Source organism: Trachinotus anak, unplaced genomic scaffold (assembly GCF_046630095.1).
Source record: "Trachinotus anak isolate AG129_WGS33_773 ecotype Australia unplaced genomic scaffold, CSIRO_AGI_Tana_v1 ptg000032l, whole genome shotgun sequence".
NCBI classification, from domain to species: Eukaryota; Metazoa; Chordata; class Actinopteri; order Carangiformes; family Carangidae; genus Trachinotus; species Trachinotus anak.
The window spans coordinates 4546994-4615000 of record NW_027273883.1 but is presented as its reverse complement, the minus strand read 5'-3'; the positions used below and the strand labels follow the sequence as shown (position 1 = coordinate 4615000).

The 68007-nt window shown below is 41.1% G+C and overlaps 3 protein-coding genes across 5 annotated transcripts in view; all 3 read right to left on the bottom strand.

The window, feature by feature from the left end:
• nr1d2a (nuclear receptor subfamily 1, group D, member 2a) overlaps window positions 1-4699 on the bottom strand; it is a 6236-nt gene extending 1537 nt beyond the window's left edge. Inside the window, exons 1-6 of the mRNA XM_071469488.1 lie at window positions 4379-4699; window positions 1687-1923; window positions 1488-1576; window positions 1226-1370; window positions 325-1043; window positions 25-210 (exon numbers count right to left, since the gene is read on the bottom strand). Of these exons, the coding sequence (XP_071325589.1) occupies window positions 25-210; window positions 325-1043; window positions 1226-1370; window positions 1488-1576; window positions 1687-1923; window positions 4379-4409 (1407 nt within the window). The 5' untranslated portion in view covers window positions 4410-4699. The remainder of the gene's footprint in view (window positions 1-24; window positions 211-324; window positions 1044-1225; window positions 1371-1487; window positions 1577-1686; window positions 1924-4378) is intronic.
• A 7900-nt stretch (window positions 4700-12599) lies between these two features.
• On the bottom strand, window positions 12600-23553 carry LOC139613056 (ubiquitin-conjugating enzyme E2 E1-like). 2 transcript variants are annotated; one of them, XM_071469367.1, is made up of 6 exons: window positions 23413-23553; window positions 20446-20629; window positions 19773-19823; window positions 15919-16051; window positions 13714-13861; window positions 12600-12863 (listed from the first exon to the last, which is right to left on the bottom strand). In XM_071469367.1, exons 2-6 carry the CDS (start codon window positions 20598-20600, stop codon window positions 12766-12768), a joined length of 585 nt encoding a protein of 194 aa, XP_071325468.1. In that variant the 5' UTR covers window positions 20601-20629; window positions 23413-23553; the 3' UTR covers window positions 12600-12765. The 2 variants fall into 2 exon arrangements, with proteins under 2 accessions (XP_071325468.1, XP_071325467.1); XM_071469366.1 differs by lacking the exon at window positions 23413-23553 and adding an exon at window positions 23246-23406.
• A 3609-nt stretch (window positions 23554-27162) lies between these two features.
• Window positions 27163-54917, bottom strand: LOC139613057 (ubiquitin-conjugating enzyme E2 E2). 2 transcript variants are annotated; one of them, XM_071469368.1, is made up of 6 exons: window positions 54749-54917; window positions 53046-53229; window positions 51970-52020; window positions 36325-36457; window positions 30534-30681; window positions 27163-28044 (listed from the first exon to the last, which is right to left on the bottom strand). In XM_071469368.1, the coding sequence occupies exons 2-6, from the start codon at window positions 53219-53221 to the stop codon at window positions 27947-27949; spliced, it is 606 nt and encodes a 201-aa protein (XP_071325469.1). In that variant the 5' UTR covers window positions 53222-53229; window positions 54749-54917; the 3' UTR covers window positions 27163-27946. The 2 variants fall into 2 exon arrangements, with proteins under 2 accessions (XP_071325469.1, XP_071325470.1); XM_071469369.1 differs by lacking the exon at window positions 54749-54917 and adding an exon at window positions 54702-54721.
• Between the last annotated feature and the right edge of the window lie 13090 nt (window positions 54918-68007).

Sequence of the window (68007 nt, the reverse complement as noted above, 5' to 3'; positions counted from 1 at the left end):
AGGTTTGCCTGTTTGCCCGCTCACCTCAAAAGTTCCAGCTTTTAGGAGGCTGACTTGGTCGTGCTCGGGGAGGTCGCGGAAGCCCGGGATCCTCTTTGCGAACTCGACCACCTCCCGCACGGCAGGGGTGAAGCTCATGGAGAACTCCTCCCAGATCTCCTGGCTTGGCTTGTGGGGGTCCACATAGGGCGAGGTGTTCATCGGACAGACCTGGAAAAACACGAAGACAGACGGTTAATCAGGGAGGGGGATCGAATGCCTTTCTAGCTTTTAGCTTCCACTGGCTCTCTGGAATTTCACAAATGGAAAAGATAAATGACTCACCAGGTGTGCTCTTTTATTCACACAGCTGGATGGTCCACTGTAACCACTTGAGGCAGTTTGTGTGCTCAGTCCATGCTGTCTTTGGCTGTCTTCTGATGGTTCACAGCTGGGGGCGCTGCTGAGCTGCTGCTGAGGCTGCTGCTGGTAAACTCCCCTCTCCTCTCTATAAGCAACGTTGGTGACGTGTTGGCTGTTGCTGTAAGGACTGTGCTGGAAACCTCCCACAACTGCACTGTTGTTCCAGCAGTTCCAGCTCTCCTGCTGCTCCTCCATCCGGGTGTCACACCCCGTCTCCAGGGCGACTGCGACCGGCGAGGGCGAGACCTGGCCTTGTCTCGGTGACCTCTGCTGGCTGAACGCTAAGGCATCTTGGTGCTGCCTGCTCGTCATGACGACGGCCTCATCCTCGCCGCTGTCTGATGCGCAGGAGGAGGCAGAGCTGGAGTTGGTGTCCATGGAAACCACAGACTCTGAGTCCTGCGGGCACTGCGGCGAAGAAGGGTTGGAGCATGATGGGGAATCGGAAGCAGAGGAGGAAGAGGAGGAGGGCGAGGAGCTGGCATCGCTGCTCAGGGCCTCCATGGGCAGCGGGGGGCTCTGGTGGCCGTGCAGCATGCTGTGCAGCTGGCTGTTGTTGCTCATCATGTTGTTCATGGCGTTCTGCATCTCCAGCAACATCCTCTGCTTTTCCCTCTTGGGGATGCGGCCAAATCGGACAGCTAAGAGTGAAATGACAGCCATTAGATCAGATAGTAAGATTAGCAATACTTAAAAATTAGCACCAAAAAAGGAAAATGCTTCAGAGGAAGTGCTCCAGTCAGCTGGTGTTCTGTACTTTCTGATTTAACTGTATGTTAATAAACTAAACAAACCACTAGCTGAAAGTAATCTAAATGCTCACCATCTCTGGACATGCCAACAGCCAGACACTTCTTGAACCGACACTGCTGGCAGCGGTTCCTGTTGATCCTCATGATGGTGCAGTTCTCCATCTTAAGACACTTCTTGTACTGGATATTCTGCTGGATGCTTCTCCTGAAGAAGCCCTGAGGAACCACAAGACCCACATGAGGAACATTAGCCATTTGTGCGTGAGTACTCAGTGCGAGGATATGAATCAAACTTGCAGGAAAGCAACACTTCATTCCAGGAACTTGTCCCACCTTGCAGCCCTCACAAGCGTGCACGCCATAGTGGAAGCCCGAGGCCACATCTCCGCACACCTTGCACAACAGCACCATACCGTTGATCTCTGCAGAAACAAAAGACACGCGGTGATTCATGTGCACCGGATCATCTATGCAACATATTTCTCAATGTCGACGTGATTCAGTAACGACAAGACCCTGATGCTGTGCTTACTGGTGATGCTGCTCTTGGCAGACGTGGAGGAGCGCCCGGCCTTCTCCATGCCGTGACTGCGCGGGTGCCCGTTCTTGGCCGGTGGAGCGATGTCCACCACCATGCCCACGGCCCTGCTGGGCAGTGAGGGCCGGGACAGAGTAGGTGATGTCGACAGGAAGCCACTGCTGGGGCTGCCGCTCATGCAGGACTCTGGGCTGGAGGCAGAGCCAGAGGAAATATAGGCAATCACGCCTCCTGCGGAGAGGGAGAGACGGTGACATGTTATAGAGGGTAAATTAACTCCAAGGCGGAAAAGAGTTTTTTTCCTTTTCTTCAAAGCATCTTTTAATGAAAAAACATACCTAGTAGTTGCTACATCTAATGACACTGTACTTAGGCTTTGTCATTAATTGCATATAATGGGACATTACAGACATTTACACTCATCCTGTTGCTTTAAGCGAACACACAATCTCGGGACATGTGTTCTTATTTTCATGTGACTCTGCTTCTAAGAAATGAAAAGCACGCAGGCATAGCAACAACCACATCAAGATATGAAGTGTGTGTTTTTTTTTTTAACCCTACTACGTGTCAAGCTTGTCAGAGTCGATGTGAGCCAGAGACAATAACAGGAATTGTTAAAGTGTAAACCGCGGTAATAAAAAAAAAAAAAAAACTTGTTTTGTGTGCCAAACAAACACACTCATGGCAGTACAGTGAGTACAGGTACCTCTGACACGCCCAGACTGCATACGAGTCGAGCATGTGCGAGTGTTTCCTGGTTGGTTTATTCACTGCTGTGATTGACCTGCTTTATCACCCCCGATGCTTATTGGTTGGATAACACCGTTACATAACATGCCTGGGTCTCTATGCTATGGGAGTGTGCCCCGCTGACTTGACGACCAGACAGGGTCACCGAAACACTGGAGTAACATAACAGTCGTAGAAACAAAGGAAAGGGAAAACATCCAGCACCGGGTTACATAATGACACGTTTGGTCAGAAAACAGATCTGGTGACCGCTCTGTCACAAGAATTTGGAATTGAAAGTTTTAGTGGATGCACAGACAGAAGGTCGAGAGCCTGCGGCCACGTTACGAAACTGAGGAAGTGTGAAAGATCTTTTTGAAAAACTTTGGGATAACCCAAGTGATAAAAGCAAAGAACACCTTCGATTAGCTTTCGGAGTAGAAATCGTTACTGAATAACATTTCAGGCTTTAATAAACAGATAAACACTCAGCTGAACAACAGAAAAATCATCTGAAACTATTTTGATCCTTCAAGTCAAAAGCACAGATGTTATCTGGTTGCAGCTTCTCCAGTGTGAGGCTTTTCTGTCCGTCTCTGTTTCTCACAGTAAAGTGAACGAGGGTCAAACAAAACGAGATGTTTAAAAATGTCACCTTGGACTCTGGGAAACTGGGACAGAGCATTTCTCACTATTTTCTGACCTTTTGTTGATCGATTCACTGAGAATGAAGCTGAAAATAACCTCGACTGTCGCTGCCCTCTTAATGAATGTTGCTTAAGTGACATTACACGTTTGATGAACTGCTCCAGTGACTCCCCCGAGTGAAACAGAGTTAAAGCCAGTGAGCTGAGGCTGAATTCCAGGCCAAAAATAAATAAACAAAAATAAATAAATAAATAACGTTGACGCAGAAAACGCATCTTTGTTTTGTGTAAAAGCTTTAGTGTGTGTTTTCTTCCTTCATTAACTCTTAAAGGGCCAGAGCAGATGATGATGATGATGATGATGATTATCTAACCTCGACCAATCACGACGCTTCCCTTCCAGGGCCCACCCACACGTGGACCTGTCATGTATTTCTGTGAAAGCGAAGCGCGAGGAGGAGACGCGCAGAAACTAGGTCACCCACTAGCTCGCGCCCCTCTCTCGCCTCACGTGTACCCTGCGGTCCGGCCTCGCGCCGCGGGGGGAGCGGATTATGCAACGTGCCGCGTCACGGGGTGCGCTCCGGCCAATGGGAGACGAGTCCCCGCCAAGCGTGCGTTCGAAATGGAACGCCCCTCGGCCAATCAGAGGCGTGTTCCGCGGAGCGTGTACACACACGGGCACATGGCGAGGCCACGCTGTCCATGTGAGCGGGGAAGTGGAACACTGTTGTTGTGTCAAGTGTAAATGTAGCGGAGCCGCAGCGCCGCTCCGGCCCCCCCTAACCCCCTCCTGACCCCCCCGCTGCACGGTGACACGGCTACATCCGCGGGGTTTGTTTTAAATACACTGTAGCCACACGGCGAGTCCACACAAATATTATTATTATTATTATTATTATTATCTTTTTTAAATGTATACATTGTTTTCCTGGTGACTCGTGTGTGAGTGTGATGCTACAGCGCAGTCAGATAATAATCCAAACACATTCATCTGCGTTCATTCATTTCTAAAATAATAATACAACTCTTTTTTGTGTAATCGAGTCACAAATACATTTTTATGGCATTTTCTTAACTCTGTGCCCCGATGACTTCAGCAGCCTCTTCATTACCACTAAGACAAAAAGGTATCATCTAACAGTAAATGTCTGAATCAGTACTAAGGGGGGGGCATCCACACAGGACAGACCGTTTCCCTCAACCTTACAAACAAACAGTCTGCACAGTGCATGGCACACACACACGAGCAGCCTGGCACCCCTCTGTTTCATGCAGACATCACAACAGAAACACTGTCCTCTTACCAGGCTTGGCTGTCCCGACGTCCTCAGGCATCTCCGACCAGCAGATATTTCACTAAACTCGACTGTCGACCACGACTTCTGCCGCTTGAAACCACGGAGAGGGGGGGGGGGGGGGGAGACTAAACTCGACCGTGTGCAAGCGAAACGAGTTGAAAAATGGTTCTGAAGCGCATATCAGGAAGCGACTTCTAGAAATAAGCCTCGGGTCCAAGTCGGTGACTCACGAGAGATCGACTCAACCAGCGTTTACTGTCCGAGAGAGACGAGCTTGAGTCCGTGCACAGCCGAAGCGGAGGAACTCCCCCCTCTTGTTGTGTGTGACTGCGGTTCGTCAGGAGAACTGAATGTTCTCAGTAGTGGGCTCGCCCATGTGACCCGCAGCGGCCACGCCTCTCCGCCCGGCCTGCGAGAGCTACTTTAACCCAGTGACACACTTTCAGGACGGCGGGGAGGCGGAGCCGAGCGGCCCGTCGACGTAACAGCGGAACGGTAGCACGGCGGTCACGTTGCACGGCACAACGTGAAGGGAGAAGCCCGGACGGCTCCGTGCAGCCGGGCCCCGTGCAGAGGCGTGCTGCCGGTGGACGGTCGGGTCCTGCAGGTTCCAGTCTGCAGCGCCCCCCCCCCCCCCGGCAGTCCGATGCAAGCTGCAACAGGCCCCCCTGCGTACCTGTGCTCCAAAGTATTTTCCATGTAATGCTACTGCATAGTACTCCACTGCTCCTGAGGGAAATGTGCATTTATTCCACAGCCGTACTTCAATAACAACAATAATAACCTTCTCTTGTGGAGGACTTCTCAAACTGCTTCAAACATTTCAGCAAATTCAAATCAAAACCCTAAGATAAAAAACATTATATCAATTCCACCTCTTACAGTGAAGTGACTTGTATCATCAGCTTATAAAATTATACATTGTTATGAATTAAAATATCTATAAAATAGATTAGTTAACCTGCACTGGTCATCCAGCTGCAACATTAAAAGGCTCCTTAATTCATCAGGAATAGTAAATCCAGTAGACCATCATAATATACACTGACAGGGGTCATCCAGCATAACCAGTGCTTAATGGTATTCCATCATCAGTAATAACATTCAGTGGCCACTTTATAAGGTACACCTGTACAGTCTAATCCAATCCAATCCAGTCTGTTTTGCTAATGTTCACTTTTTTTGACATTGACAAATTCATTCATTCATTTGTTTTAAAATAATTAAATAACCAAATGTAAAAATGACAGTTCATGATTTGAAAGGTGTGTAATACAATTCCAAAATGTGCATTAAGAAATAAGGCAACAATCAAATATAAAATAACAATTTGATATCCCATCACACTTTGTGTTATTCTGTCATAATCTATTCGTACAAATAATAAGTACAGGACTGTCTCAGAAAATTAGAATATTGTGATAAAGTTCTTTATTTTCTGTAATGCAATTAAAAAAACAAAAATGTCATACATTCTGGATTCATTACAAATCAACTGAAATATTGCAAGCCTTTTATTATTTTAATATTGCTGATTATGGCATACAGCTTAAGAAAACTCAAATATCCTATCTCAAAAAATTAGAATATTTCCTCAGACCAAGTAAAAAAAAAAAGATTTATAACAGCAAAACAAAATCAAACATTTGAAAATGTCCATTAATGCACTCAGTACTTGGTTGGGAATCCTTTTGCACGGATTACTGCATCAATGCGGCGTGGCATGGAGGCAATCAGCCTGTGGCATTGCTGAGGTGTTAGGGATGCCCAGGATGCTTCAATAGCGGCCTTTAGCTCATTTGCATTGTTGGGTCTGGTGTCTTTCTGCTCCTTCTTCACAATACCCCACAAATTCTCTATGGGGTTCAGGTCAGGGGAATTGGCAGGCCAATCGAGGACAGTAATGCCATGGTCAGTACACCATCTACTGGTGGTTTTGGCACTGTGGGCAGGTGCCAGATCATGCTGGAAAATGAAATCATCATCTCCATAGAGCTTTTCAGCAGACGGAAGCATGTAGTGCTCTAAAATCTCTTGGTACACAGCTGCATTTACTCTGGACTTGATGAAACACAGTGGACCAACACCAGCAGCTGACATGGCTCCCCAAACCATCGCTGACTGTGGGAACTTCACACTGGATTTCAAGCAACTTGGATTTTGCTCCTCTCCAGCCTTTCTCCAGACTCTAGCGCCTTGACTTCCAAATGACATACAAAACTTGCTTTCGTCTGAAAAGAGGACTTTGGACCACTCTGCAACTGTCCAGTGCTTCTTTTCCCTAGCCCAAGTCAGACGCTTCTTCCGTTGTCTTGAGTTCAGAAGTGGCTTGACCATGGGAATACGGCTATTGTAGCCCATTTCCCGGACACGTCTGTGAACAGTGGCTTTTGATACCTGGACTCCAGCTTCAGTCCACTGTCTTTGAAGCTCCCCCAAATTCTGGAAGCGACTCTTCTTCACAATGCTGTTAAGGCTGCGGTCATCTCTCTTGGTTGTGCAGCGTTTCCTGCCACATTTCCCCCTTCCAACAGACTTTTTGTGGATGTGCTTTGAAACTGCACTCTGTGAACAGCTTGCTCTTTGAGAAATTTCTTTTTGTGTCTTACCCTCCTGATGGAGGGTGTCAATGATGGTCCTCTGGACAGCAGTCAGATCAGCAGTCTTCCCCATACTTGTGATTTAGTTTACTGAACCAAGCTGAGTGTTTTTCAAGGCTCAGGAAACCCTTGCAGGTGTTCCGAGTTAATTAGACGATTCAAGTGATTAGTTGAATACCCTACTAGTATACTTTTTCATGATATTCTAATATTTTGAGATAGGATATTTGAGTTTTCTTAAGCTGTATGCCATAATCAGCAATATTAAAATAATAAAAGGCTTGCAATATTTCAGTTGATTTGTAATGAATCCAGAATGTATGACATTTTTGTTTTTTTAATTGCATTACAGAAAATAAAGAACTTTATCACAATATTCTAATTTTCTGAGACAGTCCTGTATGTATATGTGTATTTGTACATGCATACAGTAGGAGTATGTTTTGTAAATGTCTGTATACATATACACATGCATATATATGCAGTACTATAAGAATTGATACATGTGTAAATGATATGATTACTATAAATACGTTAGTTATGCAAATATATGAATTGCTAAAAAAGGGTAGGCCTGATAAAAAGTCCCTTTTGTTTATTTCCTTTATGATATTATAGCACTATTTTGTCGCCATATAAGTACTTTCTGTTTTCAGTTTTTATTTATTTTAACCCACAGACCAAAATAAAGATCAATTCATATAATTTTTACTGGTTAGTATTATTTACTCAAAGGTTTGTCTTCCTACAGGGAAACCAGACATTAACACATTACAATACTATGCAGTCTAGTGTAATACCACAAAGGCCAATACCTCCCTTGACACAAAAAGTCTGAACAAAGCAGCATGTCTGGATTCACAGAGATTTGTGTCAGCTTAAGGATGCAGCCATACTCACTTCAGCTTATATCAGCTTTTTGTGAAATGTTTTCTGTGCCAATAATATGTAATAATATATAAATAATATGTTAAACAACCAACAAAATTCAAATAATAAAAGACAGATGAGTCGGAAAAGCACAACCAGTTTGTCATCTGCGTTTGTACAAAAAATGCATTTCAGTTTCAGGTTAATATACAATGCTGGTGATGGCTTATATCTTATTTATATTGGATACTTGGAATTGTACAGTTTGCATTTCCTGATAACTTCAACAGGAAGGAGTATTTAGCAATCATTGCGTAGGCCTCTTTTACATTTAAGCGCTGAGGAACATCCCAGCCCACAGTTCCTTTGAATGTCTCTCACTGACAATAGATGACACCTACACGGAATCATAGGACTTACATTGAAGATTCTGACAATCATCTGCACAAAAACAGCCTTCTTCGTAAACTCATCTTCTACGGAGTGAAGTGAAATTTTACAGTCATTTCCTCAAGCCTCATGGAAGTCCCCGAAAATCCCCTACTGATCAAATATTTCATGATTTGCTGATCAAAAGACCTACAGGTGTTGAGGCTAAAAACTAGGCCAAATTGCAATGAAAGTGTTTAAAGACATCAAGATTACATATAACCAGTTTAAACACATAAAGCCATTTTGCAGCTAGTGCATCTTTATGGACTATGTGGGTGGTTCGATCATTCCTTCAGATTTGACTGAATCACCCAAATCTGGATGTAGCTTTGCAAACACAGACCAGTATGAGCTGCAGGGAGCTATATGAGAGCTGAATCATGAGGTCACAAGTTAAATTTTTTCAATACTTGAGTTGAAGGCCCACAGAGGTGCCACCATGTTGATAGACTCTGACAGACTACTGTTATGTGATGGATTGGCTAAGCATTTGATTGGTATTTGAAAAATGCATTATTTTTTCACTGTGATTTTAATTATGTTCTGAAAAAAACATCAGTTGTACTTTGGCTAGGCGTCTGTTTACTTTTTGATCAAAGCTATCGCTGTCATCTGACAGACAACTCTTGACCCTCCAAATATCGGATCACTTACGAAACCACAGTGTTACAATCAAGAGTACTATCAAAACAACTGATTACTACTCTTAGTGCCCTATTTTTAGTATAATTAGTAGCTCACATCGTAGGTGGTTGGAACACTATGTGCCTGACATATAGTGTCTACAGAAAGTGGGTGTACACATTATAATAAGTGAAAAATAATTTGTGTGCAATGTATTAAAAATGAATTAGTGAAATTCCTGGTTTAAGTGATCAGGTCCTTATTATAAACTTGCTCAGGTTGAAACAATCAACGTCTAGATCAATCACCAGGCTAACTGCCCAATCTGTCATCAACTGGTTTTGATTACTTCAGAATAAAACCAGCTGTTTATTGAAGATCTATATCTCTAGCAGTGATTCAGCATAGTGGGATAATGTTGTAGAAAGGCACAATGCAGGAGAAGGCTAGAAAGGGCTTTACTATCCCTCTGGGCACCGTTGAGAGCATCATTAAGGAGTGTAAAGCACATGGCACCACCAACACCCCACCTAGATCGGACTGTCTGTCCAAACTGGACGTCAGAGCCGGGATGATATTGATCACAGCAGCTACTAAGAGGCCAAGGGCAACTTTGAAGGAGTTACAAGTCTTTAAGGCTGGGACTAGTTGGTCTGTGCATGTGACAGCAATCCCACAAGCTTTACACTAAGCTGGCCTTGTATTGCAGGGTGGCAAGGAAGAAGCCTGCGCCACACACAGCTTTGTTTACGCTATGCAGAAACACCCCTGGCACATGCTGTTCCCATGTGCAACCTCATTTTAATTACTTGTAATAAAGTGACAGTTATCATTTATTGTATCATAAATCTCTCTAACCTCCCGGGCATTGTAAATCTCACAGGCTGAACCAAAATGTGAATGAGTGATTTAAATGTAAATGATTAACACTTATACTTACTGATCCAAGGAATTTGCTTTGTCAAGTTTGGGATTTGTTCTTGCATGTGCACAACACCGGCTGTGGAATAGTGAACTATTAAGTTTGGCTGCTTTCTTTTTCTGTGAAAAAAATATACTGGGTTCTTTTTTTAAGAAGCCCGCTTATAAAAAAAGATGGAGAACAGAGAGAGCCAATCCTTTCGTCAGTGTTAAAAAACTTTGTGTACTACTAGCAGTTGTACAAAGTGAGAGTGTATTTATTTCCCAGTTTCAGCTGTGTGGCCAGAGTTCAAGCCTCAGTGGAATGGTTCACTCTTGGCAGGACATAAGATCATCAAGACCACGTCAGCCATAGAAGTATTTTCAGAGCTGAAGACTGAAACACAGTTCCAGAGAGTTTATACTTCAAGTCAGTGCATAACACCAGCCTGATGGTAAATATTACACGCTTCCTTATTTGTGTTGGTGAATGTTTAACAGATGTTACTTGACTTAAATGAACTTCCTGTGTGCAATTAAACAGGGATTGGCTTACATATATATTTAGCTGTGTGTGACAGCTGTTTATGTTTTTATTGCTGCAAAATGTTTTGATGATGCACCCTTGGCCTTGATAAAGGATTTTGAAGGATAAGGCTGTCTGTCTCTTTTCAGTACCCTGACTACAGCACCTAGTCCAAAGCCAATTCATTCCTGCTGAAGATATAAATCTTTAAAAACACATCACAAATATGTAATTTAAATTTTCAAAATTCTTTGGTCGTGTCCTTAAACAGCTGGGCACTGTAGTTTCTGGCAAATGTTACTCGAAGAGGGGTAAGGCGTGTGTTTGTTGGGGACTATTTTCAGCCACAGATTCTGTGTCCCAGTGGGTATTTAAAGCAGCAGGATGGCGTGTGTGGAGTGAACCAAAATAAACTACAGACATCGTAATGAAGTGGTACTGTGTGACTCATTGATGTGTTATTAGTTTTTGTAATGGAGCTCTACGGTGCAGAAAGATAAGCTGCATCAGGCTTCGGTATGTTTTTTCCTTGGGTTCGTTGACAGTAAGAAAAATACAGAATATCACCAGGCTTATTCTCAAGCCTCCATTTACGGAGATTTATCACCGTAGTTTGAGAGATAAACTATAAAGCAGAGGATCCAGTCAGACTGCATGAATACTGCTCATTTAGTGAAGACTGACTGAGCAACATTTGGCCTAACACTTCATTTTCACACCACAGAGCTTTCTATATAGCACCTCTCATACTGTATATAACCAGGTGGTCTGGGACTTCAGCTGCATCTCAGTTGGTTCCTCTTAAACCGTCTATACTTATGTTACATGTTACAGTTGTTTTAAATATCAAAATCTACCTTCTTTAAAAAATAAGAGAAATGAGTTATACGAGTTGGTGTATCTGCTCTGCGATAGTCATAAATGTTATTGCAACTTCTCCGGCTGAATGAGGTTAGGAGTAGATATGTATCTGTTCTCAAGGCTTTGATGGTTTATCTTTATTTTGCAGTGCTGCATTATCGACAACTTTGCCTTTGTAGCAATTTCCTGACGGTTCAGCTTCTGGTTAGTCTGAGACGTACAAAATCAACTGCATCAAATCTTCAGAAAAAAAAAAGACGAATAATTACCAATATCTTACAGACAACACACGGTTATAAATGTACGTGGGTCTTACCCTACAGAACAAAGGCCAGAGTCCAGTGCAGTCAGAAAGAAAGAGCAGTAATTTACCAACACACTCAGAAAATAGTTGGGTTTTCTTTTGCTGTAGCTGCCCTACATGATGCGGGAAAGGTTGGATGAAATGTCACTCTAACATTAAATGCCTTCAGGCGTTATATTTCTGCAGCAAATCCAACCCCTTCACTGATACTGTGTGAAAGGGGTCACAAAGAAGGATTATGATGTTATATGGTCCATGGTAGAAACTGGAACATGGAGGGAAGTATAGAGCTGTTGCTGGTTGTTACCTGGTTACCAGGTATTCAGCTAAATTAGTAATCCTGCTTTGTGAGACAGCTGTGCCCCCACAGGTGACGGCTTATAGTGACTAAAAACCGATGTGGAAAAAATAGTAACACTGTGTGAAGAGTTTTGTCTGATGTTTTCCATTAGTTTGAACTCTCTCTCCCAACCTAACTCTCACTGTTTACATGAGGCTTAAGAAAGTGTTTGAACCACTTACACATCGCAGACATGTGGTACTGTAGATGTAGCCAGAATATGAAATAAGGAAAATGTTACAAAACAAAATGTTGAGACAAACTTAACAAAACAAAAACTTAAACACTGAATAAATGGTTTATAACAAAATTTGGTTATAAGCAGATGTGAGGATGTGAGTGTTCAAAACATGTACAGTATAATGTATAGTATTTTATAACTTCTATGAGGATATTTTATTACAACTGCTGTTTCATTATCTGTTAATAAAGGAGTAATAGTTGGCAAACATTTAAAAACACATGCGAGTACTTACAATTACATTACAGTGTGTTTCAAACTATATATTAAATCTTTATATACTGTGTGGAAATGCTAAATACATGATAACTATCACCAAACAGGGTCCCAAATGTACTCGCAATTATTTAGTGGTCAACATCATATTACAGTCCTCATTAAGTTCTACTTATCATTTGGAAATGTGGTTTTCAAGTGTTCTCAGTATTATCATTAGTGATTACTGGCAATTCTTCCAGCAGGCCTGAATCCACCCTTCAATTAACAATGTACAAAAAAAACAACAAAGAAAAAAGGAGGCAGGCAAGACTTCCTTTCCATTGTTCCTTTATTACCATTTTTGAGGAGATAACTTAATCAGGAAGCAAAAAATATACCAGACAATAAAGTACTAAAAATCTGAGATAGAAATAACCCCCCCAACACAAACCACCCCTCCTCCCCCACCCCTCCTCCCTCTGCCGTCCTCTGTGGGTTTATGTGGCGTATCGCTTTGTCCACTGTTTGGCTGTTCGGTCATGTTCCGCTCTGTTAGTCGTGTACTGGGTGGCAATGCTTCCCACCAGGGGATCAGCTGAACGGAAAAAACAAAAATAAAACGGTTTCAGGTTAAGTTTGCATGTAGAAAAAGAGAGAACACAGACCCTTAAGGGCTTATAAATGTGCCTCGTGAATTTGCATTTTCACCTTCACCTTGTATGAAATTCTCATTGACAGCGCTAAGAAATGATTTTAGGTGCATAGGTAAAGATTTTGTCTTGTTTTAAAATATTTTAAGATTTTACTACTGATTCCACTACCACAATTTACCCGCTTCAAAATCAGTGTTTGAAGAATGCCTTTAATTGATGTTTTAAACACTGCAGAGTAATATAAACATTCTTGAGCGGAATCAGACAGTTGAGTCCTGACACAATCTTTTATCACAGCAGTGCTCTGATGTCAGAGCAAATGAAGTGAGTGAAGTGAGGAACTAACTTCTGCCTGTGGCCCCAAGTGGCTGGTAAAATGGAAAAACTCCCTGGCGGTTTTCACTCTTACGAATACACTAATAAACTAGAATAAGATGTCCAGATGACGCTGGGTTTCCTGCCAAGGTGTCAGAGCCGACAGGACTTACCAGCATTTAAGAGGCAGGAGTTTCAGATCCCTGTTCTTTAGTAATACCCTGCAAATGCTGTTCAGGTGTCATATAATGAGAAAGGGGATTGAAGTCACATCTGAGACTGCACCTCAGCCTGAACACTTCTCCTGTCCCCCTAAAATCTGACTGGTAACAGAAATATCACACCTGGAACAGTTAACTACTGAGCTGTCACTCAACACAACGTTGATGCAGCACTTCAGTGACTGTGAAAGTAAGTTTAGTTTAACTTCTTTATCCAGGCTTCACTAACACACCGGTCTATGTGTTCTTGACTTACCTGGGTTACAGTCTGTGAGCAGGGAGCAGATAGACAGCAGCACCTTGGAGATGGTGAGGGCGGGGCTCCAGTTGTCCTTCAGGATGTCCAGGCAGATCACCCCCTGACTGTTGATGTTGCAGTGATAGATCCTCGTACGAAATGTTACCTGCAGACACAAAAACAATGCAGTTCAGGGTCAGGACGGAGTAGTGTTTCTTAATACTGTTAATGTTAATCTCAGATTAAACCCAAACAAAAAGTGGAGCTGCAACTTTCCATTATTTACATCTATTAATCTGCTGATTATTTTCATGATTATTCAATTAATGATTTGGTCTCTGAAACATAATTATAATAATAATAATAATAATAATATTAAGTTTAAATACAGTACAAACTAAAGAGGGGATAATAATATAAACATTAAATTAATAGTTTGTGTTGAGTCAAGACAGTCTGAGTCAAGACTGGACTGTGGTTCAGTCATGCAGGAACACTGATCTTGCAACCTACAATACAGTACAGTATGTTTACTCTGCAGGACACAAAAGCCCTCTGGTGGCAGAAAAGAGGAACTTCAAACTGCTAGGAAATCCCATCTTGATATCGGTCAAGTGTTGTGATTTGTGGTTTCACAGAAAAAAACAATTACTAAGAACCAGCAACACTTCTCATTAATTCATCAGTACATTGTCCAGAAGTGAAAGCATTGCTGTACTTACAGTAAATGCACTGAAGCAACACTAAAAACTAAGTTATTTGTGAAAAAGTGAGCTGTGGAAAACCTCAGCTGAAGTTAGGTATTTTTTTAATTTGTAAGTCTGCATGAAGCATCAAAGCTGCAGATACTTTTCAGAAGAGTGGCCTGTACACTTATTTTTTAAATTTCCTCTTTTTTTCTCTACCTTCACAAGGCCATTTCCTGCTGAGGTTTTCACTGTAAACCAAACTTTCCATTCACATACACACAAGACCAAATATGTATTCTGGCTGTTAGACAGCTGAGAAATATATAAGGTCTACAGAGTTTGCTTTAGTGCAAAACAACCAGCAGAACAAATTCCCCAATACAAAAATATTGTGTTACGCTTCCTTTCTTTGTGTTATTCTTTCATGTTGTTTTTACATCCTCCTGATTTTTTTGCGTTTATTGTTGTTCAGACTAATATCTCCATTTTCATTAAAACCATTGTTTGATCCCACTGGAAATGAGCCTATATAAAACAAACTACAGTGTCTTTAACATCAGAGTTTTCATTGCCACCAAAATGACCATATTTGTTGCTTGATTGGTCCGAATAATCCTGTGGGTACAAACAAATGAACTTCTATCCATCTAGTCATTTGTGTAGACTGTGGGAAGTACAGTCCACTGAATGTCTAACTACAGTTTACAGACAAAGCAGTAATCGGCTGAAAAACAAACAAGATTAGAGATTTCTTATTATGAAGGCCCAGGACATCAATTACAGGGTTTCTGCAGACCTTTTAATACCACATAGAATTGAATACCATAGAACTAATGTTACTGTGTCCAGCAGGCAAGAAGAAAATACTCAATACCTTTGTCAATAAATTTTTAAGCCTCTCTATACCCTGAAAGGTCTTTCTGTTTTCTTCAGGGAACTGAATTCAGTGCTTTTAAAGAATCTTAAAGACCTGCACATGCCCTGCAATAAACGAGAAGAAAAAGAATTTACTGGGTTAATGGGTTTTCTTATTAGGGCCGAGTGTGATATTGTTGTTGTTTGTTGACAATATAATAATTAAAAAAAATAAAAATAAAAAATAAGACGTGTCTTTAAAGTAACATTTTTCAAAGCCCCATGTAAAAAAACAAAACAAAACAAAAAAGGTTTCATATACAGTGTAATAATAATAATAATAAAGATTTCTGCAGAATAAAGTTACATTTTCTTCTGAATACTTACCTCTTGCATTACTATGTAAATCTACTAAATGCAACTGTAAAGCGTTCTTTAATCCACTCGTCTGGTTGTTGTTTTAGAGCCAAGTGAGGACACATTAGTTTGTATCCTTTGCAGAATGTCTGCATGGTTTTATATCTTATGGTATTATAAACCACTGTGCGGCGTTTTGGTGTCTGATTTAAAATCATGATTCTGTCACTGGACAAACACAGCTCCTTGCATTGTTTTAACACAGGGCTGTTTTCTTTGTGTGGGGTGAACTAAAAAGACATGGTTCTACAAATACCAGTACCTTGGGGGGTTTGAAGGGGTAGTCAGGCGTAAAGGCGATGTCCAGGAAGAAGACGCCTCCCTCATACACAGAGCCCGGTGGTCCCAGGATGGTCGACCTCCACTCATAGATGTTGTCTCCTTTTGGGCCAGCACTGCAGACAGAAACATCACATTCTCTTACAGCTGCACAGTTGCTTGGAAAAAAGACAGCACAACATCACATCCATACAGGGAATCAGTTCTCTGAATCCACCACCTACAAATCATCATTTCCTTGTTATTTTCCTTAAAAATACTACAGACCGACGCACTGTCTCCTCAGTGATTCTGAGGAAGAAAAACAACACAAGGGAAAACTTACACAAAGAAAATCTCATCTACAAACAAAAAAATGCACAAGCAAAAAAAAAAGCAGAAAAGACAGAGGAAAAAAGGACACCCACACACTGAGGAAGTGTGACAATACATCAGTGTAGATTAAGTGTTGCTGCCGTTCCTTCAAATAAACACAACTGGAGTACGTGGGTGTTGTACTTTCTTTCTCTTCTTTCTAAATGAAAACTGACTATAGATGCGACTTTCATTCAAGATCTGATCTTCGTGTCACTTATGGGAAATTCCACCAAAATAAACACTTCATTCAGCAGGAGTAGATGCTGCATGACACATTTCCACAAAAGGGAAAAGCTAAAAGCACCTGTAACAGTCAAATTCCCCATGTCTTTAACTAATAATTCCAATGTGGATGTAAAACACATTAACACTGATACATTTCTGCAGAGTGGCAGTAGCAGTCACAACAATTTCAGTATATTTTCTCTTTAAAAGTGAAGTGGTGAAAGTTCCTTTTCCCTTGTGCATCGTTCAGAAGATGCTTCACTTCAAAGCAAATCCCCAGTGATGTGTCTATGTGTCATGATCTGTAATCTGCATTGATTTTTCCTCAGAGCAGCCCAGCCTTTATCCGTCTCACATGCAGAATGTGGTGTTGAACCCCCTTGGGGGTCCACGAGTACAAGACGTAACAGTATTGATCCAAAACTCCTGGGGGCGGGTGGGGGCAGATGTTGTGCTCTTCTGTGCGGTTTTGATCAACGTTAACACGGACGTTTGGCAGAGTTTCAGAACCAACTTTGACACTGAAAAATCGATCCAGAGATTTTGGGCTGGTTTGGGCTAATTAACTGGGAGTTAAAAGACGAGACTGGGAATGTGACAGAGGAAAACTTTCACTTTATCTGCATTTCTGATGAAGGGTCACAAGACTGATACAGGATCAGCTCATTTGGGTATCAAATAGGATAAATGTTGTCTGATGTACATCCATTACAGCTATGACTAAAGCTCCTTTGATAAATCAAAAACAGTGTGCTGCATGATCTCAGTGCAGGTGGACACCAGTCGTGACTTCACTATGAAACATTCAAGATGGAGACTTTTTGTTTTAAAATCTGACTGTAATGTTTTAACTTAAAGAGTTGGCAGGATGGGAGTTGCAGAGCTAATTACAATACAAAAACTCAACAGTCTCTCAGAGACAGGAAGTATTTTGTTTAATGAGATGGATTAATTTCATATGGAGCTGGGATGAGTAATTATTTAAATCATCAAGAAAACATTAACTGTCTATTCAGATCACTGTAAAATTTATATCTTTGGGTTCTGGACTGTTGGTCCAAAACGAGACATCTGAAGACATCACTTTGGGCTCTGGGAAACAGTGATATTTTTTATAATGATATAATATATAATGATATTGTTTTCTAAATGATTAATTGAGAAAATAATCAGCAGATTGATGAAAAATGAAAAGAATCATTAGATGCAACTCTAGTTTCATCCAATAAATAAAAAAACTGCACCACACCCTATTGTCTGAAACAGATTTTCTTTGGATAAAGTGGAGAAAAGTCTGAAAGAAAACGTAGAATTCATGACTTCACTTCCTTTAGTATAAAAATAAAGACATGCTACATTCCTCTTTATGAATGAAGTTATGTTTGAGCATATTTTCACATTCTGAACAATAAAGTAATTACATTTGATGCATTACAATATAATATGAGGTACACAATTAATCACGGCCTTAAAGCCATCATGTGCTGAGGCAGGGTGTATTTTAAGCTGTCACACTTCAGTGTTGTAATTAGGTTGTCCACCATGAATTTTCAGTTACACTAACTTTCAGCTGCAGTCATCCAACCTTAATCCACCATTTAAGACATTAGTTTAACAAAAAACATAAATGTCAAAAGGAAATTGACTAAGATCTTAACAGGGCTTGCTGTTTCCTGTCTCAAAGCTATCAATAAACAGAAAACTTAAAGATACTCAGAAGATATTATACGAAAGTTAGAAATTTTGTGCTGCTTCTGAGCAATGGAAATGTTGAATGAAAACCAACAGAAAAAATAGTAAAAAAAAAAACACTTAACAATAATAATAGATTGCTGCAATCTTCCAATTTACAACGACTGAAATGATAAACCGAAACACACTTTTCAAAACCTTTGTGCTATGTGTTAAACTAAAACATTTGTTCATGGCAGGTGTTTCCCTGCAGTAAACTAACAGCTTGATTTTTTTTTTTTTTTATTATTAAACAGATCACCTTTCAAATTTAGGCTGGTTGCCTGTGGCGCGGCAGGTAGAGAGAAGGAAACAAAATTTCACAGTTTTTGTCTGGTGCTAGTTTTCCCACCCAGAATCAGCCTGAGAAGTTGCTGTTCTTATACAGGAGAAAAGTCTAAAGAAAAGCAGCAGCAGTGACGACACAAACTTCAAAGTAGAAGCACTGTGGTTTTAAGGCTGTGACTGTGAATAAATGCCACCTTTTCTTTCATTTAGCAGCAAATGTCCAGACAGTGTTCATTTCTGTAGATGGTCTGTGGCCTGAGGTTTCTTGTTTGATCTACTAAGCCATGATGGGAGAGACGCCTCTTTTTTCTTCACTCCTTTCTCTGGGAGGTCAGAGGTCACGCTCAGCTGCAGAACAGCAGCCTGGAGCACCGAGGGCTTCAGTGTTTTGCCTCAGGGCACTGCAGGAGGGAGGAGGCCTGCTGCAATGGGAGCGTGAGCCCAGACCATCCAGTTTTAAGGATAGTCTTTCTAACTATAACAGTATAGTGCAGCTGCAGAAGAGCCAGACATACTTAAGTATTAAGTCTTAATGTGAAACACCATGAGTTTAGGGCTGCAGCTAATGCTTATGTTCACTATCAATTCATCTGCAGATTAGGTTTCTAAAAAAATCGATTTTGTCTATAGAATTTCAGAAAATAGTGAAAATTTCCCATCACAATTTCCCAGAATCCCAAATAACAGATTATTTGTTTTGTCAAAAACCCCAAAATATCTACTTTATTATCACATAAGACAAAGTAAAGAAGAAAATACTCTCATTAGTCAAGCTGGAACCATCAAGTGTTTGCATTTGTACTTGAAAATATGATTATTTGATTATCAGGGAAGTTCCTGGTTCATTTTCTGCCAATCCACTGACTGATTAATCCTCTCAGGTCTCACTTATAAGTCGCTTTGGATAAAAGCGTCTGCCAAATGGGTAAATGTAAATGAAAACCTAACCCCACCCTTTTCTTGAAATGTCTACTTTTAGTTCTATATCAAGCCACCATCTTACACCAACTATGTGTGACATGCACTTCCAGTATGTGGGTAGAAGTGATGCACAGATTGATACCGCCCTCACTAAACAGATCAGGCATGATCACAGTCAGTAGGAAAAGTAGGTATCAGATGAGGCTGAGATCACAACAAATGGTATCCATACAAAAATAGTGGGATCAGTGTATTCCTAATGGCTACACCACTGAACAGAAAACTAATAGACTTTAAGCAAAGGGCGAAACTCACCTGCAGTTTGGCGGAGGGTCCAGTGTGATGTCAGCCAGCTCTTTCTGAATCCTGCACATAAGAAAGAATCAAAATCAGTCTCTGAAGAATCACATCATTCCCCAGGGAAAACACATGATTATCACAATAACGTCAGAAGATGCCCTTCACCCATGAGAGAAAGAAAATAAGGAAACTGTTTCTATCACTTCAAATCCATCTCTGTTCTTCTGGACATTATTATGAAACATGATTTACAATGTGGATTACTTACTCCATCAGTGATTACTGTATTTTCTGCTATTGTGCAAACAGCGAAGAATGATTGTGAAAGTAAGTTATAATGAGTATGAGTGTATGAGAAATGTTCTGTTTTTTTTCCAGTAGAGAAAAAGGGAAGCTTTGTGTCACTTACTATAAACACTGCATATCTTGTGACTGTGTAGATTATGGTCTATTGTAGCTGCTTGAAGAAGAAATTATCATGTGTTTCTCATCTGTACCCAAATTTTTTCTGATATGACTGCTGAACGATGATGCAAAGAGGAAACGCTGGAGAACACAGCTTGCTCTTCTGAAATGCACCACTGACCACTCAGGCCTCTGATTTCCAGCTGAAATGGAAGTATCTCACTGTGGCGTCACATCTGCCTTTACTCCTTTATTACTAATCACTATACATTTTAATTTTTACCTTTTGGCGCTGGTGGAAAGCAGCTTGGAGGTCTTGCTCATGCTGGCTTTGCTCTCCCGTTTCTTCTTGCAAGGTGTGTCCCTTTGTCTTGTTTGGCTGGAGGAAGGCGGCGAAGAGGAAGAGCTGGTGCTGGCACGTGAATCCTCATCCGACATACCGGTTTGGATTGAAGAAGAGCCGGACCCTGCAAAATAAATACAACATAACTAAATAAGTTATCTACTTAAAACCACAGGTGCAAGAGGTGCAGCAGTTTTCACTTTAATTTATAACCAAGGCAGAAGCAAAGTGGCCAAAACAGCTGATATGTTTTTTTAACTGACAAGCAACTTTTGCTATTTAGAAAAAAATCACTTTCATATTTTCATAAGAAACCACTGGTGACCTGCCACAGTAGCTCATACATTATGAACAGATTGGGCACCCCTGGGCTAATTACACTTTTGCTGATTTTTGAAGTGAAAAGGTGTAAATCAAATGTTAACACAATGTTACCTTTTATTTCTTGAATTTAAAAATAGAAAAAGATTATCAATTGTGGCATGCACAGAATTTGGGCACCTTGTCCGCACCAAGTAACCGCCTCTTTGGCAGATACCACAGCTTGCACACACTTTTTGCAGCAGCTAATGTCTTTCTATTTTCAATGTAGGAATTTTGACCTACTCTTTCTACAGATCATTTTAAGTGCTGAGATTTTTTTTTGGCTGTCTTGCTTCACACCAGGATTAGGTAATCATCTATGTCTTCAAACTGTCATTGGCAATGATTTCCGTCCAGTCTCCTCTGGTGGTGGAATGCAGGTTAGGGTGGGGTAACTGTCTCTGTCATCACATATTTTAAATGTCAATATAGCTGATATGATGGCACGGCTGCTGCTATTAACCCATATTTTGGTTCATTTTATAAGACAATGCCGTGATCATAAAAATATATAGTCTGTGTGCAGCAACAGCTGAATTGAGTTTTCTGCCACCACACTACTCCCTTTTCCTCTCCTCCTGTGTGGATGTCTCTCTTTTTTTACATATGAACGTTAGCTCCGCAGTGCATGACTGAAAACTGTAGACAATTACAACCATTTCCTGTATATACTCTCACAAGTGACTTTCAGGCTTCAAACAGAGACATGAGATGGCCCTGCAGCATGAGACTCGGTTTTGTGCCAAGAGGTGATCATCCACCAGAAACTGACTGCCGTCCACAGGAGCACACGCAGCCTTTAAAGGATGCATCACCCAGTTCATACACGCCTGCAGCTGTTTTTAATCAGGATCGAACCGTCATACAGCCACAGCGGCGCTTAGACATAGCAAAGCTGAGAAAAGAACCACGGTCACATGTGGCTCATGGACCCAGTGGACACACACACACACACACACACACACACACACACACACACACACACACACACACACACACACACACACACACACACACACTTTGGCTGTACTCTGGGTCTCGTCAGATTACACAGTGCAGTTGTCATAATTGTCAAATGCAAAAGGGAGCTCAAAGAGCTTGCTCTACATCAAGGAGCTGATTGACTGACTTGTGCTGACTGAAAGCTTCAGTTTACGTTTAAGTATTTATGGTCAATTTTTGATGTTCGCTTTTGATCATTGTCCTGTAGAAACCAGCCTCTTTTCAGCTGAAGTTTGGTGATTGACTGCATGAAAGCATCCAGGATTTACTAATATTTATAACTGCAATATATTCTGTTAAAGATCTGCAATATCATTGTTCCAGGCAGCTGATGTTGTAAAATTCATATGGGCCTTAAATAAATAGGATATCATCAATTCATACTTGTAACCATGCATTTAATGATTAATGAATGACATTATTAGGAATTCATCCGGGGAAGAGTGACAAAAGTGTTATGTAAATGCCAAAAAATGAAGCACTTGTTAAATAACGCTTGGCCTTATCATCCCTGTTTGTTTTCACTTTTGGTCGGCAAACAGGAATTTAATTGTCCTGTGTCATATTAAACACATATTAAACTCAGTCCGGAGTTTAACTTCACCAGGTATTTACAGTCTGCTCGTGAAAACAGACTCTTGTTTACCTTAAACATCTGAATGAAGGGGAAGCGGTTATCATTGCTGTTGTTATTATCACTGTGTCAATAACAGAACTATGTATATAAAGTCACAATTTAGCTGTTTTTTTTTCCCGGTAAACTACATTCACACTCATCTGTTCAACTGTATGTGTGGGAGGGGGCGCTAACAAAGCTGTTTTAACGTTAGCTTACGTTTCCGTGACGGTGGACGAACTGCCGTTAGCCGACGAGCTAGCTAGGTGCACAGTTAACCATTTCACAACTCAAGCTAAGGCTGCTATGTTTTTTATTAAATGCTAATAAATTTACATTTATTTAGTTCATCGTGGCGGTGAGACATCAGTACTCACAGGTTGTGCTGCCTGCTAAGCCTTGCCCCCCCCCCCCCCCCTCAACTCCAACACTCAGGCCCAACGACTTCACGGCTCAGGCTACTGCTTGGTGCAGCATTGGGGGTGGGTGGTGGTGGTGGTGGTGGTGGGGGGGCAAACCTGCTTGATAAGCATCCCTTTCAAGTGAGCAGATAACCGGGTGAAACCGTGATAGAAATTACGACGTGGGTTGTCTCGGTTATTCCACACAACAGCGTGGCTGCGTGGATGAAATCCGAGCACACAGAAGATTTATCTCAAGGCGAAACGCGACAACCCAACATTTAACGCTAAGACACTAGCTAGGAACCTCTCCGCTCCATTACATAGCCGGAGCCCGTTTTCCGTGCGACCGACTCACCGCCGCCGTCTTGTTTGTTTTCTCGTCTTTTCGGCGTGTGTGTACCGACGAACCGACCGTGGACCCCGCCTGAAAACACCCACGGGCAGCGGACCCATTCGTGTACTTTGACTACACGGTGAAATATCGGCTTGAAATCGCACATTTTGCTCGCTGTTAAAACTTACCCAGTCTATTGTGTCTGGACCTCCGCCACAGTCTCGGCTGGCTGGTGCCTGTCGCCCTCTGCGGAACGGAAGTAGCCTACCGCGGCTGCAGTGGGCTGAACAGCACCGGTCCTACTCTGGAAACAGCACAGCCCTACAACATGTGCGTTTAATACACAGCAAATCACCAAAATACCGTTCTTTTTTTTTTTTTTTTATATTAGCTTTTATGTTTTATATATCTGCTCCAGTCACAATTTGACAGCACATGTGATTGCAACAGAAGGTCCAACTTGTGAACTTTGAGTTTATGGAACATTTATTTTATTTAATCCTAGAAGCACAGTAAAAGTATATGTAAAAACTAAAATATAATAAATGAATGACTCTAGGTTTTAGTGCCCAAAAAAAGCAGTACAAGTGAAGTTATAAATAATTTAAGGATAATCTGGAAAGCAGTGGTGGAGAGATTCCAACATTTACTCAATTACAAATCTGAGGTACCTGAATTTTACATGAGTATTTCTATTTTATGTTACTTTAGACTTGTACTCCATGGTATGTCAGAGGCAAATACTGCACATTGTACTCCACTACAATTACCTAGTAGCTTGAGTTAGTTAACAGATTCAGATTTTTGTGTATAAAACATATGAATTGATTATGAGGGGTGATGCTGTTACACATGCTGAAAACATTATGGTGTTCATGGAAAAGTTAATTATTTTTCATCTATTTGTCATTAGCAGTGTTTTTCATGTAAAATGCCAAACTTTTCATGTTTGCAGCTTCACTACTGTGAGGATCACCAGCCTTTTCATCATTTTAATCTCAATAATAATTTTGAGGTTTGGATTCGTGACAGCATTTATTATTTATTCATTTATTATTATTATTATTATTTTTTTTTTTTTTTACAATCAAACTATAAATGGATTGATCAAGAAAATAATGAGAAAATGATTACATAATGAATATAATCACCAGTTGCAGTCCTATATTAAATGATTAAAACTAACTACACCTTAACCAGTACAAAGCTGTTGAAATGAATGAGGAATAATAATTTAAGAACATATAACACTCACAGGGAACATTTGACTGTATTGAATTCTGTTATTTTTAATACTTTCAGTATGTTTTCTGATACTACATCTGTACTTTAACATGTAATGGAGTACTTTTACAGTTTGGTATTAGAGCTTTTACTTGAGTAAAGGTTCTGACAACATCTTCCACCACTGAAAAAAGTGTGATGTGTTGTTTACTATGCTCAAGAGGGTTGATTTAACAGAACTTCAGCTATGACTAAGTTGCTGCGTCAGTGGCCATAGAAACTGAAAAACCACTTAAACTGACCACAAGTCTGTGGATACTTCGAAGAATTACTCATAACTAACAAGGTGTTATTACAGCACCGGTGAGCTGAAAATATTTATTGTATGCAGCAGCTAAGATCAAGTCTTCACACATTCAGGAGGTCAATGTGGGAAGTTCAGTCCTCTGCACTCTCTGCTCCCATCATGCGCAACCTACATTTCAAAACCTGCTTTTTTAAAAATGTATTTATTTATTTATTTTTATAATAAATTACATATGAAGACATTTGTGAGGCGGGAGCAATGTGTTGCAGCAGTTAAATGAGGCATGGCCCACATTAGTTGCTGTTACCTGCAGGTGGATACATGAGGTGAAAAGGGTGATCTTGTTAGACTGAAGCCTGCGTTACATTACATTCACGCATGTGGCAGAAGCTGTTATCAGAAGCCTCTTACAAGTTCCAGTATTATTTTAATATAATGTTGGCTGTGTCAGTATTTTGACAGTAGCATGTGCTCGTATTAAACCTCCTTCTCAAGTCTTGATTTATTCATTTCCTGTTATCTTTCTTTAAACTTAGAGAAAGAAGAAACCTTCTCACACTTCACCTGCATGTCTTCACCTTTCAACACTTCATTGAAGCTGTTTCATGCTTACACTGAGTGAAACATTCAAGGCCACGATGCCATGATTCACAATGGTATTGCATTACTAGATATACTGTATACTGTAGTATTGTCTGGCACAAAGGCCAGAAAACCACAAGGAGTCATAACAGAGCAGCATGATATAGTTTTAAGATCCAGCAAAGGCTAATTCATTTTGACAAACTGCATTACTGCAACACATCAACCTAATCCTTCCAGCTAATCTTTGCCAAGTATATATCCACAATTATTATTTTTTCAACACCCATCATATGTATGCTTACCTCTGGCCAATCAGAACATATATTAAATTCTACAGTAGGTTTTTGTAATGCTGTAAATGGAAAAAAAAAGAGCTGGAATAAGTCAGCTGTCGTTCTGTTGAAAGGGCTTTGAAAGCTTTTGTTGTATGACTAATTTATAAAGCCAAAATGGAACACTGCCAAAACACATTGCGTTCAATGAAATCGGTATGAACAAATCCTACTACAAAAGTCTTTTTGTTTTACACCTTTTCCATTCCTTCTGTTTTGAATAATTACACATCTTGCCAAAAATTACCTGCTTTTTCAATGTAGTACTTAGTTCTCATTCAAGCACTTATTATTATTATTATTGTATAATTTTTTTCACTTGTGAAATAATGTGTAGTGTTTATTCATCAAGCAGGAAGAGAGAAAAGAATAAAACTGAATTTGGCACATCACTGATTTTGACTAATTTAACATGAACCTTTATGAAAGAAAACTTTAAACATATGTTTCTGCTTAACTTTGACTTTAATTTTATGTAAACAATAACTGACTTCATACATATTATCACATGGTTTGGTATGCACCTCGTTTCCCGGCTGTTCTACCTCTAAATGTTGATTCTTACTGCCTGCTTTTCTCTGAAGGAACCCTCATACTATGTTATCTCAAAAATATTTATTACTACTTTCTTGGTTGGATATCATTTATTTAGAACAAGGGGCAGAGGCAGAAAATGTTGAAATTTAGTATGAAGTGTCAGAAAAGGTGAAAGTTTCATCTTACGTTAAATGTCTAGAATATGTGTAGCAAAGCATCCAACTGATGCTGAGATACTTCAGTAGACAGGTGAGAACAGGAAAAGTGAAAGGACGACCAAAGTCAGAAGGATTCATTGTCTGGGGACCATGTTTGTACAAAATTTCATGGTGATCCATCTGATAGTTGAGATATTTTTATTTGGACCAAAGTGGTGGATCAACGACCCACATCAGCACAATCATCCCTACAGACTCACGCCGCAAGCCTGACTGAATTAATGAATTACCTGTTAAAATGTAATCAGACTCTACATTTAAAAGCCATTTAATTACAGTAATAAGAGCACATGCCTTCACAACTGTGGTCAAGCTTTTTAACTACCAGAACTTAACAGCCTGCAGATCTGGATCACTGCCAAAACACATTCACCTCTTTCTTGGCCCAAAGATCTGACTATCCATTAAATTTTATGGAGATCCATTCATGAGTGTCTTAGATATCGTGTTGAGTGACAGACCACCAGATGAAAACATCACACCTCCTGGTGATAAAGCTACAAAATACTGTAGGACAGGAACCATAATGGGCCAAGCCCGAGTGAGGCAGATGCCGCGTCTGATAAGAAGTATATCTGAGCTGATGTTTCTGACTGTAAAGTTTTATAACCTTGTGTATGGGAGACATAAAAGTCGTCTTGTGCTGAGACTTGGTCTGAGAGAATGGGAGATCACTGAAAAAGGTGTAAATATTTGAGGATGTAACCAAACACAAATCCCAGACTGAGACGAGCGTTTTCTCACAAGCCAACCACAGTGTGTTTTATTGGGTGCTTCAGTAATACAAGTGCACAACAAACCACTCTGCAATTGCAGAGGTGGCGGGTAGCCAGTAAATATACAAGTCCTGCCTCTGTCACGGGCAGACCTATACTTTTGTGGTCTGCCTCAAAAGCCTTAGAAAAAATACATACAGTACAAACAAAATCAGAGAAAGTTAAAAAGCATGAAGGATCCATTGATGCAAACCTTCCTGTTCCATGCAGATAACATATTGATGACAAATACAAAAAAACAAAAAAACAAAACAAACAAACAAGGAAAACAAAGTAAAAGCATATATTCTGCATGTTTGTTCCAGGTGCCACTAAGAAAATGAGGGTACATACTGTATAGCTGGAGGACAATGTGTATGATAATTATAATATTCTGTGTTTTTTCTCCAATACAATACTTCCAACATTCAGATATTGGAAAATAAAAATCCCAATCTACTCTTTGTATAAAAAAGAAGCTTTCAAGTCAACAAGGAACAGAGGACATTATTTTTCTTTTTTTGTTGTCGTTCGATTTCTTTTGTCTTTCTCTTTCTTTTTTTTTTTCTTTTTTTTTTTTATACACAGAAAAGGTAGATAAAATGTTGGGGGAGAGGAAGAGGAGGAGGGTGATAGTAGGGCAGGTATACCGTTGCACTTAGTGAGTGTGCTTTGACAGACTAAGGGTGAGAGAGAGGTAGAGAGAGGTACAGTGAAGGGTGAGGGAGGAGGTAAAAGGAGGGGGGTGGTTCATGGCAGGGAGTCTATGTGGCGTATCTCTTCGTCCATTGTTTGGCTATTCTGTCATGCTCTGTTCTGTTGGTCAGGTACTGTGTGGCGATGCTTCCCACCAGAGGGTCGGCTGAAAGGCACAGAGAGAGAGAGAGAATGTGTGAGCTGTTGTTGAGTAGAATCACAAAGCCTGGATCTACTGTAACACACTGGTGAGACAGTTTGCAGCGACACAGCGTCCACAACATTTTATGTAAACGATTGTGCGACGGACGACGTGTCATATCACAAAAATGGATCTTATGGAAGGTGCCAAGAGGCAATGTTTGTCATCATTTTGGCAAGATTATTAGATAAAAGTGCACTTTTTTGGCAGTGCAAAGAAACAAGTATAAATCTGGTTTTGGATCTCCATGTCTCCGAACAGCAGACTGTCTCACAGCAGGTTTTTGTTTTATTTCAGCCACTTTCATTTCATCATTACCTACAATAAACTTACAAATATATTAGATTGTTGTTTGTTTCCCATCTCAATTATTTCTGGAGATTTAAAACAACATTTTAGAAATGGATAATTCTATATGTTCTTGCAGAATAACAGACCACTGAACTTTAATACCTGCAGGGATTTAAAAAAAAAAGTTACTTATACACATTTGTGAAAGCTGCTTGATAAATGTGTCTTATTGCTCAGCCATGACCTTTTTTACTCTTAAGACTGACAGCAAGATGCTCCAATCAGCTCATGTACAAGCCCTCAATCAAACAGTGGGCAGGGCAGCGGCGTTCTGCTGGGACTGATGGTGTTAATGCCAGGTCCTGAATGGCTGTTTTAACAGCTGGCATCTGAGTAGATGTTGAGATTACACTAAGACCCCATTTACTCTGCTAATTAACACGCTACCTGTATCTGGAGACTGGATCCGTATGAGGAAAACACATGTTAATGTAGGTGTAAGTAAACACGCTATGGTCGGAATGCATACAGATTAGCCAGACCACATTCTGGAGGTGGTGTGGCTGCTGTGATCTGATCTGATCTGTACAGCCTGCTTTGTCACATTACATTCCCATTCCAAGAAATGTCCCCACACTCAGCACAAAACAAGGACTTGATGTCCTGTTTCTGGTGTGGGAAATAAATAAACACTGATCAGAGCAATCAGAAGACATGAGTGTGAGGGTGGCGTGGTCTGGCAGTGTGATAATGTACTAAATATAGTTTTAAACATGTTAGAATGATAACTCCTTTCTTTCCAAACAGTGCAGTGTGTTGCCTTTGGTCAAACACATCTGCTCTGTGAATCTGCTGGAGCAAGCTGGACATCACACAGGAACAGGAAATGCACACTTGAATTCATCTGTCATTTAATCTCCACTAGAAAAGAATGGGAGATGGATTAAATATTAATTTACCGGAAATGTAATGTGACCCAGACTTCTGTACAGCAAGTAACTCCTGCTTAACTGATTTGTATCTCGAAATCACAATGCAGACACAATCAGGATTTACACTCTTAGTAAATCTGCAGCTCAGTATTTGGACAAATGTTTTAGGTTTGTGTATTTTCCTCTCACGGTTTTCTTTTGACAGTTGACAGCTGTCACCCACAGAATTATCATTTGCAAATGTAAGCATATTTTAATAGCAGTTTTTATATGTATTACACCAGATTTAAAACTGACAAGTGATTTCTCACATTTTCCATCCACACCAACCATTTCATTTAACATTATTAAGCCATTTACCACATTCACTCTGGCTGATTGACTCTGTGTTCCACACTTTAAAACAGTTTTGCCTGGGGGACAGATGTAGTTTTCATTTTATTATGGTGACCCTCAGAAGACTTGATTACATGGTCTCAGATTCAGCTCTACCACTGACCAGTTTATCATATTAGAAGCGAAGAAATCCCCCGAGGAGCAGCAGAGACTGTATGCATGTGAGGGAGAGGAGTTGAATAAACGTTTAAAATGACTGTAAAACTGTCACAGGTGAATTCTCTGTACTTGGCCGACTTCCATTATGCTCATATATATCATATTGAATATAAAATTGCTAAAATTGAGACAGCACAAAAAGGTGGACCACTGATCCAATAATTCACCTGCCAGGTCTTGAGTTTTCTTGGTTTTTACACCGACTCACTCTCCTCCACTATTCACACTGCTTCATGAAGGAGCGATGCCTGACAATTTGTTCTTAAGCCGACAAAGTAAATGACACATTCGTATTGTTGTTTTAACACCCTCGTACATTTTTTTTTCATTTAACCCTCACTGTGGGTCTCTTGCTCTTCTCTGCTGTGAAATTGTGGTTTTATTATTTATAACTTGAAGCCACCGACTGTGCCAGAGATCTGTCAGCGTTCGGCGGCTGTGGGAAACAATGGCAGTTTGAATTGGTCATGGCTTACTTAATACATTGTTAATAGTCTGGAAAATTTGGACGGCGTGTCAACTTGAGATTTGGCCTTGAGTAAAAATAAACATTTCATTCAAAGCAGAGAAAAGAAAAGGCAGTTTGATCTGTATCACAGAGCCACTGCTCTCACTCACTCACTCACTGTGTAGTCAGCCCAGCACCTATCTACCTTATCAAGGTGTTGTTCTTACCTGGGTTACAGTCTGTGAGCAGGGAGCAGATGGACAGCAGCACCTTGGAGATGGTGAGGGCGGGGCTCCAGTTGTCCTTCAGGATGTCCAGGCAGATCACCCCCTGACTGTTGATGTTGCAGTGATAGATCCTCGTACGAAATGTTACCTGCAGACACAAAAGCGAGGCAGTTTAGGAATAGACACAAAATTCTCTTAAAAGCTGAACGCAAGAAAATTTAAGGTTATTTCTGACACTGACAGCGGTGGTGAGAACAAATCTCAGGTAGGTAGATGTGTGGGTCTTCAACTAACGGTCATCTCCTGGATTAATCAGTTAAGTGTTCGGTTTATGAAATGTCAGAAAAAAATGGAAAACATTCATCAACATATCCTGGAGCCCAAGGAGACATATTCAAATATCAGTCCAAAGATATTTAGTATATTATCACATCAGACAGAAAATGCAGCACAACTGAGAAGCAAGATTTATTGGATTTAATTTTAGATTTATTGGTTATCAAAATAAATTGTCTGTCATTCAGCCTGTTGCTACAGCTCTATAAATGAGCAGTGTTATTTATTCATAATAACAAATGTAATAAAAAAATGTGTTCATTTTATGATAAAGATGTTTTGTATAGGTGTTATGTTAAAGGAATAGTTAGCATAGCGCTGTCCAGAGGCAACTTATTAATTGAGCCTGACCTGTAAAGCCACAACTTGTCTTTTTTATGTTCTGGGTTTTTACACAGATGACAAATAAGACATAATGTGAAAATTAGTGAGCTGCTGTGGAGCTGGTAAACATGTTTTGTTTTTTTTACTTTAGAGAAAGCCAGGTTAGGGTTTCTCCCCAGCTTCCAGTCTTTATTCTAAGCTAAGCTAACTGCTGTTTGGCTCCATCTTAATATTTAATGCACAAATATGACAACAGTTTTCATCTTCTCATCTAACTTTTTGTAATAAAGGGAATAAGTGTTTTCCCAAAATGTTGAACTGTTGAAATGTTGATTACACAAAATAACCGTTAAAAAAAAACAATCCCAGCACAAACCAAACCTCCTTCATCAAAGGCAACTCCAGCTTTGATGCCACAGTTTAGTAAAAAACGACCACGAAATTGTTGCAGTCAAAAGCTCAAACCATTTGATCTTTGGCTGGTTAGACCCTGAAGCTGACGACCTTTTCAGTCAAGAATGTGGCCTGAGATGTTGTCAACCGGCTTTAAATGGACCACATTTGCTTGACTGTCTTTCAATGGGAGAGCAACTTTACAGATAATGTGATTGTGCCATGAGTGTAATTTGAGGAAGTGAAAACATTGTTTCACTCTATTTCTGAAACACTGCCTTAAATTGTATGACACTGTGAAGGGGTGTGGGTCATTGCATTATCAATGTCAGTCAGCTTCCCATTTTCTAAGATTGTTTCTCCAACAAACACACAGGCAGAGACACTGCTGTTGAAATTGGAGCTGCAACAATTAGTTCATCAATCCATTGACAGAAAAACAACTGACAACTATCAAGATAATTGAACGTCATCTCTTAAGCAAAAATTTCATTCATATTCATGCTTAATCCAGCTTCTCATATATCAGGATCTGATGCTTTTCTTAGTCCCCCAAGAAAGTCAATGTTTGTCTCTGGGAAATTATTAACTGCCAATTTATAGACCAAACCATGAATCAAAACCAAAATGAAAAATCAAAATTGATAATTGTTGATTTTAAAATATATTTTATCAGCAGAAATATCTTCCTGTTGTGCAGTCGTTGCTAACTCCTACTGATTACACAAATCAAAAGATACAAGATATAATCACTGAGTTTAATGTCATTAAAAGTGATTGTCTTTATAGCTGAAACAATTAGTCAGTTAATGTATTTGTAAACCAACAGAAAATTAATCTGCGACACAAATGATTGATGACAAGTTGTTCTACTTGCTTTTTTAAGCAAAATGAAATAATCCCACTTTTTTTCTTCTGACATTTTATAGTCCAAACAATCAATGACCTTTGACCTTTTGGATACAAAACATTTGTGTGAAATTTTGTGTATGAATTCCTGACTTCTGGCCAAAAGCATGTTTTGTGGGCACAGTGACCTTTGACCTTTGGACACCCAATTCTGATCAGTTTATCCTTGAGTACATGTGACTGTGTGTGCCAGATGTAATAAAATTCCTCCTGGATGTTCCTGATATATCGCTTTCACAAGAATGTAAGGTCACGATGGCGTTGACCTTTGACCTTCAAAATGTAATCAGGTTGTCCTTGAGTTCAAGTGAGTGTTTGTATCAAATCAGAAGAAATTCCCTGAAGGTGTTCCTGAGATACCGAGTTCACAAGAATGGGGTGGACGTACGTACATACGGGCAAATTAACGACATAAAGCCTCCGTGCCAGCGACAGCTGAGCTGCAGCCCTAAAAAAATCCTAATTACATACTGGAGGCCTAATAGTCACATTTAAATATTGTTGTCGATCTCAACAACCACCAGCCTCCATCACTGGCCACTGTTTTTTTTTTTGGGATGAGAGATGGTTATTAGAGATTTTCCATCAGCATCTCATAAAGTAAGGAAATGATATTTTAAATTCAGTAACTCATCTGCTCTCGACACGAGGGCTACAACTAATCATTATTTTTATTCAACGATTATTCTTCGATTTTCTGAATTAATGAAATAAAAAGGACTTAAACAAATGACTGATACTCAAAATGGTTAATTAATTTCAGTTGTTTGACTAATTATTTCAGCTCTAGCTTATATCATGACTACGTGGCCCATACTAGATTAATGACAGTTTCACAAGGAGGAAGGTGTATTTTAAAGCATTTGAAAGAGCAGCAACAGAGGTTTGGCCTCAGCTGGTACTCTTCCACTTCGTCAGGTAAACTACCACTGGTTTTACCATAATGGCCTCCAATTTGTCTGATGAACGTGACCTTTTAAAAGTGACTTGTGAAGTTAGATTTTTGGCCATTTGCTGATGGTCTTTTTCAGAGTAAACTTAGAATAAACAGAATAATGGAAAAAGCTTTATTTGATTCAGCTAATAGAAATGAGTTAAACGGTCAGAAATTTATGGGTTTAATCCAATACTCCTGTTACATTTTTATGACCACAGAAAAAGGGAGAAAAGACAGAGTTTTGTTAAAACCTCAGATAAGAGCGTGTTGGCAGTAGGTGAGATGAGAAATATGAACAGGAGAAACTGTGATGACTCCAGGAGATGAGATTTAAGCCTTTACAGAAAGACAATTTGCTGTAGAGTCTGCCAGGTCTGTGAGAAGCCTGTGATAACATGTGAGACATGCAGGACAGTTAAAAGCTGCCGTGGGCCTTTCACCTCCTATTTCTCCTTTATTCACATTAACACTGAGGTATCAGCATCAGTGCCTGTACAGTGCGTCCGCTTCATTGCTCCACTGAGAGACATTTAACACCACTTGTCACTGCAGCTACAAAAATACCTCGAAAAGGTTGGTATTTCATTGCAGTCAGTGAATTATGTTATTTGGGGGTTTTTTTCTGGCTTTTTGATGAATTTAAGACAGCATTTACTCCATCCAGTCAAAGGATAACAACTCCTATAACATTTCTTAAGATGCTTTCCTGAGTCAGACTAACCAACAGAGGGCAGCATGATGAGAAGCCAAAGCACAACCACAATAACAGTTTTGTTGTCACTTTGAATATTGGGCTCTAGCACCCAAGTGAAAATTAATTCCTCTACTTGTCACAGTAAACCGCCTCGTTTAACAACACGGCCTCAAAAGGGGACCTGTAACATCTACGCTCTAAAGTTACCTGGGTTTGTGTTCTCGTTAACCACTCTCCACAAGCAATCACCGTCCTGCCAGTGGGCTGTTTATGTAGTCTGTCTCAGCTTGGATTTGAGCCTGACATCGGTTTGGTACTGATACTTGACACCTCTCTTCACCCTGCTGCTGCAATCATCAACATCTGGCCCTCCTGACCCTGACCCTCCAGAGGAAACCTCTAATGAGCCTTGGCATTTCCAAAAAAAAAAAAAAAAAAATCACACAGGGCAGGATGTTATAAATAACCAGCCCCCCTTGCCACCACCACCCTCTGCAGACGCAGAGCTCTTCTTCTGGCCCTGGTTCAGAAACAGAAACACATCCACCTGGCGAACTTGTCAGACCGAGTGAGGGGGCTTTTGTTTCTCTTTTTAGAGATTTTAAAAGCGGGACGGGTTCTGGATCCAAAATTCCCAAGCCTGAGGTCTGAGTGCATTCAGCAACTGAGCTTCACTGGAGCGTTTCTATAGTGAGGGAGTGTATAGCAGCTACAGGCCCAAGTGTTTGGTGTGTGTGTGTGTGTGTGTGTGTGTGTGTGTGCATGCGTGCGTGTGTGTGTGCAGGGGGGGTTGGCTGCAGATCACAGTGTGTCGGAGGGGTAGGAGGTATTGAAGGGGGCGGAAACACTCGAGCCCCTCTAGCTACAGAAAGCTGGGCCGTGGCCTGTGGATTTGTTTGAGTCTGCTGTCAAACACAGAGCTGGTGGTTACACAGCACAAAGAGCGAGAAAGAGGGAGAGAAGAGGGCGAGCGAGCATTGGGAGGGGTGTGCATAACAGAGACAGAGAGAGAGAGAGAGAGAGAGGGGAGAGAAAATGAAGGCTAAGTGAAGGGGTAATCGGGTGCGCTGCAAACTAAAGGGAGATTGGCTCTGACAGTCTGCATGTTCAATAATGACATCCACTCAACATCTCTAAAGTACTCTGCAGACAACACACCACATAAAACAAGAAAAGGGCTCCTTCACAAGCTGAGCATTAAACAGGTCAGGATTCAGCACGACCCAGATATCAAGCTCAAATCACAACAGTTCTTCACAGAACAAAAGTGAAGAAATGTGCAAACCAAGCTGTAGAGCAGCTGCTGCAGCACTGATTCTGTGATCTCATTACTATCACTGATTCTTCATTTGTCTCACATTAAATCAGTCATCTGTCCATGCATTAATTCATTTCCTTTACCTGCTTATCCTGCACAGTGGAGGCTTCCAACCCCTGGGCTGTGTACCAGTGCTGGGCCACTAAACATGTGCTAATGGGCCACAACAAAACAGCATGGCAACAAAAAAAAAAAAAGCTAAATTCTATTAAAATAATTTATTTTATTTAATTATTGTTTTAAATTAAGAAGTAGCCACAATGAAACATGGAATAAATAAAATAAAGGTTTGTTTTTATGCCTGTGTGCCCTTTTCTAACTTATATTACAGCTTTTTTGTGCGTTGGGAGGATAAACAGGGAGAGATCACACCTGGACCAAAACTTGCATGGTTTGTGAACAGGTGTGTGAACCCACAAGCAAACTAAAATAGACTCAGGAAACTGCACTTTAGCAACTTTCAGCTCATTGTTTTGGTTCTCCGGCCTCAATTTCACTGCTTTAGTTAGACTCACATCTGCTTTATTTTTGGCTGAATCTATTTTCAGTGAAATAGCTCCAGAAAGCTGTCGCAGCATCAGAACACCAGACAGACACATTTGCAACTAAAATTCAGTAAATTCAGTGCAGCCTTTAGCAGCTCAAGAGCCAGAGCCATAGCTATGAGAGGGATTACTGTGTGTGTGAAAATGTGTGTCTATACTGTGTGAGTATCACAACAGGCCAATCTTAGTTTTAGTCTTTTCCAGATCGTTAAATGACCCACATATGTTCCCCACAATTTTCCAGGCTTGCCAGATCCTGTGAGGAAAGTCAATACTCGGTCAGCTATACAAGCAAACAAATATTTTAACAGTAGTATCTACTGGCTGCTGCTGACCTTGGGGGGTTTGAAGGGGTAGTCTGGCGTGAAGGCGATGTCCAGGAAGAAGACGCCTCCCTCATACACAGAGCCCGGGGGTCCCAGGATGGTCGACCTCCACTCGTAGATGTTGTCTCCTTTGGGGCCGGCACTAGAAAATTGAAACAAAACCAAAGACTTGTTAATATGTTAATCACCACAGCACACTGAAATCGACAGCCCCGTGTTCAAACTGCCAGTGGGCTGACAGAGATCTGGGGGAAAGAGCAGCTGAGGCGGTAAATGCTGCCTTCTGACAAGTTAATGGTAGAGATTTGGGAAATGCTGAAGCTGTGGAGGTTTGAGGGTTTTTAGTCCGAGGCTATTTTAGAAGGATTTAGATTATCTTTCAAATTATTGATGAGAAGATTAGATTACCTGCTAGTTAGGGTTGAGATGCTGAAGCATTTCTGACATACTGACAAACACCAGTGGATCAGTGTGAGCACGTTACTGCTTTATAAGAGCTTCTGTATCAAGAGAGTGCAAATATGATTTCATATTCCAGCCAGTTGTTTTCATGAGATGGGTATTTACGCTGAGTGGAGACTGAAGGTCACATCTGTTGTATAGGCTCAGTAATTAATGCCATTTCCATATTAAGGGTCCCCTCCCCCCACTGTTGTTTGTGGTAAGACCCTGAGTTGGCACGGAGCCAGGAAGAGACCAGGACAATGTCCAGATCACAAAGCTCGGGACAATGAACAATCCCTTCGATTTCAAGTAATTACCAGGGATTGTGTTTAACGTCGCCAACCCTTAGCTGCTGGCACATGCGCTTACAAATGTGTGCATGTGAAGTGCCATCGCACAGGGTTTGCTTTCACTCAAGGCTGTGATATCACTGGTCACTTTTACTTAGAGATAAACCAATAGTCTGAGACAGAGTTCCTTAAAGCGGCCGTGTGATAGCCTCAAACAACAAGCTGTTCAAAAGTAACATCTGGTTCCAGGCATGCCCTTGACAATAGATCACTCTCCATAAATAGAATTTAGACATTAGATATTTCCTTCCTTCTTCAGAGTCAACACATGCAAATTTCCACTAATCTACTTTGCCACTCTTTCAAACTGCCCTTCTCTTAAGCCTTCTTTAATTAGCTAATTATGATTACTTCTTCTCTGGGGAATTAATTCAGAATACATGTCAATCTGAACTTCTGTTGTTTCAGGCACAAAGACAATCTGGGATATATTTTTTTTGTGAAAGTGAAAATAAAATAACAAAAGCTCACAGAGGGACAATTCTGGACACAGGAAGGAGACACATACAGGCCATGTAAGTGGTGCTGCAGTGGTCACTTCCCACATACACACTGACAGTGTTCGTACAAGGGACACAGAGGCCAGACAAGGTGTTAAAGAGCATGTTCACATAAACATATTATTATGTTTTTTTCATTCATATTATGGCGCATTAACGACATTGTCTTTGTTTGTTTTGGCGTGCACGGATTTGTAAGCACACATAGACAGATGTTGACATCTGATAGCCGGCAGCTTGCACTTGGAAAGCCTGTCATAACAATATAAAGTGAGGGCAAACCACATTATGAACTGCTGCTCATATTCAGCTGTTCCCACATTCGTCTGCTGTGTTATTTGACATAAGTTGAATTAGAGCAGATGATTTCAGTATTTCCATCAGGACTTCACAGAAAGTGGATGGGTTCTGACAAGATGCCAAAGCTCTGTCCATTAAATCACCTACTCCACCTACACTGACTGACAAATAGTAGGTTGGGATTCTTTAACTGACTGCTAAATTTGTCCATTTGTGGCTTCAGTACTTATTGTCCCTCTGCAGATGAAAAACAATCAATCACAGACCAAAGTATAGATGCCCTTATGTCACCACTTTTCATTTATTTATTATACCAATATCTGCATAAACAGAACATAAAACAAAGACTTCCCAACAGTCAGAACGACTTAAGCTGTGCAAGAAAAAAATGCAGTCCTCTCAGTCATTTATACTGAGGCCAGTGGGGTTGGGGGGGGGGGGGGGGGGGGGGGGGGCGCACAGGAGTGCACAGGCAAAAGAAACTGCAGGGTTGCCCGGCAATAGACGTTAAACCTGGCTCAACTTTCAGCACAATGGAACACATCATCCAGCAGGACGGTCCAGGGCCAATCGTATGCATACAAACACACACCGTCTACCTCACGATGGTTGTGGCTGGGGCTGCACAATATGCAGCAAAAATCACATTGTGATTATTTAGGCAGATATAATGATTACAATATGAGTCACGATTTCAGTTGGAATGATTGTTTTTGCATTTCATTAGCACTGAAAAAAAAAGGAAAATGATTTTGATGTGATTTTTTTGGGTCTTGTACCAAACAAGCATGTTCCCTTCCTTCTGGAGAATATGATTTATAGGACAGGGCATCTTTATAGCACCACAATGGCTATGGTGCAAACAATGCACAATAATATTGTGACACATTTTACCTTTATCAAAAAATAAATTGCAGCTCCTGTGATTTTTTTGCAGCTCCTGCAAATTGAATATTGCACTTAATATTGCATACTGTGATTTCGATTGTATTTCGATTGACTCTGCAGCATCAGTTGTGTCTAAAGATGAAATAGTTGCAGCTGTGGCAACTTTCCAGAGTTGTATAATAAACTGCTGTGCAGCATTTCGGTGTCTAGTAAGACTTCAAATTTACTGCTTGTATTTCATGTCTCACCAGTGTCTGAAGCAACTGGGCCCCAACCGATGCAGCCCTCTGCGTTGTTTCAATGCCTGGCTGTTCTTTGTCTGAATGCCTGCCTTAAGGCCTCAGTTTGCTTGAATCTGACAATCACGCGGGCACTGCAGGCAGCAGCTGGCTAAGAGTATGTGGAGATGAGAAAATAGGTAGTGGCTAAATTTCTCTCCCTTTTCAATTCTTTTTTTTCACAGAAATACTTCTGTCATTTTTCGCACCTACAATCGAGCAGAACATGCCTTCGAGGAAGTGTGCATCGTTATCCCCATATTTGAATAATTATCTCTCTCTTTGACAGCAGGCTTTTCACTCCGTCTTTGAACGAGGCTGTTCAGAGGAGCCATAAACACTTTTGCCGTCAGATGTGGTCAGATGACACGTCGGACAAACTCATTCATTTTGCGCACAACCCGCCTTTACTTGTGAGTCTATGTGGCTTTTGATTACAAGTCCTTTTTTGGCTTGTAATTAGGCAGTGTGAGCCTCACTGATTGATTGATAGATACTGTAAATCTATTCATCTGTGGCTGATAACTGAACCTGACCACTCTTGATTATTTCCTACTGTTGACAGAGTCATATAGACAGCTTATTTTCCTTGCTCAAGGTAATCTTCCCTCTGTGAAGCCTACGCTTACATTTCGTACATTTTATGTGCTACACACACCCCAAGGTAACACTTCCATTATCGTCACAGTGTTGAAAAGCTTCGCTGACACCACGGTGAAAAAGAGCCGGCTTTTCCATTTCCAAACATCTCCAGCAGAAGCAGATGCTCACTTCCTTTGACGCTGATGAGTTTGTGGCAGCGATAATAACTTAGACATGGGGGAAAGATAGAGATGAGCAGGCATGGCAGAGGTCCTCGCTCAGCGGAGAGATTGCTGTAGGGGATCTGACAACCGCACAAGGGCTGCAGATAAAGGCTAAGTCAATAGCTGAATGTGCATGCCACCACTGGCTGTTGCTTGGAGACCTCCTCCCCCCGCTGGCTTGGGCGTTCCTGTGGTGCTTTGTTGCAGCTGGTTGAGGGCCAGCTCATTCAGGTTCAAACAGTCTCTCACTTGGCCATTAATTTTTGGGAGAGGTGAGTGGTGTGGCCCGTCGCAAGAGGCTCGAGTTGAGCGACATAAAGTCATCTGCAGTATGAATGTTTGCAATGAGATCCCATTAACCGTGCCTTAATTAAAGCACCGTTAATGTCGGGATTTAATGGCTCGTGATTCCTCGACCCTGGTTAATAGCTTTGCAGAATATTATGCACTGCAGCTGACAAATTCAATTTATTAATTATTGGGTAATAATAAATGTACACTTTTGCAAATGCAAGTTTAAACCAACAGGCTAATTTCTTCATACGTCGAGGCTCTATCTCGTCATGCATGGCTACAAACGCCTTAATTCTCTAAAAACCAGTATTACTGAAGTCAATGAAGGCCTTCAGAAGAACAAACCTACAATGATCTAACACCCAGCACTAAAACTGAGACCGACAGCCGGATAAATATTACATGTCACTCCTGTCTTTTTCTATCTCCTCAGAAAAAAGGAGTCCTCTGTTCAAGCAGACTGATCTCCCCTGCACAAACACATGACGTTAGCTGGTGTAACAGTGCTGCTTATGGGCTTTGTTGTAGGCTGCAATAATAACAACCTCTGTGTAAGTAACACTACATCTGCAGTGCAACGTCAGCCAAATGTCTTGATTCAGTGAGTATTTGGGTCATTTGTTTCAGGGGTCTGGGATACATTAGTGTGCGGGTGTCCGTGAGAATCTTGCCGCTGCCCTGTCCTCAGACATTACCCTCATGTAGGAGCCCTCTTTGACAGCTGGGCTGCTTCCTCCACAACACAGCACCAAAACAGTGTATAAGCACAGATTCACACTGTGTCTTTCTTTAAGCTTTGTTCTTGCTCCTGCAGTTTTGCTATTCTTGAACACCTCACTCAGTGTAGCACCTACACCTGCTTGAACTGTCAGCGCGATTCAGTCACGTTGGAGGTACCTGTGAGGGAGCGAGTGATTGCGTCTCACGCTGACCTTGTTGAGGCCTTCACCTCCAACAAAAACCTCATCACTGCACACACGGCTGAGAAAGGCTGGACACTGTGAAACCCAGAGACTCCGCTGAGATGCGTTTCAGAGTAGGAGGATTGAGAAAACAGTTTCTTCGTGGAATATAAAGAGGACACTGTGCCGCAGACCTACTTCGTCATTTTTACCTTTCATTCTCACTTCCTGAAAACTATCCAAGCTGTGCCTCATAATCACACACAGCAGTAATGATTTCCATATATATTGAATGACCTTTCCTTCCCATGATACAGTGCAGTATGTGAGACCAGGGTGTCCCTTACCCATTTAATCATCTACATTGCCTTATTTCATAGGCAGAACAAACTGCAGATTGGTGCCAATGCCAAAAGATAACCTTTATTTTGCACCATGACAGCTGGGCTAATCTGCACAAAATCACTAACCTATCTCACAGCTGATGTCACCTTGAGCTAATTCCCACAGACAATCAGGGTTCAGGTTAAGTTGATGAGAGAGATGAAGTCAAGAGGTAGGCCCTGTGAATTCATAAGGTAGAACTCATCAACTCTAATTATATTAAAAGAGAAATTTGTTAGACGATTTTGGGTATCCATTAATTTGGGGACACTCCAGAGCAAATTGAAATGACAGGCCAGAAAAAAAACGTAAATTCCTGCATCAAAGGAAACATTGTAAGTGACCGCTATTAAAGAATACAAGTCAAAACCACAGTTGCAGGGGAACCAGCAGGAACAAACAGTCTTGTGTCCTTAAAAAGGCACTGTCAAAGAAACGGCTCCAGAGAGTGCACTGCTGAGGCTTCAAAGACCAGTTGTGCCTCCCTTTAACTTGCTATGTCCGTGCCAGGCTGTCCTAAGCGCTAAAAACAGCCTGGCAACAGCCACTTCAGAGTGGGCTTCATCGTCCGAGATTAAAAGAATATGCGGAGGATGTTCATTTTTGAAATCATTATTTGTAGTTCAGTTATGTAAAATCAATCATGCAACTCACGGCCGTGTGAGTTTTCCTGGTGTTGAGAAATCTGTGAAATTTCAAGGAAACCACAAAGTAAAAATGATGTAAAATGTTGTTGTTCGATCTCTTTTCTCAGAAAACTGTCAGGAAACATTTGCTCCCTTTCAAAGAAATGCTTTCCTCACCTCTTGCAGCTGCTTCTGCTTCACAAAAAGGATGTTTAGGCTGAATTTGGTGCCACTGACAAACAACTTCAAAGAATGCTGTCACTAGCTGTGACCAGTATATCTAGTAATTCTGGGTAAAAAACATGTTTGCAAGAGACTGAGAGTAATATATTCCAAGTCCATCCAGTGGCTGCAGCAGGCGTATGAAAGGTTTCTATGAATTTTACTTTGCCATCATGAAAACTGGTCAGGAATCCATTTTAACCAGCATGAATCCAAGCTGACCACAGCTGGTGTGCTCCATGAAAGTAGAAACTACACACTTTTGTTTTTTTACAGCCACCTTTCAAGTCTTTAATACTCAAAAGATCAGGTTACACTTAAAATATCAAATGGGTAGAATATCCCTTTAATACAAACATAAAAAGTTCGCTGTTCATGGAGGAAACATTTCAACAGTAGCACCAAACACAAAACCGGTGCGTTCCTGTCACACAGTGAGCTGTTTACAGAAACAGGTAAATACTCATCTGAGCCAAAAGCTGCACCAAGGGGCTGATAAATAAAACAGGAAAGCAAACCCATAATTGAATGTGAAGCAGTACGTTTTGGAGCTTGTGAATACCACAAAGCACAAATAAAGCCATTATCTGCATTATTTGCCATTCCAGTCCATTCCCCACAGGTGCTCTTCTTTTCTTTTTTTCTAATGACACCGTCATTCAGTTAAGATCGTCTTTTCTATCAGTGTGGCTGCCGCGGTTATCAGAAGAGGAACTTTAATGAAGCAATCTTCTTTCCCCCCGACCATGAAAGAGCTCCAAGACCAATTACTGTGCAGCTCAACAGGCGAGGTGACACCTCCTTTCTCTGTTCTCTTGTCTTTATTGTCTCAAATGACATGGTTTGTTTTTTAATCAAGCCTTTTATTGTTCATCTGTACAATGAATACTGCAATTACTGACCGGACGGTTTATCCAGCAGCAAGGGGAAATGGTTGAGTAGGTGGCTGCATGCTTTCCGAGTCGAAAGGGAATAACACAATTTTATTCTCACAGGAAGGCAACCTTGCACGCTGGGCTCTATCAATCCAAACAGCAGTCAGTATTGAGCTGAGGAAGTCTAGAGGTTTGCAAACTTGGCCTTTCACTCGGGACGTTTGGGGTTTAAAGTTGTGTTAACAAAGCTGTAAATAAAGCGGGGTGGGGGTGGGGGGCTTCCTTTCTAATTGAGCGAGCTTCTTCTGGAGGTACAGCAGAGGTTTTGGTGCAGTAAGCATTTTTCTTGTCCTCCGCATCTGAGCTGCAGCATGCAGGAGTCTGATGCAGTGCAAACATTTGCCTCGGGCTAAGAATGAATAATGCAGAGCATATATCATTACCATAACACACATTCACTGCATAAAGGAAACAGCACAACATCCTGAGTCATAAAAAATATCACTAAGCCAACAAAGCATTGCTGTGCATCCAGGGTGAAGGATGACACAACAACTAATGGTGAAATAAAAAACAGCTTTGGTTCTGCAAACAGGGACCTCATGACCCACAAACCAAAGTTTCACAAAATAAAAGCGTTTGAAGAACATATTGTCCTACATATTAATCACAGTTGATGTGGCAGCGTGCAGCAGCTTTTTCTAAACCTTTTCTGCAACAAGACAGTAAAAAAAAAAAAAAAATGTGTGCGAGTGTCTGTCGAGGGGTAATTATAAACATTTGCTTTGCTGGAATAAAACAAGTTAGAATTTGTGCTGACATGTAATTCAGCTTTGCAGGGCAGGGACTCACAGGGACACTGCTTCAGGAAAGGAAACTGCCTAAAAAACAGATTTGCCCCCGAGACTAAACTGCAGCCTCGTGCAATTTATGAACTAAATTAGTCAAGAGTGGGATGTTAATATTTTTAATCTCACAGCCCTGCGCCAAAAGTGTATTCAACCATAATTAGAGACTGTGTCCTCAGCCTCCCTGCTCCGTCCACAAAGGCACTGTGGGCAGCCATTTGGCCCTGTGGCCGAGGGATTGGACTTATTAACAAAAGGTCAGCGATCAGAACAAGCAGAGCTGCAGTGTCTGCTGTGGAGCCTGATACTCTTGGTGGTCTATTCCCATGACACCATATTAGTCCTGAGGTTTTTGCAGGTAGACGAATGTAACAAGATTTTTAGACTGCATGTTAAACAAATCAGCAGAGAGAGAAGGTTATTCATTAGGGCTGTTATTCGTTTCACCATTCAACAGAATGTTAAGAGTGTTAACATTTCATCCTCCCCACCGCAAATATGTCATTAAGACACTCTAAATGTTCTTGGCAGGAGCCACAGTGTGATTTGTGACTTCAGAGGGAAATCCATTAGGATTTTGAGATTGCAGTCACGAGGGTAATGGGATCTCAGAGCAATTGTTTACTTGTGAGTTACTGTATTTGTTTGCTCGCCAAAAGATTCCTCTGTTCACGTTCCTGTCAGCCTCACATTATCAACCAGTCGTTCTCGATGACCTTAAACTGCTTCCGTGGAACAGGCGCCGTGAAGGCAACACGCCACCACAAAATGTCCACACGCTGTGCTTCATGCTCGGCTTCCCCACAAGCCCATTAATAACACTGTGGACAAATGTTTGCCAGAAAACTACCTCACAAATGAGGACATTGAGAATTCAATGACACACATGAATCAAGGCAGGCCGTGTTCTCTGTCAAACAACTGCCGCAGTGGAAAACATTAAGGATAAATTAAAGTCGGGCCGGCGTCGGAAGGAAAGCATATGTTCGAGTTGTTCTATAGGGGCAAATTTATTTCTTTGCCACTAAAAACTTTGTGAGGAGAAAAATGATGAGGGCAGACTGGTTCGCTCGGGAAGAAAATTATTTTCAGTGGATGTTTCATAGGTGCACTAGGAGAACGGTGGCCATAACAAATCAGCACAACCCAATCTGGCACCGTCCATCTGTATGCTGTAACATCCTTCTGCTCTAGTACCAGGCGGAGACATCTTTATTTACCTGTAGGTAAGACTGTGTCTCCAGATAGCTCATTTCTCCCCGGCTTATGGGCCATTTGAGAGCATGTTTATTTATCCTTAATGTACATATACATTTACAGTACATGTTGGCAAATATATTGTTGGAAGTACTGAGATGTAACCTGGTCCTGTTTCCCCCCTCCCTCTCTCTAACGTCTTCAACCAGTCCTCCTGTCACTTGTTCAATTTCCAATTTTATGGAAGCAAAGAAAGACTGAAAATGTCCAATATAATAACATATACAATGTTCAAACGTGAACATTTGAGCTTAAATTTTCAATATTGAGCTGCAATAATAAAAATTAATCAGTTAGCTAATAAACAGAAAATTAAATGGCAACAATGTTTTTATTCAAATGTTTCAATAATTTAAAGAGTGAAAATGTCAACAGTTCTCTGGTTTCAGCCTCTCCACTGTGAGTTTCATATTATTGTTAAATTAATGTCTTTGGGTTTTTGACTGTTAGACAAAACAAGACTGATATGTAAATTAATGAAGCCTTTTTTGCTTCCATATTTATGAAAACTAACAAGAATAAATGTGACTGAGGTAAATTCTTTATAAAAAAAAGTAGTATTTGGTCCCTAATTCTTCATTTGAGACGCAATTCATCAACTTTAAAAGGTCAATTTTGCCAAAACCCCCTCATTAGTCTCTGACCCTGTAAATACTTGATATGCTTTAGCACCAACTTTACCAAGAGGACACCTTTTTATTTATTCTGCTCAGTGAGCAAAGCGATTCTGATTCTGAAGTGGTGGCTGTGAAGGTTCTCAGACTGTGCAGTCAATGAACAGGACTTTCTCTGAAAGGTCAGGATCATGCCAGCATAAGACACAGACGGGTGCCTATAATTCATCAATATTTATAAAAGCGGTGATTATGGAGCAAGAGATCGATTAGGGCTGAGTCATCCAAGGTCAAATGTAGCTGTCGTTGTTTTACTTGCTTCAAACTGACCTGACATCCTGAAGATCCTAACCCACGATAATCCACTGAAGGTGCCCGTCATCAATTCAAATACCCGGGAGGTTTTCCTACAGCTCATCCCTTCCTCTCCTGCAGCCCTGTCCCCACGCCCCCTCATGAATATTGATAACCCCCCTACCCCCCACCCCCTGCTGTGCTTAATGGTAACACTGTGAAAAATGATGCTGGGTGTGTCACTTGCACATAATCCCCCTGGGGCAGGGTACAAAACTAATATGCAGCCATCACAGACATGAAGATGATCCCATCAGCGAGAAGAGAATTAGGGGTCAGGATTCTTGGATGACGATGATGGAGATACATATTCATGTCAAGGCTTGGAGCCAGCGAGCATGTGATGGAGTGACCAGCTGTGTATGTCTCGTGAAAAGACCGTTTCCCTACAGCTTGCATGATATCATCGGGGGAGTGACAGCTCTGTTTTGGGCATCATGGGGGTAATGACATCACACTGGGAAAATCCAGGGACCAAAGAAGGCCATTTGTTCCAAAGGCCGGCCATGTAACACAGCTCTACTAAAAGAGGATTGACATTTGACACTGTGTGCAACTCAGGGCTATTTTCATCTTTGATTAATCTATCAATTATTAACCTTTTTGTCTAATAATATGTCAGACAATAGTGAAAATGCCTGTTATAATGTCCTTCAGCCCATGGTGAGATCTCCAAATGTCTTGCTTTGTCTGAGCAACAAAATATCAGAATCCAAAATATATACTTCATACTTTGTCATTTCACCTATGACAAAGAGATCCATCAAATATTAGAAAACCTTTTTTGATAGGACGTAAGATATTTTATATTTCTCCTTATCATAATTAGAACAGTAGAACCTTATTTCCATTTCATCTTCTCAGATTATTATCTGGTGAGGACTGTGGCTGAAACTAGCTCATCTTTTAGCACAATATCATGTGTGTAGCCATTAGTCATCAATCAAGAGCACATTTATAACACTTGTACAGGGTTCTTGTTTTAAATAGAGTCAGCTGGAAACATTAAAAAGTCAGCTGGAGACAACTTTTTTTTCAACAATAGAACAAACAGAGATTAAAGCTGCTGCTGACAGCTGTCATTTCAGCCAGCAGAAATCACTTGTTGCTGCCTAGAATTGAGAAGCTGCTTTTATTTACTCCTGCCTCGCATAAAGACCCAATTGCTACAAAACTAACTTAACATTTCTAGTGGTAAAACTGCCACAGATACAGAAACTGCTTTGTGCTGGATGAGAATGGAAAGCTTAACAGGGTGAGCAACAATAACAACTCACTGTATACAGATATAGAAGTCTGTGTATTTATACATGTTGAAGTGTTGAAGCACTTCAGGAGCTGTTCTGTGATTAAGTTTGGCAAATTACTCTTTTGCTGTACCAAGTCTTCCTCTGTCTTATCTACCTCCACTGCAGTTAGTGGTTTCTTACTTTCCCGGAATGACTTGTGACAACCTGACAGAGGAAGGGGGTGAACTTGTTACTCAAAATGCACCACGGGCTGCGGCTGCATTGCATTTAATCTATTTGAGCCGCCTCAGGAGGACAAATTGGTATCTCTGCCTCTTCTTTTGCGATAGATAATTCTGCTGTGACTGCTGAACATCACTGAACAATAGCTGCTTCTCTTTGGATTCAGATGGGCTGACACCAAAACCTGACATTTACTATTATGTTTTAGGCAGCTGAACATTGTTTTGCTCTCACTCCATTGTCGATGTTGTGTTTTTGTTTGTCCATCTGTGAGAGGAAGACAAAGGCGTAGCTGTTATTTTAACAACGTCAAGGTGTCTTTGTTTGTATTTCTGCTTGATATATTGGCCTTGGTGGATCAACATCACAAGGAAGGAATAGTAACAAGTGACAACAGTCACAGCCACGGCACCACAATAACAAACACAGCTAAAACAATCCCTGTGATTCAGCAGCGAGGAAGTATAATGAGTAAGGAAATATAAAAGAGAGAAGCAGAGAGGAGTATTTCTACGACAGAAGCACATCAGGGTGAGCAGGGGAGGAAGATGTCAGAAAGATGGGATGTGATTAGGATGGAACCGTGGAATACAGCAGGGTGATTATTTAATTTTACGAATTACCATATCGTCCCTTTGGTCTTGGACAGACAAACGTGTGGTAATGTCAGGTAGAGCAGAAAAAAAATTAATCTGCAAGTATTTTCATAATCACTTAACTCACTTAATCTAACAAACTTGTCAGAAATGAACTGGTTCCAGCTTCTATAATTGTGACCATTCTCTGCTTTTCTATGTTTTATATCATTGTAAATGGAACATCTTTTGGGTTTGGACTGATCAGACAAATAAACTTTTTTCTGACATTTTACAAAACAATTAATTTATGAATTAAGAAACTCATCAGCATTTAATGAAAATGTGCATTAGTTGTACGGCTGCAGCGATAATAATTCAACCATTGTTTGAGTCATTTCTTTTTAAGCAAAACATTTTCCTGTAGCAGCTTCCCAAAAGTGATGATTTGCTGTTTTTCTTTGTCATGTATGACACTAAACCGAATATCTGAAGGCATCTTACATCAAGGACCCCTGAGCTGACACAAATTAGACCACGGGCCCCGTTTTGATATGATTTTATCCCAGGAACCCCGTTCCAATGAGATTTTTGCTTTAAGATGTTTTATTACAGAGGGTGTGTTGTGCCATTAGTTACTTATGGATGGAGTTATAGTGAAAACAAATAATGTCCCTTTTTGCTGGGGACCCACAGGAACGCTCTCAAGGACACACAGTGGTCCCTGGGCCCCACTTTGAGAACCAGTTTCTTAAGGTTTTGGACTGTTAGTGAAACAAAATAAGCTCACTGAAGACAGACACAGCAGCCACTGACATGTTGTGAGTGCAACTATTTTCACTACTTTGAAACATTTCTTGCACTTATTGATTGATGGATTAATTGAGAAAATAATCAGACAATTAGCCAATAATGAAAAATCACTGGAAGCTGCTGCCATAACACCAGGAATTCAGTCTAAAGCTTCTCCATACATAAACAAAATTCAGCACAATGAGCAAAAAACAGGTGATCTTTCTAAATACTAGGCTACAGTTTTGGTTCTCAACTCAAAAAAAGACTTTCTTATCAAAACTGAAACACCCTGTGTGTGTGACTCACCCTGTTACTGTCTATGGCGCAGCACAACACTTTGAGATGATGACAACAGCAACTAGAATCTTAAAGGGTTGAGGAATTCAGAAATAGTCATAAGCCTGTCATGTTTCTCCCATTAGTGTATCTAAGAAATGTTTTATTCCCAGTAAAATCATTGCAATATTTGTGCAAATTGCAGGCAGGAAAACGTCACTCCCTCCAAAAGCTGCTTCATTTGCATCAATAGGTGTAAAAGCACAAGGTGCCTGCACAATATACCTGAAGTGTGTGACAGTGAGAATAATTGCCATGTCAAATCCTCTTGGGCTTCAACATGTTCCTGTTGGTTTAATGTATGACAACTGCCAGGGTGACAAGCGAGCTGTCACAAAGCTGGGAGTGAGATAAAGCTCGGAGACAAATTTAAATACTTGCTTGTGTTTTCCAAGTAGTGACACAGCACTTAAAGTATGTCTGTTCGCACTGTATGGAAATTAATTTTTTTTTTAAACTACTTGAGCTTTAATATTCCAGACTCTTCACAGTCACAGAAAACATAAGCGAGTGAGTGATTTATCTACACAGATGGGTTATTGTGACAACAGTTTGTGCTTTTCACTGCAGCTGAGGGTTAACACAGTAACCTTAGATGGAAGCTACAAGAAAAGGCGTGGGCGTTTTATTAGACTTATCAAGTGGGCACCTTCTGCCACAGATGTTTAGCTAAATTAGATCCTCAACGCTTTAAGGCGTTAAATGGAAATTCCGGCTCTTTGCACAGATCTCCATTTTACAGAGGGAAACGCAGCACGAACCCCTCCGCAGCCACGACGGCTCAAATGCTGAAAGAGACTGTAGGTGATCCGAAGGAGACTGCAGATTTTAACTACATGATGAGGGTGGCAAATTGTCTCTGACCGGAGCAAAGTGGCGAGGGAGTCTGAGGGGGCTCCTCAGCCAAGAGACAGATGAGATGAGATACATCAACTGGCCTCCCAGCGCCACGTTTGTTGAATGTGCCGAAGTGAATCTCTTTAACACAACTCTCCGCCTGCCTCCTGAAAGGGAGGGGGGGGGGGGGGGCAGCAGTCTGTGACTCCATTTGTTGCCAGGAATGAAATGAATAACCTTTCAGGCTAACCTGGCCGGAAGCGGGGAGCGCGTGGCATACAAATGACAACACTGGCTCCGCGGTGTGCGCTCATTCATGCGAGAATGTAAATTGTGCTTTTTTTTTGCATGAGAAATAGTGGTAGCTGATGCATCTGAACAACACCCCCCCCCCCACTCCCCCCCGACCCCTTGTCATTGTAAGCAGACAGCTAATCTGTTTGGGTGCATCACAGAAAACACATTATTAGATTCTGATATCATTTTAGAGTATGAAAAGGGGAACACACACACAGAAAAGGATTATCTTGAAGGAGCTTAATTGTTTCCCAGGCAACTAGTTCCCCACTAAGACGGTGACTGTGAAATTTCCGCTAGCGATTATTTTACTTTCAAATGACTTACTCGTGTCCTCCAGCTAAATCCTTCATGTGAGCCAACCTAGTTTTTTTTTTTTTTTTTTGGGGGGGGGGGGGGTTGAAATAGATTAGAGTCCTCGAGGAAAACAACATCTCTTTTAGCCTCCAGTACAATAACAAAACTGGGCTGTGAGCTGGAATGAAAAGGTTAGCTCAATGTTTATCGTTAATGATGGTGGGGTTCTGATGAGACCCAGCAGGGGTGATTAATTCATGCAATAAACAAGGCTGTCTGGGGTGTAGTAATTCCAAATCGCCAGATGAGTCATACAAAGCCCTTTTCCTTAATCATTTTAAGCAGGTGCCCAAGACTGAATATGGCCAATCCAAAATGGTCAGAAAATATCAGCATCTCCCACAAGTGTCCTCAATCTCGCAAAGACCGGCTTCCATTTTCTGTCTTAATTTGCACTGGGGTGCTAATTCAGAGAGTAATTATCGTGCTGTAATAAACAGAGCCATAACCAATGACAGTGTCACTGTGTGTTATTTAAGTTAATAAAAGCTGGCTCTTGCGCCATATCCCAAAGGCATGCCCTTTGTCATGTCAAGAGAGACTGATGCACATGTGGTCTGCCACTCGCTCGCGACCGTATCTCTTCCTCAAAGGGCTGAGAGCCGCGGCAGTAGCACACAATAACCATTGTCTGTGGTAAATCCCCAGCAGAGCGGGGGGGGGGGGAACCACACGAGAATCGAAACAGGTTTTAAAGTCACACTACCGCTCGTTTTTCCACCATTTCAGTGCAACCATCACACTGTGATCTAAAAGGCTACAGTTGCAGCGTACATTATGTAGCAACAACCACGTCAGAGAGGGTTACATTCGCTCTAATTCACCTGAGAGTACCACTTCATCAAACAAAAAAGACAAACAACATCATTACGAGAGCAGAGACAAAAGCGAGCGCATTACAGCGCGGCCTTTCCTTTTTAAAGAGACAAGGAATCTTGAAAGGAGCACATTTCTGCTGTCTGCATCCATTTCAGCCTGAGCATCTGTACATGCAGGCTCATGAGTGATTAGAGACATGCAATGAAGAGATAACGCCTCCTTACCTGCAGTTTGGAGGTGGGTCTAGTGTTATTTCTGCAAGCTCTTTCTGAATCCTGGAAGAGAAAAAATGTATAGTTAAAATGGATCTTTGGAAAGGCAAATTTCCAGATGATAAAAGCTGATAAAACAAGCATTTCTGTAGCATATGTAGCCAGTGTGAGGAAGTATCATTTTTCCTTTCAATCCATCTTGAACCACGTGTGCACCTTCAGTGCATTAACCTTCTGCAAACACACTGCAGCTTGCAAATGTCCTGACTTGAGTTTGTTTCTACCAATGAGAGGTGTAAATTATGAAATACAATATAAATGATGTAAAGTAAGTTATTCTATTGTATCATTTGTTGTGTCTTGTCAGTGTTGAACAAACAAAATTAAGAGCAACATCAAGCATTAGGATAAATACGCCAGCTTTGATAATCTGCAGCAGATAACCATGCACAGTGATGACTCACACTGCGAGGGGCAACTGAGTGCAAATGCTGCCGCTAAACTCACATTCACAAAAACACAGCACTTCAGACAACAGTAAAGCCTCTCCATGTTACAGTCATTGTGCTGAAGGGACTCGAAGAGACTGCTTTTAAGTCGAGCCTTGACATACAAAAGGGAGATGTTCATAACATCAGTCACTGTTATAAAAAGACTTTGGCAGCCTCAGCCAACCTTTTGCTCAACTGGTTGCATAATTCTGTCATCGCCTGTCTTTTTTTGGGAATAAGTGCGGAGACTGGTGGAGGTAAGTGTTGGTGGTGTTGGCGGTGTAGGAGAACGAAGAGTGCTGCAGAGCATGAGACAAATCCATTCACACAAACAGGCTGGAATGGGAATATCTCTTTCAAACCACAGCAATGACACTCAAGTGCCGAGCCGTGTGAGTTACCTCCTTCCTGTGGGTTTAGTGTCACACTGAATAGTGTGGATGTTTGAAATGACAATGTGTGTGGGACTATAGCCCTTTTACATAACTTCGCACCTCCAGGGCACAAGAGGAGAGGCCTTTAGTTTAACAAACAACCCCTGTGCAAATGCCGCTCTCCAGAGTCAGATTCAGTTTTTTTTTTTGTTGCTTTTTTTACCTCTTGGCACTAGTTGAAAGTTTAGCAGCAGTTTTACTCGAGATCTTGGTCTCCTTCTTTTTGGGCTGTGCTTGCTCTCGCTCCTGCTCAGGTGGTACCGATTCCCTTTGTTCAATATCTGAGCTTCCCCCGCTGGTGCTGGGGCTGTCGTCCGGTCTCTGTACTTCGCTGGACATCGTGGGCCCTGAAAAAGTGAACGGCAAGTAATGTCATACCACGGCCTGCGAGCACGACAAAGAAAGGTTTCCACTCCACAGGGCAATAAAGACGATATAAGCTCACACTGCTTGTCTGTGCCATGTCTGCAAAACAGGCAGAGTTGAGGGAAGCCACAGTAAGACGGGTTTAATTTAATAAAACTAAAACTGGATGTGGATGATGAGGGTTACAACTGGGCAGGGACGTGTAGAGTGTGAGCTGATGAAAAGATATCTGTCAAAGCCATCATCACTGTCAATTACATATGTATAGGGCCCTTGTTTAAAAGGATATAATAAACCATTCACCTAATGAGCTGCTAGAGGTTGTATAATAAAAGCTAATTGTTAAGAGGACTTTATATGAGTGGCTTTGGCCTTCGTTTATAAAACAGACTACATACCCTATGTTTGACCTGTGCCATGCTTTTCCCTTTTCTTTAAATGGAAATAAAGGGGATGATATGGTTACGGGTCAGTGTTACAGATAAAATGGCTCTTAACAGTCCAAATATCCGCATATAATCCATGACAGATCAAAGGAGACATTCAAAAATGAGGAGACCATCCGTGAGGACCAGCATCACCCCGGTTTTAATTTTAACATAGATTCAAGTCTCCTTTGCAAAGACGACAAAGACAAAGCGCTGAAATAAAGATGCTGCACTTTAAACAGACAGGTAACAGCGATCTGAAAGGTAAGAAGTTAATGAAAATGAAATGAAGTGCCCCCCTTTCCCTGGGGGGGCGTTTCATGGTGATGATAGGGACATCAGCGGCTGAAATGTACCCGGCTCCACAGCCGCTGGAGGTGCCAGGGGTCGATGCGGAGATATTATAGTCTCCCAAAATAACAACAGAGACAAGCTGGGGTGTTTGTGTGTTATAGGACCCCACTTAATTGCTAGGTGAAGCCCGGTGGGTCAACATTTGTGGGCACAAAAAAAAAACACAATAGGGGTCGACTGGGAGGCTGAATCGTAGCCGTCCTACAAAAGCGATCATAAACATTATTGGGAGCCAGATAGCGCGACGAGGCCGGGGGAGGAGGCGGAAAGTAGGGTGCGCTGCGTTACCGCTGCGGGGTATTTAAAAAGGAGGAAAGGGGAAAGCAGTTACAGGCCTCTGTGTTTTAAACTCAAGTGAAAATACGCATAGAAGAAGGCGTTTCTGCCGGGCTCGTCCCAAAACAGCCGACGGCGGCGGCGGCGGCTGATGGAGGACGGTCGCCGAGCAGGGCCGGCGCAGCGGCGGCGGGGAAGGAGCGGATCCTCGGCGGTTCTGTAGTGTCCACATTGTCCGCTGAGGAGCACTGACCCTTCCTCGGCACAAAGGGAGGCTCGTCCCACACGTCCACCCCCCCCCCCCCTCCTCTTTTCCTCCTCCTCCTCCTCCTCCTTCTTCTTCTTCTTCTTCTTCTTCACTGGAAAACGACACTTTTCACGGGACATTTACGCACTTTTCGCGTATCTACGAGGCGCGGCTGAATGCGTGTGTCGACATTACCTGGCGGCTGGCCGTCGATGCTGCAATTCCGCGTCGTAATCCCAAGGTACCGAAAAAAGTATATCCTCACACGGCCGTCTGCTCGCTCCCGTGTCCTTGCTATTTAACTGGAGGTAGCAGCAGAAAAGCGATTACAGAAAACTGAGGCAGCCCCGGACCGCCTCCATGCGCGCTCCCGACCTGCGCGCACTGCTCGTGCATGTGGAGCTGCATTGGAGAAGAAGCCTGCATGAGGCCGGGGGCAGCCGTGGCCTGGGGAGTTCATTAAAAATCCTAAAAAAAATAATAAAATAAAAGGCAACAGCGTTGGTCCTCTCACAGATACATTGACATTGTCTACAGAATGCATGCAGGGGGCGTAGCTAGAAATTATGGGGTCCCTGTGTGTGTAGGAGGTGTTGGGCCCCTGCGTTTCCAATGCCCAGAACATGGAGAAGCCCCCCCCCCCCCCCCCCCCCCCCCCCCCGCCATCTGACGTCAGAAAGGTGTAGGGGAGTGGGTTCCTGAGGCTATCCAATCATTAGGCCACCACTTCTGATGGAGTATAAAGGCCCCAGTATACTCCATCACAACTGCCTGTCTGGTGGTAAAATGGCTGTGGAAAACCTTTGCCCTCACACCTTTCTGACGGTGAAATTTGGCAGGGCTGCATCCGCTTTCATTCTCTCCACTAACAATATTAATACTTCGTAATTCTCCATTATGCAGCGCCTGTTGAGTGCAGGAGAGGCTCCATAGTCAAACAACATGACGAAGCTTTTCCCCTCACCTTGTTTTGCATATACTGATGCATGCAGGCAACATGCCCTTGGAACTAATACTTTTCTAACATAACCTGACCCTCACTTGCTCACAGGATTTAATGCTCCCTAACACTCAACTTACCACCCTATCGTGGCTATTGTGGCGGACCTTCCCTGTTAATCCATTCCCTCCCTCTGGAACAGAACAGTGGAGTTCTTAACTTGACAGAATTGGATGGATTTTTAGTAAAATGGTCCAACAATGTCAAATGTGAAGTATGTGACCATGAGCAGCAAAGCCCTTCCCTTCCGAAGGGATTTTGGAGGGGAGGGCAGCTTATTGTGATAAAACATTTTAACCATCCTCTTTGTTGGACTGACATTTTTTAGTCTATCACATATTAACATGTTTAAATTTGCTCTACCAACTGGTACTTCAAATGTGAGACAGTCACTCTGAATGAGGTATTTCCGTGGTCAGTGGCTGAAGCTGGTTCCAGCGGTCCCTGCTTACGCACTCACTCTCCTTACACGAAGACACAGGGCTGTCCCACTGTAAAATCATTAAAGCGTTTCATTGCTCCCAGCTTAACTTTTTGAGCCCTTCATGCACACATTTCCAATACGTCCACACATCTGCAGACTTTGCTGATGGGAATATCCCACAATTCATTGCACTGTGACATGACAACAGCAATGACGGTGTAATTCAGCATTGTAAAAATTATTTGGCACTAAGAAATTTTCCTATTAAATACAAACATACATGTTGCTAACCTTGTGATGGCTATTTGCTCCAACAGTACAGCTTATAAACACTCCTACTACACACTACATACCGTATGAAATATCAGCCTCACACAAAACTGTCCGCAGAAATTAATTTGTTCAGGTAACAAGATTTCACAAAGTGTTTTCCCCATTCCTCATGCAGCCCTCACACTCTCCTGCCCTCCAGCACCGACATGATCACGTCTTGTGGGGTGGATAGCATCCATATTTGTTTTGTATTCAGACACTTCAGTATTATTAAGTGTGTACTCAGTTATATCAGAGTCCTAAGAAAGAAACTTTTTTTTTGAATGTTGACATGAACTCAGTTAACAAGTCAGAAACTGGTAATCAGGGCTCAGGCCTGATGAATTGAGTCATCGTACGTTCACAAAGGCCTAAATGTGCTTTGAGGCTGAACAGTGAGTGAAAATCGTTACCTTTTAAGGATACGTGCAAACAAACAGTGACAAACTTGCTCTACGTGCTGCCAATTCACGTGAGGGTGTGTCCGCCAGAGTTGAAAATGTCTCAAGCGGTTCTGAGAATTAGAGATTTATTCTGAGCAGTGTGGCTCCACTTCACCACTGCAACAGGAACAAAAGAACAAATGGAGTTTAAGTCTAAAACAATGATCTAAGTTTGAAGGTCCACCTACCAGCTGTGAATCGCATGGTTATAGTGAAGAGGACCATACTTCGAAAAACTAGAGGATTATTTTGTCCGGTTACACAAGTTCAAGAATGAAGTCCTTTCTTACCATGGCTGGTATGAAAATATGCTTTGTATTCAAATCGCAAGGCCTGCACAAAAAATGCTTCATGAATAGTTGGAACACAAAACATGGTCAAAATGACTGTGCAACCCTAAATAAAAAATCACTTTCAAGGCCTTACACCTCCTGAGACTTGTAAATGATGGTGCCAGTGTTGCCTCAGAAAGAGGAAGTGACACTCTTCCCTCAGCGAGGTGATTTTTGATTCTCTTGGGGGGCCTGTGGAGAGCTGAATTTCCTCTGATGCTGATAAAATACTATAATTATCAGCCTCATAGTTGTCAGAAGAAGCCCAAAAACTTCTTTCTCCATCAATACCTGCAGCACTGTAATACAATAAAAGCGTCTGTTTTGCTTTAACAAATGTGAACAGGACCTGAAGACTCTACACTGTAGGCGAAACAATATTATTGACCAATTCGAAGCTGGAGAGCTGAACACCGCAAACCAAGAAACAGCTCTGTGAATTTCTAACTGCAGCGGAAAAGTCAATGCATGAATTAAGTACTTTGTTCAGCGATTCAGTGTTTGAATAACACTGTGCTACCGCAGCACTTTCATGGAATATTTAAATCGAGTGTAATCTCACTCGCTGTGAAACTGTGTACACTCTCTCATCCATTCAGCCAAGCACCCACAAAGCACTAAAACACTTATTCTACTGTATCTCTAACAGCAGCTCCAATACGCGGTTTGCTTTAGGTTAAATGGTCTGCCAAATGGATGGATCCAGATTGCAGGCATTTTATTCTTTGAGTCTTCGTTGACTTTTAAAAGCCCTAAACCTACCGCAGCGTGATGTGTGTATAATTACACTCCTCAGAAACTCTGTGTCTCTCTTCTAATCTTAGTTCAAATGCACCTACATGCTTCAATTTACTGGTGAATTACCAGACACATCCCTTATTATTAAATTAAATGACAGCTTTGAGGTGCAACCTTTATAGTGTTAACTGGCTGTAAAAGACGTGATAGGCCTGATAGTCTTCTGTTTGTTTTATTAAAAAAAACAAAAAACAGCTGGGTTTTATTCATTTTGAATGATGAATGATATAGTAAGATTGATTTTTCCAGTTTCCTCATGTAGATGTTGATGTATTTTTGATAAAGCCTGTTTGCACTTTTGTAGGTTTCTAGAAATCCCATTTCTAAACATGAGTCATTTAAAATGAATTTAATGAATATTTGAAAATGTAGACTTTAGTTTGGGCAGAAGGTCCTATACATGTTATGTATTTATATAAATGTGTCAATGAGTCACTCAAAACCAAAACAGACTTCAAGCCTGAAAAGTGTGAAATGTTAACAACAACACGTCTGCATCTGTTTCACATCTGCATATCTCCCATCTTCATCTATTTATCTGATCTACTACCCTGAACATGTACTTTAATGGTGTTTACTTGTCATATTTACCTCTGATGCTCAGTCTCGCGGCTGTAACGACCTGAATTCCCCACAGGGATGGTTAAAGTTTCATGTGATCCACAACATTTGTTTCAACTTTTACATTCCTCACTGCTCTGATTTACATGTAATTGTTATCCTGTCACATGTGAAAAGTCCTCAGCGGAGGGTCCACAAGTGGTATCTTGCATTTACCGGCATTTGATGGCCCCTTATTATGCTTAATACAAAACAGCTCAAACAAGGTAAGTGCAACCATATGACTGCCAATTCAGATTAAGTCTTCTTCACAGGGCCCTGCTCTGTGCTGAGGCAGGGGGGTTTAAATGCTCAGAATTGATGTGGGTTACAAGACAAAAGAAATAAACCAGGGGAATGTGTCAGCTTGTATGACAAGTGATTGCTGGAAATGAGAGCAAAATGTAGAAAAATGAAATAATAGCAACATGTGTTACTATTTCCTTGCATTTTTGTGAGTCTTTGATGATGGTGGAGGAATGTGACTAAGTAAAAAGTGGAAGTACCTGCGCTGTACTTCAGTAATTCAACTTTATGTTACTTTATACTCCATTACATTTATTTCGTAGCTTTAGTGGCTTTACAGTTTAAGATTTTACATACAAATATATGATAAACTCATAAAATATGATATAAAGTGGTTAAAACAGTTTCCACTTAAACCAACTACAACGGGAAAATTCTAGTTACATACATATAATGTTACATTATAATATATTATCATTAATATTACATAATATGTAATTTTATTACATTTACTATAATTCTTAAATATTACATGATTCTTGAATATTCTCATAATATTTCTGAATAATGAGCGGTTTCAGTATATTTTGCTAATAACACTTGTATTTAAGTGATTAAAAGTAGATTTTATTGCAGAATAGCTACTTTTACTGAAGTAAAGGACTGTGGGGGGGAAAGTACTCAGACCTTTTATTTAAGTAAAAGTGTTATTACTACAGTGAAGAAATATTCTGTTACAAGTACAAACATATCACCATCAAAATATATTTAAATTAGACTTCTGAAAGTAAAAGTTCTCATAATACAGAATGGCTTGTTTCAGAATTACATATATCATTGTGGTGGATTATAATGTGCAAGCAACATTTAAACATTATATAATCTAATTCTATCATAATACACCATAATTTATTTGCTGATCATATGTTGTATAATCAGAATCTGTAAAGTTACTGGTGAATAAAGTCATAAAATAAAAAGTACAACATTTCCCTCTGAAATGTGGTGAGGTAGAAGTATAAAGAAGGAGAAAATGGACTCAAATGTACAGTAATTGAGTAATTGTATTTGCTCTCCACCACTGGTAAGGGATCTGAAAACTTCCTCCACCACTGGTTAATAAGATATATTGTTATCATTGTTACTCAGATTGTTGCTGAGTAAAATACTGAACCATTTTCCTGCATAATGGTTATAGTGCTCTCTCTGGAGCTTAAAGCCAGCATTGTAAATGTAAAACATGGGTTCCTGAGAGCTAAAGCCTTTATTGTCTGAATTAATAACCCCATATTCAGAGGTAATGGCTCACAGGAAGCACTGTTCTTTTCTTCTGCCTTCTCTGGAGTCAAACCGCCGAGATCTGAAGGAACGCCTGAGGGGAAGCTCAGTTGTAAACTATGTGGAATAAATTGTTCAATAACTGGCTGCAAACCAGCACTTGATGTGAAACTAACTCCTCCTGAGTGAAATGTCAGTTAAATATTATTTATTTAAATGAAAATATATAAATAATGGTAATAAATCACAATTGTCCAGCATGCTCCACAGTCTCAAGTCCCTGTGGACTGATTGTTCAGAGATCAATAAAACACATAGAGGCACCGTCTGCGATTGCAGCGCGCTATTCTGGTTTTGTTTGCATAAAGATTTATTGGACTGTTTATTTTCACTGTGAAATTTATAACTTGAGAATTTGCCACAAGGTCTGACAGTATGTGGCTACAACAGGCTGGAGGCTGTAAAGGGCTTGTTTGTATTTGTGATGTCTAAACAAGTAATTCATTACGTAAACAAAATTCCATAATAGGTCAGACTCAGTATAAAAATCACAATTCTGTAGGCTGTGCTCAGAATGGTAACCCCCACATTTCACTTCTTTTTACATGGTAAATTACAGACTATTAAATATAGCCTCAACATTGCTGAACACTGTTGATTTCACAAGTCACCAACAGCAAGAAGCACAAGAGAAAAAAAACCCACAGTAGCCAGAAAGGTGCTGCCAGAAATTTTCACTGCCTGCCCCAGAATAAACACGGTAAGTGCTGCAGTTAAAGAAATAAAAGCCCTGCAGGTTTTGAGACAAGGAAAAGATTGGGTGCCAGAAGAGCAAACGATCAAGTGTTGGTAAAGGGAAGGGAAAGGCAGAGAAAAAGGAACATGAATGGTTTCTTGAAGAGAGAATCTCCTTTACAGCTTTAAAGACGTTTGGAGTTGAAACTTACAAAGTTAAAGTAACTTGTTGTCCCCATCGATCATTTGCACCTGCACAAGAAATGACTGTATTCACACAAGTGGTGACGATGAGAGGTGGCAAATGGTCATGCAAACAGCATCATGTAGACAGATTTCATACTCTGCATTTGCTAGAATTAGAAAAAAAAAATTGCATTTTATTTTACTAAGATGGGACTTAACTCCACATGACCGATTTTTCTGGATCGATTAACATGGCCCAGTTCAATAAGAGGGGCCCAGGGCCCTCACTGACCCCACGCATATGGTAATTTGGTGAAATACAAATGTATTTAGGAATATGCAACATGTAAATGAGACAAGAGAAATACAGGTTCTGCCTTATCATTAGAGTTGATACTGTGAATTAGTGGCGCATATTTAAACTGGTAATTAATCAAATATCAACAAACCAACTGACAATGATTGTGGGGCCTTTGGAGGGCTGGGACTCTGGCTCAGTGGCCCATTAAGCTCTACTTTAGAAACCGTCAATTTTATGACCAAATTTATGTAACCTAATATTCCCATACATCTATCCCATAATCTTTTTTCCTCACTGTGAAAACATCACATATAATGCATATATATTCTATATTTGCATCTTCTCATCCTATAACTATAGACTTCTTAATTTGGGTTTTATGGCTGCAGGATAGCGTTACATTGAATCTTTTAGACATCTACTGTATCGTTATAGATCACATTACAAACCCTGTAATTCAGACTAAAATATTCAGAAGTCTGGGGAAACTCAGGGATTTAGATGAGAATAAAAAATCATACACTGGGTTTGATCATCAACTCATTCCTGCTCCACATAAGTTTGTAATATTGAACCTACAGTAGCAAATGATCTGTTGGGCAGAAGAGGTGTAACTCCAACACTGAGAGAACAATAAGTTGTCAAGTACAATTCTCTCACTATTAATTAAACAAAACTAAAAGTCTGCAGCCATGCTGCTGGGTCTGTGAGATTCAGCAGTGCTTTGAGCTAAATGCTCACGTCAGCATGCTAACATGCTCACAAAGGAAATGCTAGCATGTTGATGTTAAGCAGGTATAATGTTTATCATGTTAAAACAGTTTTTTGGTGTGTTAGCATGCAAACATTATTGTTTAGAATTAAAGCTGTACAGCTGAGGCTGATGGGAATGTCATCAGTTTTGCAGGTTTTGATGTCAAGCCAAGGTATCTCTTAAGGGGTGCAAGGGATAAAAATGCAATTCATCCTTGGGGAATATAAATATCTGCATCAAACGTCACAGTTCCTCCAGTGGTTATAAAGATACTTCCATAAAAAAACTAATATCAATCATAAATGTCTGCACAAAATTCTGTGCCCATCCATCAAGTAGATGTAGTTATTTGACTGAAACTGCTTACGAAAAGTCGGGATGACTCGAGTCGTCAGGATTCATCCTCTGGGAATCATGAATCTGTACAAAAATCCATGGCAATCCATTCAGTGCATGTCATGGTATTCAAGTCTGGACGAAAACGGTGAAAGGACCGACTGAAATGAAATTCCTTGAAATGTAATTATACATTGTGTGAAACATGGTTATACCTGTTTCTGACACCATCGTAGCCTCCTCATTCTCTTTCCAACAAACCATGTGTCCTTGTAATGCCGATGAAATTAATAACACAAACAGCGATGACAGTGCATACTCTCAGACAGTCTCATGGTGTTGCACTCAGCTGTGTGCACACACAGAAAGTCACCTTCACACACCTGGTCAGTTGCTGTGTGAAGGTGCCAGTATGCTTCGGAGAAGTGCTCATCACACTGTTGAATAATGCCTGAAGTCCCCTCCTCTCTCACCTCTCAGGCAATTTTTGCAACTTTCCAAGACTGACAATCACACCCTCTTCACAGAATGACTGGCCAGCTGTGTAGCTGTGCAGAGGTGAGAAAGTCAGAAAGATTTGAATTTCTCTCTCTCTCAATCTCCCTTTTTTTCATTCTTCACACAACTACTTCTGTCACTTTACACGTGCATAAAGTGAAACACCATAAATGTCTTTGAAGAGAGGCTATCTGAAAGTGTGCACCTCTATCATCAACACTGCAAAGAGCGGGAAAAGACACTTTATGGGTCTCGTCCGAGTGTGGCCCTTCAGAACGGGAGTTAATACTTCCGCCTCTACCCAGTTAAATTAAGTGTCATACGATTTTTTTTTTGTTTATTCAGGTGTATATTCATTACACTTGTCATTATATGCACACTTAAAGGAGCTATTTTTAAGTTTTGCTATTGCTACATAACCAGTGTTAGCATTAGCAGCTGTTTACTTAACAGTCTAGAAGAAATGTTGCGAGTTCAGCCTCAAACTTCATTCCCTTACTTGCCAAGAGCTGTCTCCAGTGATGGAAAACAAATACAATTTTAACTCTTGTCTCTGCCACGTCTTTTCTTCTTACCTCTTACCAAACATTCAAGACCACAAATACAGTGATTAAGAATGGCTAAAGAAATGTTTGATATCTATCTTCACTTCAATATTACTCAATCAGACAAGTTCTTCTGTGAAGTGTCCTTCCAGCAGCACGTTATCTCTGTGTATCACATGTTTCCTCTGTGCTGCTGCTCTTGATTTTCTGTGTGGGCAGTGTATTGATTGCTGTTTGTATCTCTGGAGATGATGAAGAAATTCTGCACTGTGAGATCAAAATAAATCAGTTTAGAAATGATCAAAAGAAAAAAGGTTCTGCTGCCTGCAGCGCTGCTTTTTAGGCTCACCCAAGTTGGCAGGTATGGCACCCAGTATCAGCCCAGATCTGGCTGAGTGTGTAACACGCCACCCTCATTCTAATGAAGGCCTTTTGGATTACCCTCCACAGTCATTAGATCAGCATAATAAAGGGACTCTGGCCAGTGTAAGAGGAGGGGGAGGTGGGGCCAGGGTCGGGTACTTGGTGTGATAGACAGCGACCTATTAGGCCTACACGTGAATGGGGGACGCTTCAGTGAATTCACTTCCTCAGTTTGTCTCTGGCAGGCCCCAAGGTCACGTCTGCTCATTGCTGAGGAGGCCTTTGTGATGGAAATCCTGTGGATAAAGTTTAACCCCTAGAACAATCCAAAACCTGGTCCTCCATGTTCGCTAGCCCCCCTCCCAGTCACCCCTTCTCCAATCCAAAAGCAATAGGCTGCAAGTCCCGTGGCCGATCCCTGTTATTGGACCTGCCTGCAGATTGGATGGATAAGTGCTAAGTGTGTGTGAGTGGGGTGACATTGTGTTCTTTAGATTTGACACAGATGTTGCAGCGAGAGAGAAATTGGGTGGAAACAGAAAGAGAGTGAGAGAATGAAATCCATCTGTAACAATACGCATGAATGATCGGTTCATGTGCAATTGACTTTTGAGCTGAAATTAAGCCAACAATAACAAAAAGCATGTCATTTTTGTTAAGCTCCAATCTTCTCGATGCCAAGATGATGCACTTGAGAGTACAACTTGGAAAAAGGCTGCAGTCATTTTGGGATCAACCATCTCTAAGTTCCCCTGAGGGAGGAAAGTTTCTTAGTGTCAGTCCCCAATCTCCTCTGAGCTGTGCACTGCAGGGAGCGAAGAATCATTGACCATAGACACCAGATACACCACTTTACACACGCTATACATGCTCACTAATCGTATAACAGTGAATCTGTTCCATGTCACTCGGTGTGCTGTAATGTTTTTCATGCCAAGCACGTGATTCATCTGTTGTGCTGTTCTGCTGATTCACCGTGGTGTCATCCTCTGTTCTGCACAGCAGCGTGCAATTTGATTTCCAGCTCACTCATGATCTGTAAAACCGACTGTTCCCTGTTTAATGGCACGTTTAAAAACTGAGGACATGATCCGCAGAGAAGAAGTTGACAACCATGTTAGCCGCTCTGTGGGTCACAGTGGTGCTTAAATGGTAACATGTTTACACTGGTTAAAGTGGGACATTTACATGTAAGTGTCTGTTCACAGGTCTAAAGGAAAATTTCCGCATGTGTGAAAAAAAAAGCTGGGTAAAACCTTTTGTGGCTCCAGAGGGAGCTGCACAAAATCTGATAAATTGCCATAAGTGGCATAACTTGCATAACTTGAGTCAGCGTCAGTTGGGGTGTAGAGTTAGACAGAAGTGAACTCACCTGACCTCTGTGGCTGAAAAGGAAATATAAAAACATGGTTCAGGTAAGGCCATATTCAATAGATATTAGTGGGTATTTCAGCTTGTAGTAGCTTTAACCCCTAACAGAATTCCGTTGGATACACATACATGTCCTCTTGTCTAATATCCTGCTTAGTAGATCAACTTTTGAGATCTATTCAGCAAAAACAAAACAGGTGGGGCCACCAGCACCACCCTGAATGGTAACACTGAGCAACCAGCGGCTGACTGTATCCCTGGAAGGACTTCATGCCCCCTCAGGATTATCTGCAAGCTAGCTGGAACGTTTCTGAACATTTTGAATAGAATTTCTACCTGAAAGTATGAATGAGCAGAGGAGGGTTGAAAAATGGATGAAAAGTTGCGGACAACTAGAAATCTTTTCAGAAAAAAGCTGAATATTTTGGAGAGTCTGAAATATATGAGAAAACCGAATACATCCAATAATGTCCTAACTGAGTTGACATTTTACAGTTTGAATGAAGTTTCTATGTTCAAGTGTCAAGAAGGAAATTTAGACCAAAAATGGTGGAATAATAAAGAATTTTCCACCTAATGAGATTTTCACTTCTTCTTTGGTTTTGAAAATGTTCATTGTGACTGAAGCTGATGGGAAGTTAAAATTCAAAAAGTGTTTTTTTAACCAGGGTATTGGAGAAAATAAAATTTTAACCTGATGGTGGCACTAGATGAAAAGGGAAATATTTCATGACAGTCCATGCAACAGTTGTTGAAAACAATTGAGGAGGTAACGTCAGGGGATCACAAAAAAAGAGTGGGCCTCACCCTCTAATCCTCGATAACTGTTGACCTATTTCAGTCTGGAACAAAGAAGAGGGCCGACTGACTGACAGAGCTGTCGCTGGAGCCACACAGCCAGCAACAGAACAGTTTTCAGTGGCAGAGCAGGTGCGGTTGTTACTCAGCAGCGCAGCTGAATACATCTGCTTCAGTGGTTAGGCTAAAAAAAACTCTAATTAAACAAATCGATTGGACATAACAATAAGCATCTGTTGCAGTTTTATGAACGTGCATTTGTGTGCATATGAGTGTATATTGCTGTCATTACCCGAACAATCAGTTTTTTCCTGGCTGTATGAGGGATAGCGCTTCTCTCTCTCCCACTCTCTCATTCATTGTGTGTGTGTGTGTGTGTGTGTGTGTGTGTGTGTATGTGTGTGTGTGTGTATCACACTTCCTGCCTTTGAACACAAGGTGGGGCTGTGAGACCTTTGCTAATCACCAGACCTGCCTTTCTCATGTTTGCTCATCTCCTCCTGTACATTTCCACCACCATGATGATGATGATGATGATGATGACAATGCTGTCATCTTAATGTCTTGGTGGTGGAGTGAAGAGGACGTGATCAGATGGGTGGGGAGATGGTTCATGTGTGTATGTGGATTCTTTGGGGGGATATTGTTTTCCCACTCCTACTCAGGGACGGCAGCGCTAGGAGATATTGATTTGCACGGAGCTGAGCTCTGTGAGCAAAATCACAGCACGCCAAGGTCACTCAAACCCATCATGTCTCTATTCAAAGTGGGATGAGCTTTGTGGCAGAGCATTGGAAAGACCGGCTGTTTAAAGGTTTCCCTTATAGTCCCTTCAGCATGGAAAAATGAACTCCCGGCCCAGAATCGTTTGATGCTCAATGATCCTTCAAGGCTTTAAATTGTTTTACCAGGTGTAATCGTCCTCCTGAAATGTCACAGAAAGGCACTGGCTCTTAAGGGACTTCTATAGCTTTCCCTCAGTAGTATTGAGTCCCTAAAAATCAGCTATAAATTGGTATGAAAGTGGATTTGAGCCAGGAGAGAGGAAATGTTACACTTCTCAGGTAATGGCCAAGGCAAGGGGAGGTTGGAAAATCAAGCCTAGTCTGACTGGATCCTTGATTCTATCCTTTATTCTGACATTTCTATGCTCACAATGGACAAAAATGTTGTATAATAATGTATTGTATAGTAATAAAATGTACAAATCATCAAAATTAAGAGACTTTCACAAGAGTTTTCCACAACAGCAAAGAAACAGACCTCATCCAAGGACGCAGCAGAGCTCTTTATGGCTGTCTTGTTCTATTTGAGGATAAATCATGTGAAACTCACTTTTCAAGGGGAGCTGGACATGTTCCAATTTGCTCTGAGTCACAACTGAGGACTTTAAGTAAAAATGAGTAAATGCTCCCTTCATTGGAATTAGAGGGTTTGTGTTGCCATTATTGTGACTGAGACATATGGTTTGTAACTTTTCTTCCTTTCCCTGCAGCTCTGTTAGCAGAATAAATGACTACTTTTGCTGTGTTTCTTCACCTTTATGCATCCAGGAATCAGGTTTATGGAGCCTGCATGCTGTTTTTTTCATCGGCAACCTGATTTTTTATTTGTGTACTTCACACCATCAACAACTGGGAGTTCCCAGGCTCCTAAGTCATGATCTCCACTGGAGCAGCTGGGTGCTGGACCCAAACCAGTGACCCCATCCCTCCATGTCCCAGTCCAGCAAAAACATCTGTTGTGTCACGTCACCGCGATTTAGTCTCATATTCAGCTTTCAAAATGGATTTTTCTTTATTCAAGAAGAGGTTTAAAAGCCCAGGAAGAGTTCATTCAGAGAGATTACTTTTCATATGCATGCTCTTAACATATTTGTGCTTATTTCCTGTGCTGTCGGCTCTGTCAGTCCAGGATCAGTTCCTGGTCTTCCCACTACTCTAACCCATCTGATTTAGTCATCATACAGCTACTATCAAATTTTAAAACTACTCTTTACTGCTTTCAGCTGTCATTTCACTGTTTCCTTGACACACTCCCATACTCTGCCGCCCGTTTTCTTCAGAGTCGGCCCCAAATTGTGACTCAGCTCAATGTCCCGTCCAGTTAGCTCCACAGGAATCCCTCTCCGGGT

Excerpts from the sequence above, each read along its gene's own strand:
- LOC139613056 (XM_071469366.1), bottom strand. The coding sequence starts at position 23,390 with ATGTGCGATTTCAAGCCGATATTTCACCGTGTAGTCAAAGTACACGAA. Across the intron at positions 20,630-23,245 it reads AAACAAACAAGACGGCGGCG|GGTCCGGCTCTTCTTCAATC; the intron begins GTGAGTCGGTCG and ends TTTATTTTGCAG. Across the intron at positions 12,864-13,713 it reads GCTCACAGACTGTAACCCAG|CTGATCCCCTGGTGGGAAGC; the intron begins GTAAGTCAAGAA and ends TTTTCCGTTCAG.
- LOC139613057 (XM_071469368.1), bottom strand. The coding sequence starts at position 53,221 with ATGTCCAGCGAAGTACAGAGACCGGACGACAGCCCCAGCACCAGCGGG. Across the intron at positions 52,021-53,045 it reads CTTTCAACTAGTGCCAAGAG|GATTCAGAAAGAGCTTGCAG; the intron begins GTAAAAAAAGCA and ends TTTCTCTTCCAG. Across the intron at positions 30,682-36,324 it reads ACCCCTTCAAACCCCCCAAG|GTAACATTTCGTACGAGGAT; the intron begins GTCAGCAGCAGC and ends TTGTGTCTGCAG.